Consider the following 72,089-nt stretch of genomic DNA (forward strand, 5'->3'; position numbering starts at 1 on the left):
GTGTAAGAAAGGTGTCTGAGCAAGCAGGAGCCAGCCTACATAGTGAATTGGAAGCCAGCCTGGGCTACATGGCCAGTCCTTGGCTTCAATATAAAAAGAACAGAGGTGCAGCTCAGTGGTAGAAAGTCCAAATGGCACATGGGAGTCCTCAGTTCCACCCTAACATCCCAAACCACATAACACTCGAAATAAGTGGATTTGAATCTACGTGGCATTTTGTAAATTTGGTCTTTAGTTTGGGCTAAAACTAACCCAAATAATCCCATGAATATTACCTTTTTTCTGAAATAAAAAGTATTGCTCATAGTAAGAGCACACATGCATAGTCCTATGCTGCTTTCAGGTTCCAACCTTTAAGCTACAAAGTAACTTAGCCTTGCAAAATAATTACAGTTGAATACATCTGTTATCTGCACTAGTCTGAGTTCCAATTAATTCTGGATACAGCCAACTGGCCTGGTTAAATGCTTCTGCAGCTCAACTGGAATCCTATTAGAGTGAATGGTCTAAAACTTTAAATAGGCACTTTATAAAGCAATGCAGAGTGGCAGCCTGCTGCCTGTATTTTTGTCTGTAGTTCTAGATAAACTAAATAAAAAATGCTTATTGAGAGAAAATGCCTTTGAGCACTGCTTCAACTAGAAAGTAAAAAAAAAGTTGAGTGTTTCTAGTGCTTAAAAATCTTGGTGATGCACAGACTATTTTATGGAGTTCACCTGCAGAGAGGCTATCTTTCTGGGCTCCTTGTCAGTGTTCCTGTTCACCGAGTGAATTGGCATACAACACAGTTGTTGGGAAAATCTGTTGTCTTCCTACTGATACTTATGAAGGTATATATGTTTTAAGATATTTGCCTTTGTAATATAGTGAAATAATAAAGGTAGGTCTAAGACTCAGATGACTGAAGGGAAAAAAAAAGGAAACAATTGTATAATCTGTTTCTAACAAAAGATGGGAAATACGCCACACAGTTTATATCCAATTTAGTGGGATTAATAAGAAAAGTTATTTTCTTCATCATTCCTTAATGTACAGAGCTGCTTAATTCATCCATAGCTTACACAGAAAATATCTGTTCAACTTATGAAGATAGACCAATGAGAATACCCAAAGATGCCCAGGCACTGCAGAATGCAGACGGCCATCAGAAAGAAGGCAGGCACACTACTCGCTGTCCAGAGGGTCAGCTGGGAGAGAGCTTGGTTTGATGCTTTAGCATCTTTACCTCATATCCCCTTTAAAGCATTGCTGAAGCTCAGACTTGTTCATCACAAGACAAATGTGATTAAGGGTGATGGGAGGGAGGTGAAATGCCTCCCAGATAAAAAGAATGTGGGCCACGTTATTTTTGTATACTAAATTGCTCCAACATCTTTTTTTTTTTTAAAGGTTTGGCTTTTTTTAAGACTAAAATTCTAGTAACATTAGAGTTTGAATAAGAAAAAATTAATGAATTGGGTAATATGTAACAGAACAGAGGCCCAATGACAAAAGGTCAGAATTATCTGGTAGGAAAATGAAAAATTCTTTAGAGCTGAGGATGTAGCTCAGTAGAACGCCTGTGCAGCATGCATGAACCCACAAGTTTAATTTTCAGCTATGTGAAAACAATCAACATGCCAAAAAATTTATCTAGTTGGAAAGTCCCCAGTTACATAACCATCCTAGTTGGCTACTTCTTATTGGCTGAGGTTTTTATATTTATCTAAACCAAGCCCTTTACAATCATGACCAGGGGAGATTTTGTTTATGTTTTCAATCTAAGATTGTTAATGTCTAATTGATAGCTCATTTATGTTTACTCTAAAGAGCAAAAAAAGAATTATAAGACAAAAGTTGATTTGTTTCATTGGGAGAAACATTCTTTTACATTTAGGGTCAGGATTCTTTTTGCACCTGATCTGTTCAGTGTGACTTTTTAAAAGTTCTATAAATAATGTGTCTCATTCCTGGTACCTGGGTTTATGAAATAATGATAAATTTGGCCACGGTTGGGATGGCTAAGTGCTTACAGCGGTGGATTCAGAAGGCAAATTTTGACATGATATCACCATAAAATATAATGCACTGCAAAAATTTCTGAAAAATTTCCCTTTCAAGAATGAACATTAGAGTAAAAGCAGAAAGCCGCTGGTCAGAAAGTAAAAATCACTTTTCACTGTCATTCTGAAAGCTGTTTGTGAAACATACATTTAAGCTTCCATGTGCTCTCTTATGGTACATCAAAATACCTTTTTTGATCATTAGAGCTGTCTGCAGATGCTTGCCTTTTGTTCCTCACAAATCAAGGCAGACATGACATCACATATTGGGGTCCTATGCAATATGCTGTCTTAAAAACTAAAATTTACATCTTAGAGGAAAATCTGAAAATTTTGATCAAGGGAATTGAAATTTGCCAGAATAAAAGCCTCATCAACTTGTTACTTCTTTCTCACTTTACAAACTGTCCAGGTTTTTTTAAAAAAAAAATCAGAGTCAAACAAACACCACTTCTTTCTTCATTTTCTCTACCAACATACTTTAGGGCACATCTAACTTCAGCTCATTCTATTTTTTTACAACATTTTAAAAACAGTGCTTAAAGTAAAGACCTGTTAGCCGGGCGGTGGTGGCGCACGCCTTTAATCCCAGCACTCAGGAGGCAGAGGCAGGCGTATCTCTGAGTTCGAGGCCAGCCTAGTCTACAGAGCAAGTTCCAGGATAGGCTCCAAAGCTACACAGAGAAACTCTGTCTCTAAAACAACAAGAACAACAAAAAGACCTTTTGAGAAAAGTGTTTGAATAAATGTTCTAAGCAAAAATTTAAACACTATTAAATTCAGTTTAGAAGAAAACATTTTAGGTTTAAATATAACTTTTCCTTTCACAATTAGGCAAATGATTAAAAAGCACAAAGCTGGAAAACTGTTACCAACTGTGAATCCACTTGAAAGAAAGGGAGCAAGGAGTGGGGTATGAGCTGAATATTAATGATAGGACGGAGGCGAGAATAAATGGATACAGAATTTTGTGTGAAGAAATGTATGGAATGAGCAAAGGGCTGACACAAGTTCCCAAGGAATAGCACAGCTCTCAATTTTGCTGGGAGGCTCATGGGTAGACATAGGGTGTAAAGTTAGGTTGTGATCAGATAATTAAGGGTTAACACCAGGGGAAGGAACTAGGCTTTTTTGTTTTGTTTTGTTTTGTTTTTGTTTTTGTTTTTTTCTGTAAAGAATAGGCAATAGAGATTCCACACACAAGATTCCAGAGAGATTGCATGGGTAGAAAGGGTGGAACTTGAGGACAAAATGGAAGCTAGAGTAGATGAAAGAAAGAGAAGTCAAAGATGAACTCACTCTCCAGACTCTCAGAGATGAGGGGACTAAAGTATCTATACCTTCAAGATTTCAAGAGCATAAGCCAAATAATTTGTTGATACAAATTTTATTTTTCATGCTAAAATGTTTTACAAATTTAATTTTGTCATACACAAGTATAAGAGTAACGGTTACAAGTGAATTTAAAAATAGCATGGGGGGGCATGTCTATTCTTTTGCTCCTATCATAACCATGTTTCCCTACATGAACAGTAATCTTAACTATAATTCAGAACTGTACAAACAGTAAATTTAATAGATATACCATGACGGATGTCACTAAAGAGCAAGTATACAGAACATATTTTACATTCTCTATTCCACAATTTAAATTGACTGTTAGAGTCTAGTAATACTGTCATTCACGCAAACAGTGGACATCCCAAATCCTTTCCCAAAACCTTCTCAGTTTAGTTCTAAAAGGAATGATAGGATAAAACATACAGACTGGCTGATGCTTTATGTCTGAAGCCAGCCTCTGTGCAATCAAATTCTGCATCTGGTATAGCCTGGCATTGTTCCTCCTCATCCTGGACAATTGCAAGATGAACAGCATGTACAACACTTAAGAATCACCCAATACAGCTGATGCAGCGTCCCCCAGACTTCTAGTTTCTAAAATTCTGGGTGAAGTGGGTCAATCTGAACTTCATCGTCTACATGGTAGTAATATAACTTTGGCCATTGGCACAATACTATTCTTTTGTGTTTTACAGCATACAAAATATCCTGAAAACATTTCTCTGAAACACATTTCAATCAATGTAATTAAACAGAAGGCAACAACTTCCTTCTAGAATAGTTAGACTCAACTATGGAAAGCTTCTCCTAATCTTGCTAAGTTACCTATGCCGTGCTTTGAGGGTCGAACAGCACCCACACTATGTTCTTCAACTTGGACTCCGTGTTAGGTGTGTAGAAAGAACTACAGAAGGAACTGTACTCACAGTTTAGAACGTGGGAACTCCATTTCCATTCCTACAGTAACCACATCACTGTTGGTTTTATCCAAATTAAAGACAAGTTCCAAACTCCTCTGTGAAACCATTTATCTAAGCAAGCTAAAGATACACAATGTTGGGCCGGGCGGTGGTGGCGCACGCCTTTAATCCCAGCACTCGGGAGGCAGAGGCAGGCGGATCTCTGTGAGTTCGAGGCCAGCCTGGGCTACCAAGTGAGCTCCAGGAAAGACACAAAGCTACGCAGAGAAACACTGTCTCGAAAAACCAAAAAAAAAAAAAAAAAAAAAAAGATACACAATGTAGTTCCAATTAGAAACTGTGAATGAATATTGTTATGCAAATAGATCTTGGATATAGAATTTAAAATTTTGATCCAAATATATCACAAAAACATCTGTTTTAATCAAAAAATAAAAATTGAATAATTATTATCCAATTATCTCAGATAAGTAATAATTTTTCTTTAAAAAGTTAAAAGCTAATTTCACAAAAAAAGTAAGAGGCATAAAGCTGACCCCTCTAAGTTGTACTCTGAGCCAAGCAACTGTTGCATTTTATGGATCTCAAAGTCTTACCTGAGGGCACCCGGTTTACCTTTTCATTACACATCAGCAGCTTTAAGTTTAGCTCACATTACTTGTCAAAGAAGACAGATAACGTATTTGAAAACCTAAAACTCATCATATTTTTAAAGTATATGAATGGAACGATCTTCTAAAACAAGAAGCATTGTGTAAAGACCTGTTGATTTAAGTACTTTAAAAAACAAACAGAATGCAAAGACTCAGCAACACACCTGGCCAACATAATACCCAACATTATATCACAGTAAGGCTAAAGGACTCATTAGGGCCAAGTCTCAAGTCTCCTGAGGTGTCACTTATACTGTGTTTTGATGTTACCTCCTACCCTTTTTATACTGCGCTGTCATTTCCTAAGTGCAAATTATAAGATCTGAAGTGAGTTATATTTTATTCTTTGTAACTATTTTTTTAGAGAAAATAACTACTTCATTAAGCCAAAGTAAACAGGAATCAAAAGAAACCTGAACACAAAAATAAAGTTATATTTTATTAAATGTCTCAAGCAAAATGGTCTTTCAAGCAATTTTAAGGAATTTATCTCTTGTCTAATATTTTCACACTGTATTTCAAATCTCAAATGTAATAGTCTTATTTATAAATAATTCACACTGGAAATGCCAGTTTTATTTTTATTGGAATTATTGAAAAAGTATTAAACATTAACACAAAAATTAAATTCCAGGTTTGGCTCTAAAGTATTCTACATTGTTTAGTTTACTTTTAGAAATATTTCAGATAGCAATTCAAAGTTACCAACATCTTAGCCCATCACTATTGACTTCAAGAATTTTTATTCTATTTTTCCACATGCATTTGTGCATGTGCGTGTGCATGTGTGCATATTCATGTGGAAAACAACTTGCAGAAGCCAGTTCTCTCCTGCTGTTGTGAGATGCAGAAACTGAGCTCAGATTGCTTGGTGGCAATCATCCTTATCCACTGAATCATTTTGCTGGCCACTTCTAATTTCTAATTGCATTAAACCAAGTTACCATGACTTTCTGATGGATATTTTAAATGATAGGGCACAAATATGAGACAGAGAACCTAGTTCTGGCTGCAGTGTAAGTATGTACTAGTATGTAATTTTAAAGCAAATCCTCTCAGTACCCTGCTGAGAAATCACATAAGAAAAGCAGACAGAGAAGCAGCAGCCAGTGTGTTGTACACATGATATTGTGAGGCCAGGGTAGTGTTTGATCAGGGTAGAACAGAATTTACTTCTGAAAACATGTACTGTCTTTATCATATGCCAGTCTAAGTTATGGAGGTACTCATAAAAATATGTTAGTACCCACCCTTTCTGCATGCCAGAAGCCAGACTCAACATTGACCTAAGAAAAGTTAAAACCTCATTGATTCTTTCAAATGTTTTTATGGCTACGGTTTGGCTTCTCTAAAAATGTTGTTGTTGTTGGTTTTAGTTTAGTTTTATTAACTTACAGCTTGTTACCACTCTGGCTTACCCAGGAGTTACTTGATTCTCCTTGAATAGTCACAAGGAATCTACATCTCTTTTCCTTTTATCTTTTACTTGAAGGGTTTAAATTCCAAGGGTTTTTTTTTTTTTTTTAATGACTCAAACATCACCAGAATTAGACATCAAACCTAGATGTCTAGATGTGATCGAATTTTCAATTTAAAGAGTTAAAGATTTTGAAACAGAGCCACTGGGCACAAAGCTGCTTCCACTTGCTGCACTGTCCTGCCTCTTCAGGCCTTACACATGTACTCTAGAAGAAGGTGAAAACAAACTTCCTCACTTACACAGTGCTATCCCAGACTTAAATACACACAGAAGGAACAGATTATTATATGAGGCATATGTAAAGATTGATTTTGAAGTAATGAATGAATGATGATTTTGCACACCATGTAATGAAGCATGAAGGATAGGAAAAAGCACAAGAGAAATCATAAAAAAGATTTCTTTACATTTTGCTTTTACACATAGAAAAATCATTAATTATGAAAGGTAACTGAGTGTACATGAAACTACATAGTTACTAGTCAAGAAGAAACACAAGACTTGGAGGTCTAACAAGTGATTTTGAAGTAATAGGATTAAACATTTCTAGAAAAAGGAAAAGCAGTTGACTCACAGACATTATGTCAAAATGAGAGAATACAGATAATGATGTGAGTTTAACTTGGAAAATGTAAGCACAACCAGTGTGCAGACTGAAGGAGAATGAATGGGGGGACTGAAGGAGAATGAATGAGGGGAGGTGACCAGCAAGCACAGCAAAAGAAAACTTCCAACCAAGATCGGTTTGACTAGAGACTGAATGATGCAAAGGATGATCTGGGTATGACAGGAAGGATGCTAACCTCATAACGCCTGAGGAATGCAAGATACAAAAAAAAATGGATGTTTGAAATGTTCACTCACATGGGGAATATGGTATGAAAGGTAAGGGAGATATGAGTGTACTTAGGGGACAAGATTAAGTCATTAGAATCTATATTTCATATTTGAGAACCACACTGACAAATAGGCTACACCCAACTAAGGTAGGCACTTGAGTATGGGAGAAGGAAAACCCAATTTCCGTCATGAGGAAACAAACAAACAAACAAACAAACAAAATCAACCTGTTATCATACTTAACTCTTAAGGTTAGTGTTATATATTTTAAAAGGGTCTTAGAATTTTCTGAGTGAATAAGGAAAAACACCTTATGGAATATGACACTGAAAATGTAAGCCACAAGGCAAACACATCCATCATACTTGAAAACAATGTTAGATAAAATTAAAGTAAAAAAGGAATACTTATGCAGCTGCTAGAAGTATCAAATCAGTATGATACACAAGCAAACTATAGGTTTTATTTTGATGTAGCCACCAGTGTTCAATGAAAGGATTTCTTGAATAATTTCTAGTAAAAAATAATTTCCTTCCATTTAGCATTCGTAAAATTGATGATATCTAATCATTGTGAAAATATCCATATAATTCTTAATATGAAAAGCAACATAAAAGTAAAGCATCAAAATGTTTTATTGAATATCTATTTTATGTCAGACCCAACAAGTAGCTGGAATCTACTGATATTTTATAGATTTCTGAATGTCATTCTCCTCCTTTATTCTTTATGAACAACTTGCTTTACTTCTTAATCAGTACCATTTCATTTGACCTTTATCAAAGCTGTATAAAAGCCATGCAGTTTAATTACAATATTGTACACAAAAAAGGAGCGTGTTTGAGGACCACACAGAAAGTTCACAAAGCTATATACATGAAGCACATACTGAGAGGCTCTTAAAAAGTGTAGATCAGAATTGTGCAGACTGTTATGGTTGGTAAATATTATACAACCATTAGCTAGAAATAAGACAAAACATGCAAATGAGTAGAATTTCAACAAATCAAAGGCTAAAAACATTTAGCTAGTAGCTAAGTTATCATAGTCAAAAGACTACCATCATATAAGAATGGGAATTTATAAAACAGGTTAGATTTTAAAAGTCTTCCATGAATAACAGACTTTCAGTAATTTCATATAAAAATCTTCAGAATTATTTTTCAAATTATGTTCATGACTGAACTATATTATCAATAGAGCTACAGATTAAGTCTATGACTTTTATGTAATTCTTTATTGTATTTAGAGGAAGTCTCCGTTTTTTCACCTTGGGAACAAAGATGAGAAGAAAGCCAATCAGTTAACTTACGATCAAGTAAAAGCTCTTGGTACGAGCAAATCCTCAACACAGAACCAGAGTCCAGTAACTGCTTAAGGAGCAGCTTCTGTAGGCTCAACCCTCAGTGTCCTAGTTTCAACTTTAGACATGTCCAATTCAAGATGTCCTTCTAGGCAGTGCCTCCTCACTGACAGTTCTGGAAACACCTCAGGGGTGTCCTCTGCTCTATCACATCTCCTTCAGAGTTCACTGTTGTGGCTGAAGTACATTGAGATACTCAGACTGGGCCAACTGGTAAGTGGTGTTCCTTCCGCAGTCGACATACTGGTACCTCTCCTGAGATATCTGCTCAGAGTGTCCAAAGTATGTCGTTGTTACAGTTACCCTAGAAATGAAATCAATGGAAAGAATATTCAAGGTATATTTAAAAATTTTACCAAGGGGATTTATGAGGTTAAAATCAGCCTAATATGAATTTATATCTCATAAATTAATGTCCTAAAATTACTTATTGAGAATTATAATGATCAATTATTGATTATTTGGATTTGGTATTAATGATAACAATATTATAGACATGGGACTTCTAGGGAATATTTCTTTATCAGATCCAAAAATGCTAACTGAGCAAACCCTATCCAATTATCTGCTTAAATAATACATATAAATAAACATATAAAATTCATATATATTTCTTTATAATTCTATAAAACATTTATAAAATATATAATTATAAAATATATCTTAAATATAATTAAAATAGTTATTTTGACTGAAAAATAGTTTATTACATGCTTAAAAAGAATCACATGGTTCCTTCATCACAGGACGGAAATGGAATATTAAATGTCAACCAATGGACAAAATATCAAATACAACCAATAATATTTTATGTACATAAATAACACACAATTTATAGACCCAAAGCATAATTTCTCCTTGCTGCTGAGTTTACTTATCAAGCAGAAAGGAACAGCTAGCTGTTGGCCCATCCTCTCAGTGCTAACCCTGCCATTTTCCTGAGCTCCCACAATGCCTGGAGGCTTTTAATTGTGTCTCTGGGCAACCATACTCTAGCTAGCGAAGCGAGAAAACCTTTCCATTTTACACAGCACTCTTGTAAGACTGAGGGCCCAACTGAGATGGCTTTCATGGGGATGCATAGCCTACAGGACTTGATAAACTCAAAGTCTTAGCAAGAGCTATTTTTGCAAACATAGCCATACTTACTGCATCATGAGTACTATGTTATGTACTTTGATGGAGATCAGTGTACAGAAATCGCTGTTAAAGAAATTAAAATAGGAAGAGCAATGTTACTATATTACTAACCAAAAATTCCATTAAACCTAACAGACACTGAATACTGATTTTTGTTTTGTTTTTCCCCTTTGAGATGGAGTATTCATATGCTGTGTAGGCTGACCTCAATAATCTTCCCCATCTCAGCCTTCTTAATGGCTGGGAATGTGGGCCCACGTAGCTGTGCCTGGGAAGACACTATTCAGAATCTATAAGAAGTGCTGGGAGATGGTCAGTGGGTAAAATGCTTGCTCTGTGAGCGTGAGGACCTGAGTCTGGATACTCAGCACTCAGGCTGAGAGCCAGGCATGGCAGGATGCACTTGGAAGCCCAGTCCTGCAGGCTGGGTACAGGATATTAGGGGCTTGCTGATCATCCAGCATCACGAAAGAAAACCTCTAGGTTTTCAGTCACAGAGCCCCGTCTTAGAGAAAATGGTAGAGACAGATAATGAAAAACACTCAACTTCAACCCTGACCTCCACAAATGCATGCATGAGTGTGTTTACCCTCACACATGCAACACACACACACACACACACACACACACACACACACACCCACACACACACAATTAAAAAGTCATCAGAACTACAAATCCATAAGAGTATTATTATGGATAAGAAATCTCAGTATGCCATTACTATACTGTAACTAAATGGCAACTAAAAGTAAGTGATATACATATACATATATAATAGATGTATATATATATATATATATATATATAGTATATATATATATACACATACACAATTCTGGAACTAAAGATGAATATTATGGATATACATATATACATGTTATTTATACTGTAGAGTGCAAAGAAGAAAACCATGTTTAGAGAACAGAGCAAACACTGAAAAATGTGGCCATTTTAACTGATGAGGTTATTAAGAAAACAAAAGGTAGAGTTACTAAAAATCAACACTTACTACATGTAACTCATTTCCTCAGCAATAACTGTGGGTACCGTATAATCAATCTGAAAGCAAACACAAGAAAACAGCAAGGAAAACATATCACTGGAGGATAGGATCCAAACACTAAAAATAATAAAAACTTTTCAAGAGTTAGACATCTTTTCTTTGATGAACTTGGTTTGAACTTCTACGGGACACATGTCCAAGTCTTTGAGGACACCCCCCACCTCGTTCCATTTTACAGCACACAGGGTGAAGAACCACTGAACTCTCTCAGAATGTCCCTGCCTGAGGCTTACCTGCTTCATATCAAGTGGGCCAATGTTAGTTATGTTGTTTAAGCGTGCCTTTCCAATAACCGTTTTTGAAAACTGAACTTGAGCAGTGATGTTTTCAACTTCAACAGAGTAATAGTTATTGTTTGTTATATTTAGTGTGTTCTGTAAAAAAAGGAGGCAGAAAATATACATTATCTTTAAATAGGCACACAAATGTCAACTCAAAACTATAAATCAAATAACTCCAGTTGTGACTACACCTCATTTAGTAGGAAAAGAAAAATATTAACAAAATGTCAGAGAACATTTACAGAGATCTACTATGTGTATAAGAAACACAAAATTCAAAATTTTAATAATCAGACCCAGAAAACATATTACATAAAAATATGGAAAAGTCAATGTTAGAACATGACAGGAGCCATAAGCCTAAGTGACCCTTGACACACATGCCACCATATTTGGGCTTCTCTCCTCTTTTTTTTGATCTAGGCCTTGCTTAAGTCTCCAAAGCACCAGAACCTCTTCTCATAAATACCAGAACCTCCTCTCAGAAATCAGGTGACCGCGCTGCAGTTAGGCAAGAATAGATAATCCCGAGAGCAACATCCCCTGCTGGCTGAACAACCCATGATTAAAGTCCCCTCCCTGCTTGCACTCCTCTTTGCCCCCGCCTATATATGCCTTAAGAGGAAAATAACATTTTGGAGCTTGACCAGACATCCTGTCTTGCTCTCATTTTTTGTGTCTCTTGTCCCTCTTATTTTCTGGCCCTCCCTTCAGGTCCCCGTTGAAGACCCCCGATGGCCAGGGCAAGAACATATATTTTAGAGTTTTAGCAAAAGTTGGACTAAACATAATTTTTAAGTTTCATTTAAATGTTTATATATATATATATATATATATATATATATATATATAGTGTGTGTGTGTGTGTGTGTGTGTGTGTGTGTGTGTGTGTAACGACTACATAGTCGGCTTAAAAACAAAACAAAAAACCAACCAAACAAAAAAAACCCACAGTTTTGAAAGGAAAAAAAACCTGTTTTTTAGATAGGACCTCATGCAGTCCTGCAGACTTTGAACTCACTTAATTTCTCCTATCTCCAGCTCTACAGTACTCCTACTACAGGCATTTACCAAGTCTGGTTTTGTGTGGCAAGAGGGACTAAATCAGATCTTTGTGCACAACAGGCAAGAACACTTCCAAATGAGTGGCATTATCAGCCTGTTTAAATCCAAATGGTATTTTAACTTACATGCTTGTAGATTTATACCGGATTAAAACGCAGAGAAAAAAGGCTAGATTCACGTTTGCAGCTCAAATACGCCTACCCTCCAGGGGTATACCACAACATGCATATGCTACCACGGCCAGTTTTAGTTTACATGTTTTAAATTCACAAATATTACATCAAATTACTAGGGAAAATAGTCAATGAAAAAGTCCTTCATGCAGGAAAATGTAGTGTGATCTCAGCTGAAATATTCATGAGCACATGTGGTGTGGACCGTATGGCAATCATTGCTGCTTGACAAAGTTCCAGCATTTCAACATTGCGGACCACACTTCTCCAGCACATTTTACTTTCATTTTTAATGATTCTCACTATTAATGCCTTTCCCTTTGGGAAATTTTGTGCGGGCTTTAGCCAAGGATAAAAATGTGTACAATAGCCTCTCTAAACAAAATAATTCTTTGGAAAAAATTCCTGCCACTGTGGACCCAGGAATTCCATTGTGCCTTCCTAATTACACCAAAAACAAGAAAGTTAGAGATTTACTAGATACACCTGATCCCAAAGATGAACAACCTACAATTCAGATCCAGAGCCTGAGGCCATCAATGGCAAGAGTTCAGTTAACAAATGTAGAAAAATCAGAATGGTACTGTGTAATGGGAAAAGAATAAGACATCAGGACCTTTCCTTTGGGGAGTGTGTGAGGGGAACAAGCCCATATAGTAAGACTAAGAAATTATAGTATAGTATCTCCTCCCCATAAGTTCTTTTTCCCAGGGTCAGGCACTTGGATAAAGGTCTGCATTCCCTCTGGGGCTTGAGGAATGTTCCTGCCCGCTAAAGCAGTCATTCTCCTTATCTCTGGCAAGAGAAATTTAAGGTCCTTGCATTAACATATGACTAGTGCCTATTGTCAAGGTCAAGGTTAGCTTCCTCGTGGATTTCAAGCATCATCCCAGTTTACATGCCCCTTTTCTCCCATTTAATCCTAAGTACAATAAAAGATGTAGTATTTTTTTCAATTAAACACTGCTAACAGTCATGATTCACCCACAGATAGTCTCCTTCTTCATTCCCCTCCCCCTAACCACATCCTCTTTGGGACCCGAACCTCCTGCCAAAGCAGGTCTGCAGCATACATGTCTATCTTGCATATATTAACATGTGAGACTGCTTGATTATGCATGTAAAGGTCTGTATGTAGGATGATGTATATACTTTGCTAGCAGTTGAATGTATAATTTGTTGAGAGTTAAGTCTTCACAGTAGAGTCAAAATCATTATGTACTACACGAGTTTTCAAGTCTAGTAATAAGCATTTAAGTGTTTCATTAGTGCAGTACCACTGACTGGTACATACTGCCTTTCAGCCACTGTTCCTGGCTGACAATTCCCAGTTCATTTACATTAGATTATGATTATTGTCCAACTGCAGTTGGCTATCCTTCAATCATGCTGATGTAGCTGAAAAAGCTGAAAAAGAGCACAGGCCATCTCTATACAAATAAAACATGTGCTGGGAGTATGGCACATCCCAATTCCGTGGTGACAGAAGCCACTGTCTCCGCCTTTACTCTGTCTTGTCATCTGTCTATTATAAGACAAATTGCTAAACAGTCTTAAAAATGAAATAACCGGAGCCAGGTATTGGGGTGAATGCTGAAAGATCAGAGAAACAGAACAAGTCACATCCAACTTCACCTTGCCAATTCCTTAGCTGATCTTGTTTCCTCAGACTGAAAGTCTCTGTGTCCTCATCCGAATAGATCTCAGCTGAACTGCTGCTAAAAGCCTAAAAACTTAAGCCAAAAGCTTCTAATTCCTGGTCCTCATGACTTATATATCTTTCTGCTTCCTGCCATAACTTCCTGGGACTAAAGGCATGTGTCTTTCCCAAGCAAGACATGAGATCTCAAGTGTTGGGATTAAAGGTGTGTGTAACCTTGCCTGGCTGTTTCCAGTGTAGCTTTGAATTCACAGAGATCCAGATAGATCTCTGCCTCCAGAATGCTAGGATTAAAGGCACGTGCTACTACTGCCTAAACTATGTTGAATATAGTGGCTGTTCTGTTCTATGACCCCCAGATAAGTTTATTGGGGTGCACAATATATCAACCACAGTCTATGGACCTGTAGCCCTTAAAATATCCTCTGTTAATGAACCAATAAATGCAAGTATATTGATCCCTTGAGTTCTAAGAGTTGTTTGTTCAGACAAATTAACCAAACCTAAAACACAGGTTATGAGACTCTCAACTGATAGTCTACCAGAAGTTTCAGGGTCTGAGCCTGAAACTGGCAACTGAAGTGGAGAGTAGGCTGCTGGGGCTGAATCTCTAACCCTGAGTTCTGAAAGCTACCTACAGTTGGCCAGTGTCAGAAGTGAATCAATTTAGAGGGCACTAAGCTAGTTTCTTCAGCAAAATTGCCTGCCTGATGCTGAAGAGAAATCCTGTAAGTTGGGATCAGAGATCATGGGAGAGCCCATAAAATGGGGTTGCCCACACTTAAGGAGGGTATTTCCACCTTAACCTAATATAGACGGTCCCTCTCAGCAATACCCAGAAGCTTGTCTACTATATGTTTCTAGATTCTGTCAAGTTGACAGTCAATACTAACACTCACAAGTACGAATGCACACCCCTCATTTGAAGGGGAAGGAATAATACAACTCTGATACCGTGAAAGGACCTTCAGCTTATGACCTATAACCTCATCAATCAGTCTTTTACTTCAATGTCCTCGAGTGAAGCCTAATGTTCAACTCAACAGAAATTCTATTTCTGACCTAAAGTTCAGTTTTCTTTAATTTGATTATGAGGAAACATCTACAACTGTGCTGTTCTTTGCATAATTATTTAAAATACAGTAAGACACTCTCATTTAAATATGCTGGTATTTAAAAGGAAATTACATACTCAAGAGAACTCTTTCAAACAGACCACAGCATAACTGGGCTTGAAGCCATAAATAACTGATGGCCCAGGTGATTATATCGTTCCCCTTTCCAATGCAGTGGTTAGCAAACCATGCTTTTCTTAACCAAATGCTACTGTGTAAATGTATAAATCAATATAAGACCTCCTGTGAAGTTTTTAAAGTCGCGTGGCTGTATAATGCTTTTTCAAAATTATATTTGTAGTAAACCAATAGGCCATTTTCACATGTTCTAACTTAAAGCAATCAGGTCATCATTTCAACTTCATTTTTAAACAGAATTAAATAAAGGTTTATTAAACATGGCAGAATTTTTATTTCATAAATGGTTAGAAAGCAAAGATATTATATTCATAACATCTACTGAATCGACTGTTAATACCTTGGTAAGAACTATCTGGAGTCAAATGTTGAAAAGTAAATTGACTATATTTTTTTTCTTTGTCAGAAATTGTTTATTTGATCTTCCTATAAAAGAGATTTTCAAATGTTAAATGATTCTCAATATGTTCAAATGCCATGGGATTATTACTTAAAATTATAGGCAGAACCAAAAATGGTAGTAGGATCAACAAAGCAAATTCACACCAACCAGAACGGGTGAGTGACCCATCTCACAGTGGACCTGAACCACCTTCCCTGCATTCTGTCAACCACAACCTTCCCGAGGCCAACACCATCCTAGTTCATCCCTGGCTCTTCAGAGGCTGGGCCCCCAACCCCAATCCCAGCTGGCTTCCACCACTGAGGCACAGAGGACACCAGCCAGAACAGGCCCAGGTCACACAAGCCAGAATGGAACTCCAGTAGACTCCATAGGTTCAGACTCAGTCCACACCAGGTAGAAGAACAGATGCCATAGGCCTACATACAGTCCACACCATCTGAAAGAACAGCCCCAGCAACTATACTGGAGGCCAGGCTGGTCTTAGGTACCCCAGAAGAAGACTCAGGCTTTACTGGAGGCCAGGTCAGATCTAGAGACCCAAGAAGACTATGATCAGGAGAGCCAAGACCCCCCAAAACTCCAGCAGAGACACCCTACTGGACCTGAAGACTCATCAATCACCAGAACCCTTGGCCACTTAGGTCAGAAGACCAGAAAGGAAACAGAAACCAAGGAACAAAACACCCATCCAACAAAGACAAACACAGGAACCAACACCTAGACCTATAATCACCCCAAATCTAGATGCCTAAATGCCAGTATAAGAACACAATAACAGAAAGGACAATATGTTTCCACCAGAACCCAGCTGTCCTAAGACAGCTAGACCTTAACATTCCAATACAGCTGAAACACAAGGAAACAACCTTAAAAATAACTTTATGAAGATGATAGAAGTCCTTAAAAAGAAAATGAAAAAAAAAAATCCTTTAAAGAAATGGAGGAAAAGATAAGCAAAAAATTGGAGGAAATAAATAAATATCTTATTAAAGAATGACAAGAAAGCCAAGAAAAAAAAAAAAAAACTGAGGGAATTCTGGAAATGGAAAATCTAGGTAATGGAACAGGAACTACAGAAACAAGCATCACCAACAGAATACAAGAGATGGAAGAATCTCAGGCACTGAAGATACAATAGAGGAAATAGATTCATCAATCAGAAAATGTAATACCTAATATATTCCTAACTCAAAACATCCAGGAAATCTGGGACACTAAAAAAGGACCAAAGAATAGTAGGAATAGAGGAAGGAGAAGGAGAATCCCTGCTCAAAGGACCAGAAAATATATTCAACAAAATCATAGAAGAAAACTTTTCCAAACTAAAGAACACACCTACAAAGGCACAAGAAGCTTACAGAACACCAAGTAGACTGGACCAGGAAAAACATACCCTCGATACATAATAATAAAAACACTAAACATAAAAAAAAATGAAAGAATATTAAAAGCTGAAAAGGAAAAAGGGCAAAATAACATATAAAGGCAGACCAATCAGAATTACACATCTCAGTGGAGACTCTAAAGGCCAGAAGAGCCTAGATAGACCTCTTGCAGACTCTAAGAGACCATGGATGCCAGCCTAGACTACTACCCAGCAAATCTTTCAATCACCATAGATGAAGAAAACAAGATATTTCATGACAAAGTCAAATTTAATCAATAGCTATCCATAAATCCAGCTCTACAGAAGGTACTAGAAGGAAAAATCCAACTCAAAGAAGTTAGCTATACCTACAAAAACACAGTCAACAGATAATCTCACACCAAAAGAAACACACACACACACACACACACACACACCACCACCACCACCACCACCACCACCACCACCAACAACAACAACAACAACAACACAGGAATTAACAGTCATTGGTCATTAATATCTCTTAGTATCAATTGGTTCAAATTGCCAATAAAAAGATACAGATTAACAGAATGGATATGAAAACAGGATCCATCTTTCTGCTGTATACAAGAAACACACCTCAACATCAAAGACAGACATTATCTCAGAGTAAAGGATTGGAAAAAGATTTTTTTCCAATCAAATGAACCAAAAAAGCAAGCTGGTATAGCAATCTTGATATCTAACAAAATAGACTTCAAACTAGAATTAAAAGAAACGAAGAAGGGCATTTCATATTCATCAAAAGAAAAATTCACCCATTGATTTCTCAATTCTGAACATCTATGCTCCAAATACAAGGGCACCCACATTTATAAAAGAAATATTACTAAAGCTAAAATCACATACTGAACCCCACACTTTAATTGTGGAAAACTTCATCACCCCACTCTCACCAAGAAACAGGTCATCTAGACAGGAACTAAGCAGAGAAATATCAGAACTAACAGATGTTATCATTCAAATGGACCTAACCTATCTACATAATGCTTCACCTAAACACCAAAGAATATACCTTCTTCTCAGCACCTCATGGAACCTTCTCCAAAGTTCGATCACATACTCAGTCACAAAACAAGTCTTAACAGATACACAAAGTTAGAATAATACCTTGTATCTTATCAGATCACCATGGATTAAAGTTGGAGTTCAACAAACTACAAAAAGCCTAAAAACTCATGGAAACTGAACAAATTTTAACTGAATTACCACTGCATCAAGGAAGAAATAAAGAAATTGAAGACTTTCTAGAATTTAATGAAAACAAATGTATAACATACCCAAACTTATGGGACATAATGAAAGCAGTGCTAAGAGAAAAGTTCATAGTACTAAGTGCCTTCATAAGGATTTTCTAGAAATTTCATATAGCAACTTAACAGAAAACCTCAAAGCTCTAGAACAAAAAGAAGCAAACACACCCAATAGTAGTAGACAGCAGGAAATAATCAAATTGAGGGCTGAAATCAATAAAATAGAAACAAAGAGAACAATACAAAGAAACAGTGAAACAAATAGTTGGTTCTTTGAGAAAATCAACAAGATAGACAAACCCTTATCCAAATTACCAAAAAAAAAAAAAAAAAAAAACCAAAAAACAAAAAAACAAAAAAAAGGGGGGGACAGACATAACAACAGACACTGAAGAAATCCAGACAATCATTATGTCATATTTCAAAAACCTGTACTCCACAAAACTGGAAACTCTAAAAGAAATGACAAATTTCTTGATAGATCCATATACCAAAATTAAATCAAAATCAGATAAACAATTTAAACAGACCTATAACCCCTAAGGAAATAGAAGCAGTCATTAAAAGTCTCCCAACCAAGAAAAGACCAGGGCCAGATGGTTTCAGTGCAGAATTCTACCAGAGTCTCAAAGAGCTAATAACAGTACTCCCCTCAAATTATTCCACACAATAGAAACAGAAAGAAAATAATCAAATTCTTTTTATGAGGCCACAGTTACTCTGATACCAAACCACACAAAGACCCAACAAGGAAAGAGAATTACAGACCAATTTCCCTCATGAACATTGATGCAAAAATAATCAATAAAATACTGGCAAACCAAATCCAAGAACTCAAAAATATTATCCACCATGCTCAAGTGGGCTTCATCCCAGAGATGCAGGAATGGTTCAACATACAAAGACCTGTCATTGTAATCCACCATATAAACAAACTGAAAGGAAAAACAAAACACATGATCATCTTTCATTAGATGCTGAAAAAGGCGTTGACAAAAATCCAACACCCCTTCATGATAGAAGTCTTTCAGGGATCAGGGATACAAGAAACATACCTAAATATAATAAAAGCAAGCTGACAGCCAACATAAAATTAAATGGAGAGAAACTCAAAGCAATTCCACTAAAATCCAGAACAAGACATAGCTGTCTACACTCTATCTACTCTCTCAATATACTCGAAGTTCTAGCTAGAACAATATACAACAAAAAAAGATCAAGGGGATAAAAATTTTAAAAGAAGATATTGCTATTTTTTGCAGATGACATGATAGTATACATAAATGACCCCAAAAATTCTACCAGGAAACTCCTACAGCTGATAAGCAACTTTAGTAATGTGGCTGGATACAAGATTAACTCCAAAAAATCAGTTGTTCTCTTATATACAAATGATAAAAAGGCTGAGAAAGAAATCAGGGAAACAATACCCTTTCACAATAGCTATAGGCAACATAAAATATCTTGGTATAACTCTAACCAAGCAAGTGACATATCTGTATGACAAGAACTTCAAGTCTTTGAAGAAAGAAATTAGAGAACATCAGAAGATGGAAAGATCTCCCATGCTCGTGGATCTGTAGGAGACAACTTCCTGAATAAAACAGCCGTAGCACAGATACTGAGATCGACAATTAATAAATGGGACCTCCTGAAACTGAGGAGCTTCTGTAAGGCAAAGGACACTGTCAATAGGATAAAATGGCAGCCTACAGAATGGGAAAAGATCTTCACCAATCCCATATCTGACAGAGGGATAATCTTCAAAATACATAAAGAACTCAAGAAACTAGACACCCAATTAAAAAATGGTGTATTGACCTAAACTGAGAATTCTCAACAAAGAAGTTCAAATGGCAGAGAAACACTTAAAGAAACATTCATCATCCTTAGGTACCAGGGAAATGCAAATCAAAACGACTCTGAGATCCCATCATATACCTGTCAGAACAACTAAAATAAAAACCACAAATGACACCTTATGCTGAAGAGAATATGGAGCAAGAGAAACACTCCTCCATTGCTGGTGAGAGTGCAAACTTGTATAGCCACTTCGGAAATCAATATAGTGATTTCTCAGAAAATTGGGAATCAATCTACCTCAAGACCCAATGATACAACTATTGTGCATAAACATAAAGGATACTCAATCATACCATAAATAAAGCCACTATTATTTGTAATAGCCAGAAACTGAAAACAACCTAGATGTTTATCATCTGAAGAAGGGTTAAAGAAAACGTGGTACATTTAAACAATGGAGTATTACTCAGTGGTTAAAACAATGACATCAGGAAATTTGAAGGTAAATAGATGGAAATAGAAAATAATCATCCTGAGTGAGGTTACCCAGACCCAGAAAGACAATCATGGTGTATACTCACTCACTCATAGATATTAACTGGAAGAGGGTGAGAGGCTGAGGTTGGGATATAAAATTAATTAATTTAAAGAAAACCCAAAGCTGCATGGAAAACACAGCAACAAGGGATCAGCAGCAAGCCTTCTCTGAGCAGAGTACATGGGTGGCTGTACAGCACCAACGATGGAGTCCAGGCCTGCAGCAAAAGTGGGTACTTACCGTGATATTTAAATATATGGTTCGCTTTTGAAAATCGTAACTGACATAGGCTGATTTTACACCAATATACTTCACGTCAATAGATCGCGGGAAAAGGAAAAACACAGCCAATCCAGACAGGAGCAGGCAGACAGACACAGATGCCATCACATACAGCTTTCTGGAAAAAAAAAAAGAGAGAGAGAGAGAGAGAGAGCTTACATATATGCTATCCAGAATTCAACAGAGCAACATGAAAGGAAGCTATTTTCATTTGAATTCTTTTGCCACATCTCATTGCAGCAAGAAGACATGTTTAATTTTGCAAAATTTTCACTCTAAAACTATTAGCTAATGTTGGTACTTCTAAGAGTTAAAATAATCTCCTTAGAAGATGAACTGTCATTTTTAGAAAAAGAGATTTCAGCCTTATAATGAATTATTTACTGAACTGATTTTCAATCCAGGGTTTATATGAGAACAAGTTTAGGGCCCTTCACAAATACAGAATCAGAATCCAGGCCTCCATCTGGATTCATGGAGGCAGGGTTCGAACAGGAGTCTTACTACCTGACATGAATAAACCTGCAAAGCTTGTTGCTTGATGTAAACACGTGGCTCCCTATCCTCACTGTCTCCAGTCCTTTCAGACTCCCTCCCAAAGTACTCATGTACTTAGTTCTAAAAGTACTGTTTACAATTTTACAATTGATCGACTGAGCAGTGAAGATGTTATCCTGTTTTGTTTACCTAAGTGGAAATACTAGGCATGTACAAGAGAAAAAAGATAAATAACTCACGTGTCTTTTCTATCCATTTAACTCCTCTGACACGTGTATTTTCTTTCAGGGTTACACTCAAAACTATAGGTTCAGCTTTCTTGGGCACTTCACTATATAGTGCTCTACTAGGAACCAATTTCATTCTGAGTCCTATATGGCCTTCACCTTCTTGTGACCCATCATCTTGTCCACTCTCTCCTCCCTCAAACTTCCTATGCCTCAATCAAGTTCACTGCATAACCTTATAACAGCTGTTAAAAACTTCCTAATGCATTTTCTAGATACTTTGGCTTCCTGAGAAACAGAAAAATGGCTTAATAAAAAGAAATAAAGCAAATGAACAAAATTTCACTAAAATGCTACCACTGAGTTCATGCTGCTATGTGGAGCAAACCAGTCAATTCCTACTCATTCGTTGTGGAATTTTCTTCAGTCTTAGTAATAATGATCCATAAATAACCAATAAACTCATATTTGTCATGCCTAATATATATATATCCATAGGCACAAAACATCATAGGCACAAAAGAAATTTAAAAATCATTGTGATTAAACATCTTAACTTGATTGGATTTCCTATACTTTATTAGATTTTATTTTCAATAACTTGGGTATACACACACATACACACACAAACACACACGCATGCACACACATTTATTTGCTTTGTGTTATTTGAGACAGGGTCTTACGTAGCTCAGAGAGACATATCCCAGAGAGACCTTGAACTTGGTAGATTGCTGAGGATAGCCTTGAACTTCTGATCTTCCTACTTATATTTCCTGGTACTGGACTACAGGTGTGTGTCATGATGCCTGGCTGCTCTTACTATATTTGACAAGTATCTTCAGTATAAATTTTTCAAAAGTGGAATTTCTGCACCAAACACTGAAAATCCTTATGCAGTTTTGCCAAAAAATACAAAATGCTTATTCAACTAGTAAGACATGAGAATGCTTGTTTTCACTCAGTGTTGACAACAAAGCATGTTGACAAAATTCTGGGCTTTTGCCAATCTGATAAAAATGGTATCTCTGTGTACTAAATTTGCATTTCTTTAAGGAACAAGATGGAATATATTTCCCTTCATTTAAAGGTCATTCATATTTCTTTTCTGTGAGGTACTTTCCACCGCTTCTATTTTTATCCCCCTTTGTGTAGCTGTCTTTTTTCTTTTCAAATTTTGATGTTCTGTACAGAAGGGGACCAGTCTTCTACATGATATGACTTGTAGACATTACTTCTTGGTTTATCATTTGTATTCTGATTTCTACTAAGGTTTTCTTTTCTTTTTTTAAATTTTTTTTATTTTTTGAGACAGGTTTTCTCTGTGTAGTTTTGGTGCCTGTCCTGGATCTTGCTCTGTACACCAGGCTGGCCTTGAACTCACAGAGATCCGCCTGCCTCTACCTCCTAAGTGCTGGGATTAAAGGCGTGCACCACCACTGCCTGGCAAGGTTTTCTTTTCAACCAGGGGAAGTTTATCTATATTAAGTCCAATGTGGTTTTTCATTACAAATGGATTGTAAATCATAGCTACTGAAAGGTTTCCCACTCTGTGATTATAAGTTTGGACCAACTCTTTTTATTCAACAGCTTATTTAAAGCATCATGGCCAAGTTGGCCAATCTGACCTTCTATCCTTTACTCATTAACTAAGCCTCTTGCCCGAATGGCCAAAGGGTTTTTCTTCTTTAATTCTCTAAAGTCCATGATTTTAAGTAGAATATTTCTCAGGTTGAGAGTGTCTCTTTCTGGTACATACAATGAGACCTTCTTTTATTCTAGCCATATGTCACTCAAGCAAACATTTAGTAATTAATCTCATACCTCTTATTTGCTTCTATGGGGTTGCATAGACATTATTTTCTCAAAGATTTTTATTATGTATGTGTGGTAGTTTGAATGTAATTGGCTCCCATAAGCTCATAGGGAGTGGCACTGTTATGACGTGTGGCTTTGTTAGAGTAGGTGTGGTCCTGTTGGAGGAAGTGTGTCACTGTGGAGGCGGGCTTTGAGGTCTCATATATGATTAAGCCATACCCACTGTCTCAGACTACTTCCTGATGCCTGCAGGTCAAGATGTATCTCAGCTCCTGCTCCAGCACCATGTCTACTTGCAGGCTATCATGTTGCACCATAATGATAATGGACTATACCTCTGAAAATGCAAGTCACCCCAATTAAATGTTTTTTTTTTTTATAAGAGTTGTCGTGGTCATGGTGTCTCTTCACAGCAATTGAAACCCTAAGACAGTATGTATGGTGGTTTGAATAAGAAGGCCCCCATATATGTATATATTTGAATGTTTAATTATCAGGGAGTGGCACTACGAAGAAAGATTAAGAGGTGTGGCCTTGGAGTAGCTGTGGCCTTGTTGAAGGAAGTGTATCTCTAGAGATGGGTTTTGAGGTTTCAAAAGCTTAAGCCAGGCCCATTATCTCTCTTCCTGCTGCCTATGGATCTGGATGTAGAACTCTCAGCTACTTCTCCAGCACCATGCCTGCCTGCTTGCTGCCATGCTCCCTGTTATGATGACAATGGACTAAACATCTGAAACTATAAACAAGCCTCAATTAAATGCTTTCTTTCATAAGAGTTACCATGGTCATGGTGCCTCTTCATAGCAACAGAACACTAAGACAGTCTGTATGTTTACATACGTCATGTTGATTTAATTTCTCTCACATTTTTCCAGGGTATCATATTTGCACTGTGTACTTCCAATTTTATAGAAAACGTATTTTTCTAGATATTTTAATGGATCTGTTGTTTCTCTTTTCACATCCTCCTATCAGTTATTTCTGAACTTTTCAATGTCTGACTTAAGCTATTGTTATACCTTCTATTGTTTAAATTTTACATATATTTAGAAGTTTCCATTTGCTTTTTTTGTGTTTCAATTTTCAGCATTTTGTTGAGTACATGTTCTTCATGTTCCATACTGAATAATGGGATGGGCCAAGGTTGGCTTGGCCCACATGAGTACTCAGTCCCTTCTGACCTTCTCAAGGCCACTGTGGGTTTTCTGCAATCTCTGTTCTTCTCACTGTAACAAGTTATTCTCAAAAATACTTGCCAGCATTGCTGAGTGTAGGCGTGTTCTTTAGGGGTGGAGCATTTGTTTTCTACATCAGGACTCTTAGGATCGTTGGAGACTCCCTTGGCTTCTCTTCAAATGCCCACGCGTCTGCTAAGCATGCTCAGGTCTCTGTGCTCATTATGCTTTGGGCAGTCATTATCACTCTGGAGTCAGTGAGAACACAGAACCTCCTATGCCCGATGAAAATGGCCTGCATACAGGTGCATGTTACTGCCACTATTTTAGAACTCTTAATAAACAGGTTTCTGAAGAAATAGGTGCCATGAAGCTTTCACATCCTTACCCTAGTCAGTAATTTTTTTGTTTAAAGACACAGGGCATATGATGGTATAACTTAACTACTAGATACATTTTTCTTCTCAAATGTCTTAACTAGAGTAATTACTTATACAAAGTTTGAAAGTAAAAATATACAAACAACCACAAAAGCAGAAATCCTATAATCACTTACGTTCTTCTTGGCCGTAACCGCTGATCACTATATGGGATCAATGCCACCAGTTGGTTTTCTTGCCCTAAAAGTGAAAGATGTACATTAAAAATTCATTAACAACAATAACTAAAAACACAGTGGTGTTCGAGCAAAATCTGCTTCAAAAGACCAGAAAACTTCTCTCTTTATTTCTTAGGAAGCTGTTGTTTACATCTTCTAAAATTATCCAAAAGTTGTGTTATAGAGAAGATACATTTTTTCATAATGTCTAATTAACCAAAAGTTAATTATGTCTAAAGTATATAAATAATGAGGGCTCTGCTATTCTTTGATCCACTGGTTAAAAAACAAAATTCAAAACAAAACTGGAAAGTCCTGGTTTTCAGGAGATCTGCACTGAGCCCAGCTTCCTTCAGCTCCCTTGTTTTCCATTCAGACCAACGGGACGGAGGGCAAAAGAAACACATTGCTGCTGCCCTCTTCCTGATCCTCAACCGTGCTATCGCTATTCTAAATCTCAAGCTTTCAGGAGCTCACTGTTGTCATTTGCAATCACTAATTTCAAGTGATCCCTGAAGAGACAATTACACCATATTTCCTTAGTTCCCACTCTCTAAAACCACAATTTCAAAACTCAACTCTCTGCAAATTCTCAGCATAGCCTCCTTTGTCCTCATTCTTGGTCCACAATGTGGTACAGGGAGCGAATGTACCTAACAATGTACTTTCAAAGACTTTTCAGTTGTCCTAAATTAAGTTACAGGACAGAAAACAGAAGGAATAAGAGATAAGTTCATTTAACTCATAGCATCAAACAAAGAAAAGGAACCAATGCTCCACACTCCTTTCCTGTATGTTGAGGAGGAAGCCATCAGACCACACTGCATTCTGCTTTTGGAACCAACCAACCAGACAGCAAAGTTTTCTCTTTCTTTACTCTCCTGCTTTCCACGGGCTTCTGTTATCCTGGCATCTTTCTAGACCCAAAATAGATTCATGTAAATAATTTATAGTTTTTCTCCCAGAATTTCATTATGGAATATTTTGGTCCCTTAGGTCCAGTGGACATTTTTTCAAGTGCTATTTGGCCATGCTGCTGGTGACTTAGAGAATTTGTCATAGGCCCAGCTCTTTTGCCTTTGGCTAATGTCTGTAAGAGCTAAATAATCCCTTCATTTCACAGACTCCTCTGCCTCAAGAGATTGATTTAACAATATCTACTCACCTACCTGCTTTTATGTTCCTTCTTGAGAAGTTCCCAGTACCCTCTACAGGGTCATCTTTCTGCACTAGGTATCATCTCTCAAGGACATTATTCCACTAGCTATCCCATCTCCTGTGTTACCTGTATGTCCTCTATGAACCACTTTTATCAGCATGCACACATCTGGCATTCACTCCACCTTAAAAGAGATCACTCTCCTGACCTTACAACCTCCCAGCTACCACCTCTCTTCCCTCCTATTCTACAGCAAAACTCACAAAGCCTATTTCTTTATGTAAGATGTCACCCTACTGCCCCCACTTTAGGGTGTATCAATTCAAGGAAAAATTGGTTTTGCTTTGACATTATCTACACATGATGTTGCAACTACTCTGTTAAAAATCCCCAGTGGCCTCCACATCCCCAAACCAAAGGGAAGCCCTCAGTCCCCACACAATTTCATCTGTCATGAGCATTAACAGTGGCTCTCTCTTTCTTCTCAGTACATTTTCTCTACTTTCTTCTAGGACACCAAAGACAGAGATCTCCTCCCCCTCCCTCTTTCTCTTGCTGTCTTAAAATGTTGCATTGTCCCAGAGCTCATGCCAAAGTCTCTTCCTTTTTCTTCATCCAAATTGCTAAGCAAAGTTTTCCTATCAAGTTCCATTTGAAGTTTCATCATGTATCAATGACACCAGCTAAGATATGCTCTTCAGTTTCACTAACTGCCTATTAAAAACTCACTTTGATGTCAAACCCACCTCCCCCAAAATATCTGAAACTGAGCTCCTTGTCTCACTTCTGACATGCACACTCAAATTACTTTTATGCCTATTTTAATAAACAGTTACTTCCTTCTTTAAATTGTTGAGTAGAAAAAAAAAAAACTTTGAGATGATCCTTTATTATCTACTTTCCTTAATCCACACCCAAACTACCAAAACGCCTACTGGCTGTACCTCAAAAGCATGGCTAGATAGACAGAAATAGTATTCCTACCCTATCATACTGGTGTATTAATTTCTTCAGCCACAATACTTCTTTCATTCTTAAGCAGCTACTGTGTCCAGAAAGATAAAACCACCATTCAGTAGCCTATGCAATAAACCCCACTTAATGCAAGGCACTTTTCAGAGACTCTGGAATTTTTTATGCTGTCACTCTGTCCTTCCTTAGGGTCTCTCCAGGGTCACCTACTGACTTTTAACACGTAAAGAACATCACAATACACTCTATTATTTTTCTTTTCTACCAGTGCAACTCAAGTACCCTACAAATAAGAGGGAGAGGACTATTTCCTTCTGTCTTCCCCATGACAAATCATAAGCTCATTTTTCCCTTACTTGGCTCTTCTTCATACAGCATGGATTTCCTTTTAAAATATCTAATTGGGACATAAACAACTTACTGTTTGGATAAGGAGTTACTGAATCATGTAACTACTAACATCCAAGATGGCAAAATGGCTGTGATATGGCTTCTAATGATGTCAAAAAGGATGAAAATCCTCAGTGCATGTTGGCTACTATAGCAGACAAGCATGAAAAATACCAGAGGTGGGTGCTCAAGTCATGTCTCTCCCTGCTTCAGGAACATTACTAATCGCTTGCTTTTGTGTCTTTTGTTGTTGGTGTTTTTCGAGACAGGGTTTCTCTGTGTAATTAGTTCTGGTGCCTGTCCTGAATCTCACTCTGTAGACCAGGCTGGCCTTGAACTCACAGAGATGTTCCTGGCTTTGCCTCCCAGAGCTGGGATTAAAGGCGTGTGCCACCACCGCCCAGCACTTTTGTGTCTTTTTGACTAAACAAAATTGGTAAGTTTTAACTCTCAATCATTGAAAATAGGATTGCTTAAGACTCTAGGTTTTACATTACTTGAGCAAATGTCTGGAACCCTTTTTTAAAAGGATTATCCATGCAGTAACACATACCCCTAGGAATTCTTCCTGTTCCTTGGCAAGTGGGACAAGTGACGCTGTCTCTTCCAGTAAATTCCACATACGGAAACTGAGAGACATCTCCATTTCTTCCATCTTCATTCTGGACTTCGCTGCTAACCAACCCGTTCCTCATGTTGTCTGTCGAGGTGACCCCATCATAACCATCTTCTTTATTTGAATGCAAAGGTAAATGAGAAAGAGACTTTCCCATGTCTAATGAAAAACAAAAATATGACCATAAATTCCAGGGGCAAAGTAATCTCATGGGATATTTACAGGGCTAGGTAAGTGCAAATTACTTGTAAGATTAAAATTATATTCAATCAAAATAATGTCTGACACGAGGGAGCCATTTGCTAGGACCCAGAAGTACTTTTTAACAAAGCACTATGAAATTAAAGCCTGGTGATGAGAATAGGGTTCAAAATGGTGAGTAACGTTTGGCAAAAGATTACAGTGTAGACAGACTTTAGACCTCCTTAGTGTTCTCAGAGGAGATATGTGCTCTTAGGTTTTGTAGGAAAAACAAACATGTTTTAACGAGAAACCAGTTAGCACTAAAGGTGGAACTGACTGTTGGCTTATCACAACAGGTATGTATATCACCAGCTAATTTCAAAGTGTCATTTCTCTCATTTTAAAATACTTCTTTGAGTTCTAAACTTAGAATTCTTGCTTCAAACAACTGTAACAAATATTTACAACAAGAAGAAAACCTCTCAACCAGATGATTTTTTAAGCCATGAATAGTTTTCTGTAAGTCTGGTAGTTAAAAATTAGGAAGCAAATATTCAGAAATATTAAACATCAGTTACTATACAATGTAGGACAATTGAGTATATTATCGTCAAATTTTTAGGGTAATAGTTTAAATAACAGATGTTAAAATCCAGGTAAGAATAATTAGTGCTAGCAGTCATACAGGAATAAGCCCTCCAGATAGGTCATGCAATACAATAAAGCCCTACAATTTCATGACGGAAAGGAACATGAAAAGTCACATAACACAACATGCTGGTATTCTGAGACAAAATTAATAAAAACAGGAAACAAATTTTTTAAATGGTGCAATTCCTTTTCTTCCTATGGTTAATCATATATCATTTATCAGTTTCTAAATAACATTAGGCAATCATTAGATACTACATTAAATTATTTTATTTAATAAATAAAACTAACACTAAATAAGTCAAGTCACCCCACAGAAGGAAATTTTGCTTCTCAAAACTCTGTTCGTTGAATTCACTCACAGTATAGACAGCAATATTAAATTAAAAAAAACCTTGAGTAGTATACAAGAGTGAAAGGGTGAAAGTATGAATAAAAATACTTTCAAAAGTTCTATGTGCTCATTGTCTGGCCAAGCTCAAATATATTAATGACTGTGACTTACAAACAAGCAGTATCTTAACTTGGCTCAACGCCTGCAAATGAGAGCCAAAGCAACGCTTGCCAGCCACAGGTGCACAGGGATGAATTTTAATCATCAATGTTCCCACACACTGTGACCTTGGAAGCTATGCAGAACACTGGGAACTTTGGGGATGAGCTGGCCTCAGCGGTAGGCATGGGGTCTACCCTTTTAGCTCTCTTAGACAACAGGGGTCGAAACTGTGGCCCACGGAAGGGAGCCCTAAAGTCAAAAGGCTGATGACTGAGCTAAATGGCTCTGGCCTTAGCCGGCTGTTGTATCCAGATCCACAACAATCTTGACACATTCTGAAGGCAGGTTCTGGCACGCACCAGATTTAAGCAGTTTCTTGAATGCCAGGCTTCGTGTCTGGCCTCTCTTGAGTAGGTACTGACAAGTGTAACCAGTGTTATTTTGGAGACTTACTTGAGGTTTTGAAAAGGAGTGCAAGATCCCCTTCGCCTCCTCCCTGGCCTCAATGTTTACGTCGCGGTCTTGTGAACTCAACACGGTTCTCAGATGGTCTGGAAACAGGGGGAGAAAGAAATACAGCAACCGCATCCAACTAAGATGTGTCACCAGGCGCGGGGTCAGTTCGGAAGGGCTGGAGAGGGAAAGGAACTAGCGCCTTTTAAAGGGCGACACAGGCAAAACCCCTGGAAGATGATCAACCTCCGAGGCACCTTGCAGCCAGAGCGGGACAACCCCAGAGCCCCTGGGCCGCCCCGATCGAGGGCCCCTGGGCCGCCCCAGCCGAGCCCGGCGGGAGGCCAGGGCCCGCGGTGACAGCCCCGCACCCGGCGCGCCGCGGCCTCCCTCACCCCAGGGCCAGCGTCGCTCACCCGCACGCGGAGCGCAGCGCGGTCTCGGGATGCTCCGGCGCGGGCGGGCGGGCGGGCCGCAGGACGGGGTCACGGAGTCCCCGGTCCCGGTGCGGGGCGGAGCGCCGGCCTGAGAGCGGCCGAGCGGGCGGGGGAGGGGCCGGGCCACAACCGCAGCAGCCGAGCCGGGCGCCCGGACGCCTGCGCGTGCGCCTGCGCAGTTCGCCCCCCTGGAAGGCAGGGTTGGGCCCCTGGAACGGGCGTGACGCATGCGCCCTTTCGTCGGGCCCCCGAAGGGAAGCGGTCGCGGGTGTGCGTGTGGGTGCCCCTGGTTTTGTCACCTGCCGGTTCTCCGAACTGCAAAGTTTAGAAACAGTGCTGATTGCGCATGGCTGACTAATAATCGGTTTTCTTTTCTCCTCCATCGGGCTGATTCCTTTTGTGAAGGGGAAAACGTGCACTGTCCCAGTTTGCAGCGGCCTCGTCGCCAGTGCTAGAGTGGCAGCCTCCAGACGTCCTCCCTGGGGTTAGGAGGAGCTGCTTGGAGCACATCTCTGGCAGAGAGTTGCACGCTTTGTATTATTGCATTTTCATTTAGAAATTGCCGCCAATGGGAGAACATATCTGTTTAACCTGGTTTTGATTTTGTACTTAAATTCATATTATTATTCTGTGCATGCAATAGGTGGTCTCTCCCAATGCCCACGACCAGGTGAGTAGTTAAAGGAGTGTCCCGAGGACCCTACGTCCCTACTCACCTACCCACTGCCCAGCCTTAATTCCCAGTGAGTTGAGGCTACCTTGGATATGTACCATTTTAGTGGCTCTCAAAAGTTATCGTCGCCGGGCGGTGGTGGCGCCGGCCTTTAATCCCAGCACTCGGGAGGCAGAGCCAGGCGGATCTCTGTGAGTTCAAGGCCAGCCTGGACTACAGAGTGAGTGAACAGGCACAAAGCTACACAGAGAAACCCTGTCTTCAAAAACAAACAAAGTTGTTGTTAAATTTTTCTTTTTGATAATCGAGATATACAAAGTGGCTTAAAAGGTGTCCGGATGGAATTATAATCTGATAAATTGAAACCAAGAGCAGCCAGCTGGGTTGCTCAAGGGGCTTAGCAATTTTCCTAAGTGGGGTTTCTGGTGAGATTCCTTTAAAAAAAATTAACAGATTTATGGCTAGAAAGGGGTAGGGCCTTAAGCATGCACTAACTGTGCTAAAAGTCTTGCTTCTCCGCTGGAAAAAGACAGCAACCCAGCTGGGTGAGGAGCCCCCAAATGTGCCCGTCTTTCTAAACTGCTTTACTTGGATTTAGAAAATAGCCTGATGTATGACCATCTTCTCCTTTGACTGGGACATGGTTTGCGGGATAGCCTGAGTCTTTGTTTTCAGGCCATAGTCATTCATAATTGGGTCCAGAATAAACTCTTAGTCTTTCTGAGGTGAGAACTGTGTTTTTTCCATCCACACAAGGAGCACGTTTCAAGATTATTTAAAATGTTTACCTCGTTAGGTCTAGACATTCCATTCTGGGGAATGCATCCTACAATTCAGTGAGAATTCTAAAATAAACTTGTGTTCAGTGTGTGACCAGTCACATAAACTAAATTCCCTACAATGGGAACAGTGATTAAATCACACCAGCGGTGCACGTGGTAAACACTGATTGCTTTTGAGACAGGGTTCTTTGTGTTGCACTGGCTACCCTGAAACTTGCTTTATACCCAGGCTGGCCTCGAACTTGAAGATCAATCTTCTTCACTACAGATGCTTCCAGAGTGCTAAGGTTAAGGTATGCACCACCACACCTGCCCAGTGTAATAGATAATATATGGCAGCATTCAGTTGGTTAGTTAGATCTTAGCAGGCTTGATGGTCACTGAGAACAAACTCTCCTCTTACAGTTCATAGCATGTAAAGCCAAAACTGAAACTAAAAGACTTTCATTGTTAATCAAAGATTGTTTTTTAGACCCAGAGAGGAGAGATACCACAGGCACCGGATTCCCAGAAGCCTGCCCATGCACCAGGGACAGATCCCCATCCCCCTGCCTGGGTGCCCCCCCCCAACAGTTTGAGCCAAACAACCGTCTTGCGTGTCCAGAGGGGCTAGTCCAGTCCCATGGGGGCTCCACAGCCACCAGTCCACAGTTCATGGGTTTCCACTAGTATGGCCAGTCATTTCTGCATGTCCTCCCATCATGATCTCGACGTCCCTCACCTGCGGTATCTCTCCTCTCTCTCATCAATTGGATTACCGAAACTCAGCCTGGTGCCTGTCCATGGATCTCTGCATCTGCCTCCATCAGTCACTGGACAAAGGCTCTATGATGACAGCTAGGTTATTTGCTAGGCTGGTCACCAGAGTAGACCGGTCCAGGCACCCTCCACACCACCGCCAGCAGACCAAGGTGGGGTCAACCTTGTGAATTCCTGAGAGTCTCTCCTGGGGAGTTCTTCACAGAAACCTCTACTCAGGTATAGCTTTGCTGTAGGGGAGAGTTTCAATAAGATCCGATATGAAACCCTCTTGAAGTGTATCAAAAGGCTTTTAAAACACGTATTTTAAGCACAGAGATTAATAAAAATGAAGGGACTCGGGGAAAGGGTAAATCTTGGGAAAACATGGGTGTGCACTTCTCAGGAGAGAGTCACACTTCATTGTCTTTACAGTGGCCCCACGGACATTTTGGGCTGGGTTTTCAATGATCTTTAAAGGCTCACTAAGGAATTTAAATGAGACCACAGGGTAGCTAGCTCCTGGGGAGTCTTGGGTGGGACTGCAACTGATCATATAGAACAGCGTGCAGGGTGCAGCAAGTTAGGACATCTCTACCTCAAACAAAAGTCTTGTTTGTGAGAAGACCTCCATAAAATATCAAGGAGTGAGGACATACATGAGGCCTTATGCGTTCAGTCTAGTGGATTGTTGTTAGTATTCTTGTTCTTATGTTTTACAGTTTTAAAAAGAATAATTTTTTTTTCTGTGTCTGCAGCCTTCACAGTGAATGTTAATTGTGCTGGAATCCTTCACTGTCAGCTGGTGAGAGGCTTCAACCAGACTCCAGAGTAGGGGTTGTTTTATTTTTTTTCCCATGTCCCCATAATTTCCTCTGCCTTTGTATATTATTCCTATATACTACCTCAATAACATTGCCACCACCACCCTTAAGAGTTAACCAAATGAGCCTGTCACTCAGTAGACATGGAAATACCCGTCCAGAAGGTGTTCCAGAACGTTTAAGCACAGGAAGCCTTCCTGAACATGTAGGTCAGCACAGTGGTCTCTGGCTGTTGTCACCCTAAGCCTGATAGACCTTGCCTTTACAGTGGCCTTTTGGCCTTTGGCCATGCTCACTGTGTGGAGTGCCTCACACTCTTCAGTAATAAATTTCGTCTGTCTTCTACAGTATGCTCTGTGGGGGACATCTGAATTCCTTTCATGGAGACCCAGAGCTAAGAGGAAGCTGTAATGAGGCCATGGTAACAATTTCCCATTCTTTATTTAGTCTGTATTTTTACTAAAGAGGGGCAGAAATACCTACCACTTTCCTTTCTAAAAGCTTCCAAATAAATACTATTATATACAATGTTGAATTAGCACCTGTTTCTCTAATGTGACCTGTATTATTTTCCAGTGTAAATAAGTCTCTACTTAAAAGAATTTCTGAGGGTATATTTACAGAGCATTTTCTTTGTTAATATTATCATTTTGGCACAGTCTTTACCCACATTATTAGAATTCAAGTATCAGTGAACCTCTAGGAGACAGTTCCTGTGGATTCAGTGGTACTGCCTTGGGAAGTAGCTTGCCTGAGCATGAACGAAGCTATAAAGTAAGTACATATCTTAGAAAATATTGGATAAATACCATTCTTTATGCATGTGCTTATTATTGTTGGAATGTAGAAAGCAATGATACTTGTTATACCTATAGCAGCTCAATATAGATATTGTGACAAAATTTTTGTCCATAGACAATGAGGTATTTTAAAGATGAATGCTAGGCACATTTTCTCCAATTCTTTTATTTCAATCATTAAAACACTTTTTTCTTTATTAGAAATTTATTATTCATTTGACATACCAACCACAGATCCCCTTCTTTCCCCTCCTCCTGATCCCCTACAGCTTTTCCCCCAATCCACCTCCCTTTCTCCTCCTCCAAAAAAGTAAGGCCTCCCATGGGGAGTCAGCAAAGCCTGGTACATTCAATTGAGGCAGGTTCAAGTCCCTCCCCCTGCATCAAGGCTGTGCAAGATGTCCCACCTTAGGCAATGGGCCCCAAAAAGCCATCTCATGCACCAGGGATAGATCCTGATCCTACTGGGGGGGGGGCGCCTTAAGCAGACCAAACTACACAACTGTCTCAATTATGCAGAGGGCCTAGTCCAGTTCCACAGAGGCTCCACAGTTGGTCTAAAGTTCATGAGTTCCTACTAGCTTAGTTCGGTTGTCTCTGTAAGTTTCTCCATCATGATCTTGGGAAATTCCCACGAATCCCTAAGGACGACCCAGCTTAGACTACTAGCAGTAGTGGAAAGGGTATCTGAGCTGGCTTACCCCAGTAATCACATCGGTGAATACCTTAACTGTCATCAGAGAGCCTTCATCTGGTAACTGATGGAAGCAGATGCAGAGATCCACAGTCAAGCACCAAGCCAAACTTCAGGAGTCCAGTTGAAGAGAGGGAAGAGGGATTATATTAAAACACATTTTTAAGGAAACATTTTTGAAAAGTTTCCGTTCAATTGCCAGAGTTTTCTTGAATTCTGAGGTCTGTGTCAATCTATGTGGTATTAGTTGTCAGAGGTGATGTTGATTTTAATAGTGTGAGATAACTGGACAGAAGTTGCAATCTGGTTAGATTCCTCACAGATGTTGAAATTAAGCTATTTCTCTGTAAGTTAAATCTCAAAACAGGCCTGTTCCTTTTGTGGCTCTCATAATTTTCCTTGAATGGGAATCACCCACATATTAAGAGCTGGCAGCCAAACTGCAAATGTCACTTTCTTAGAAATTAGTTGCTAAAACTTTGAAAAATACAAATAATTCATAAATATTTTTGCTCTCTTATTTGTTCTGAAGTATATGGTTTATTGTTAATAGGCAAGTTAGTTATAACCTATACTTTTAAGTTTCAAACTGGTTGGGTAACAGTAAAATAAGTTTACTTGTCATTATGTGTGCACACATATATCATTTTAAACCTATACCCTGTGTATAAATATCATGTATTTTTTGTCTTCTGAGCCAGGCTTATTTTACTTAGCCATCTCTAATAGAAAACTGGGACTTAAAAGAGTAGAGTGTTTCTGGCTTGATTTCTGGGAGAGTTTCCCAGATACATAATAAAAATTTTATTCCCTGTGGCCATTTGCCCTACATTCACTCATAGCAAGTTCTTTGTTCTGCGGCTATAACTTGGTTGTTCCTTTTTCTCAAACCAATATCCTGTGTTCAATTCTGCAAACAATTCATCTCTTCAAACCTTTGGTGCATATCTCTGAACAATCTTTTTTTGCATTAGGACCTTCTTTTTAGCCCCAGTTACATTCATATAACCTCAAACCTACATAGTCTAATTTCTCTCTTTGTGTTTAAATTTTAAAACTAATGACTAGCTTTAAATTGATTTCCAACTTTAACCGTCTTTGTCATAATAAGCTAATGAGAAAATGTTATGAATTTGTTAATGTTTAAGGAATGAAATGAATTTGTTGTATCCTGCAGTGTATGAAATATTTTAATTCATCTCTTAATTTCTATGGAAAGTCTTTGGATTATGTCCTGTCTCACCTTTATTTTAAGCAGGAAATACAGACTGCAGAGATCACTCAGTCTGTAAAGTGTTTGTCCCACAAATATGAAGAATCTAGTTCCATTCTCCCAGAATACACATAAAAAAGTTGAGCATGGAGATTTGCATCTGTAATCTCAGCTCTGAGAAAGCAGAGACTGGCCTTGACAAGTCAATGAGGTCCAGACTGAGTGAGAGACCCTGTGTCAAAAACTAAGATAGATAATGTTTGAAGAAGAAACCCTATATGGACCTCTGACCTCTACATGTGCAAATGTGCATACATGCACACATGCATGCACACAGCAACTGAAGGAAAATATGAAGCTGGAGACTCCAGGTTGTGTCATTTGTGATGAGCACACAGCTAGCAAATTGGAGTGCTAGAGGTCAGAGAAGCACAAGTTGTTCACCACTGTGACATGAATATCTTTTAAAAAAGACTGGAAGTAGTGGATTTTGTCCAAATGATTAACATACATCAACACTGGAAGATGTATAATAAGATAAATTTTCTGTTATACTCTATGGAGGGGTCAAAATTTGCTGTGGACTTTTATAGACGAGCAGCAGGAATAATTTTTTAATCATTCCTCTTCTTCAAAAGCTGGATCTTAGGCAAACTTGTTTGTGATTACTTTTATTTCTTACTCATATTCTTTCTCAAACCAAGGATCTCGCCTGTCTTATTTTCAAATCTGAGCCCAGTCTCTTACAGACACCTCAACCATGGGTTCTTCTTCTTCTTCTTCTTTTTTTTTTTTTTTTGTTGTTGTTGTTGTTGTTTGTTTTTTGAGACAGGGTTTCTCTGTGTAGCTTTGCGCCTTTCCTGGAGCTCACTTGGTAGCCCAGGCTGGCCTCGAACTCACAGAGATCCGCCTGCCTCTGCCTCCCGAGTGCTGGGATTAAAGGCGTGTGCCACCAACGCCCAGCAACAATGGGTTCTTCTTTAGGACAGGGTAGCATCTTTCAAAGAAAAGTTTATTCAAAATATATCCCAGGGTAATGTTGCTAATCTTTAAAATATAAAGTTCCAAACCATCTGAGTTATGTCTCAATGAAATAAATGGAAATTAATTAATTTGAATTAACATTTAAAACATTAAATAATTCAAGGGAACTCTGTTGAGTGTTCTTGATCAATTTCCCATGTTATAGCACCAAAGTTGAAAGTAGTTTTTTTAAGTACCCATGTATAGCCTGTATTTTAAATTTTCACTTCTCATAAAATATCAAATCTGAAACTGCAATTAGAAGGTGAGAAATGTGAACTGTCTGATGTTTCCTGTGTAGACATAATTGCTTACTATGTGTGAGTCTGTGTAACAGATTGTTAGCAAAAGTTCTAAGTAATATAAACTAGTTTAAGCACACAAAAAAGAAAGAACTTGAATCTTAGTTGCTCTCTCTGTTAAAGTTAAATGTAATTTCTGCTCAGAGTCATATAGCAGTAGTCACCTTCTTCTTGGATGCATTCTCCTGTTCACTTACCAGAAGACCATTCAGACTGGAGCGCTCCTCTCCACTGCTGTTTCCTGAGTCCCTGATGTCCACTCTCCCCTTTCCTCAAGCAGTCACTGGTGAAAAACTAAAAGTTCTTTCAATGCATAACTGTGTGGCTCTAACCCTGTTTCCACTTCTCTCTTCTAGGTGCAGCCCAGAAACGTCTTTTGATAACCAGAACTTCCCTTCATGTTCATTTCAAAACATAGCATTTTCCTTTTAACACTTTAGAATCCCATTATGAAATATTGTGACTTATTCTTTCCTTCTATTCAAAACAGAATAACCAGAATATTAAAAGTTAACCTACAAGTAAAGAAAATCATCCTTGGAAATGCCAAATGGTAGATGAGCAGACAAAAATAGCATCCTCTCTACCAGTACTGCCCAACCAAAATATAACTTACCAATAGATATAAGCCACTTGGGTCATTGTTCTATTGCTGTGAAAAGACACCATGACCATGGCAACTCTTATAAAGGAAAGCATTTAATTGGGGCTGGTTTACAGTTTCAGAGGTTCAGTCCATTGTCATCATGGCATATGGTAGTATTGTGTTCCCCAAAATATTGTGCACCCTAATAAACTTATCTGGGGTCAGAGAACAGAACAGCCGCTAGATACAGAGGCCAGAAAATGGTGGCACACATGCCTTTAATCCTATTACTTGGGAGGCAGAGGTCCATCCAGATCTCTGTGAGTTTAAAGCCACATTGGGATGGTCTGTATGTCAAATTACTCTGATTGTTCAATAAATAAAACACTGATTGGCCAGTGGATAGGCAGGAAGTATAGGCGGGACTAATAGGAGAAAAGAAAGAACAGGAAGGCAGAAGGAGACACTGCCAGCTGCTGCCATGACAAGCATCATGTGAAGATGCCGGTAAGCCACGAGCCATGTGGCAAGGTATAAATTTATAAAAATGGATTAATTTAAGATATAAGAACAGTTAGCAAGAAGCCTGCCACGGCCATACAGTTTGTAAGCAATATAAGTCTCTGTGTTTACTTGGTTGGGTCTGAGCGGCTGTGGGACTGGCGGGTGACAGAGATTTGTCCTGACTGTGGGCCAGGCAGGAAAACTCTAGCTACACATGCCTTTAATCCTGGGAAGTGATGGCAGAAAGCAGAAAGGTATTTAAGGCTTGAGGACAAGGAACTAGGTCGGTTAGGCTTTGAGGCTTTTGAGCAGCACAGTTCAGCTGAGAGGCATCCAGTCTGAGGAAATAGGATCAGCTGAGGAATTGGCAAGGTGGCTGTGGCTTGTTCTGCTTCTCTGATCTTCCAACATTCACCCCAATACCTGGCTTCAGGTTTGTTTTTATTAATAAGACCTTTAAGATTCATGCTACAACGGCAGGTAGCATGACTGCATGCAGACAGTCATGGAGCTGGAGAAGGAGCTGAGAGGTCTACAACCAGATCATCAGGCAGCAGGAAAAGACACACACTGGGCCTGGCTTGGGCTTGTAAAACCTCAACAACCCATCCCCAGTGATTCACTTCTTCTAGCTAGGCCACACTTCCCAATCCCTCCCAAGTAATGCCACTCCCTAATGACCAAGCATTCAAATATATGAGCTTATGGGGGCTGTTCTCACTCAAACCACCATAGGTAACTAAGTTTTCCTTACTAGCTGTGTTAGGAAAGTGGAGAGAAGTGGATGAAATAAAGTATAGTAACCTAGCATGTCCCTGATATTACAAATCCATTATGTAGTCAATATAAAACTGATTGTTTAGGCTAGGGAGATTGTTCAGTTGGTAAAGTGCTTGCCTTACAAGCATGAGGATTTTATTGGGTTCCCAGCACTGACACTGAATAAACAAGAGACTGTTATAGCAATGTTTTTCTGTAAGTGTGCAATTCCACTTCTTGGGAGAAAGAGACAGAAGATCCCGGGGGCTAACTGGCCACCCAGGCTAGCTGAACCAGCAAGCTCCGGGTTTAGTACAAGAACCCTTCTCAAACAGTAAAGATGGAAAGTTATGAGGACGCCCAGCATAAATGTCTAGCCTCTATACCCATACACATACGTGCTATACACACATATCTATGCATCACATGAAAACATAACACAGAAAAATGGTTTTCATTGTTATAAGATGCGTGAATAGTAGATACATGATGCACAGACGAGTCCTAATCAGGACTAAAAGTCTGATGAAGATCCCTTGAAAAGGTGAAGAGTGGGTAGAAGATGTTTTATTATCTCTTGCAGTTTATTGAGTTAAAATTGACATACCTGAAGCTATGTCAGGATACAACACCTACAGTCCGCCAAGCATGGGGCTATACTATTCTTGTGAAACCTTAGTCATAAAATGAGTATACTGACACAAACAGAATTTTCTTTGTGACCTTTTGCAGTCCTGCTCTTTGTTGTTCTTCTACTTACTAGTATCTTCTGGAAATTTGCACTGAATTTACTCTTCTCTGGCTTCTCCTGTTCAGTCTAATTACTTTGAGGAAATAACTAGATGAAGAAACAACAGTATGTGATAGTCAATATTTCCTAGAAAGGATTGGCGGACATCAAAGTATAAAAAATTAGAAGCTTTTTTTTTTCAGGCTACAAAATGAGTGTGAGGTCAGTTAGGACAACAGAGTCATACATACATGTTTACATGAATACTACAAATACACACAGACATACATACGATGAAGAAATAGGCAAAACTTTGAGAATTTTTGCTACAGATTAGGACAAAATGCTTTCATATCACATGCTGATATTGTTTCCACCCAGAATAAAGTATTCTCAAACTTCAATAAAGGAAACAAAATTTTAAAAAAGAGAAAAATTTTGAATAGCTATTTCACCAGAGATGCCTTGCACATAGCAAACAATCACTTGAGAGAATGTTCAACATTATTAGAGAAATGCATACTAAAGCCGTAAGAATACACAGCCCACCTACTGAATTAAATAGATCTTCTCATGTGCCAGTAAAAGTTATAGCCACTTTGGAAAATATGTTGATGGTTTCCTAAAACTTCTTCCTGAAAAACCAAAACCAAACAAAACCAAGAAACAAAACAAAAATAAAAACAAAAACAAATGAGAAATGGGGTGAGGTTATAAATCCTCAAAGTGTGGCCCCAGACATACTTCCTCCCGAAAGACTGCACCTCCTAAAGGCTCTATAGCCCTTTTCAAAACAAAACAAAACAAATAACAACAAACAGTGCCATTAGCTGGGAACCAACTATTTAAATGCATGAGTCAATTCGAGACATTTCTCATTCAAAACGCTACATTCATTCTCTTATAGGAGCATGGCCGTATTGTAATGAAAAATACATCTAATACAACTTTAAAACTGCACAGAGTTTGTTACAGTATCAATACCATTCAAAATACTAAAATCTCTTAGCTGTGACTTCTTGTAGTTTTTTTTTCTATAATTGCATAGCCCCAATATGTAAGGGTACAGAATATATATTGCTGTTCTAAAATGTGGGAGAGATTGGATCAAAGCAGGACAAAAATCCAACAGAACAAACACCAAGTCCTGTAACTCCATGTCCCGTATAAAGCATTTTAGTTTCAAAGGACTTGCCTCTCCAGCTTTGCCAGTTGCAACAAAATCTCTTTCTCTTGGGCTGGTTCCACTCTCTATATAAAGCTCTTCTTGACTGATGTCCCATGGCTTTGTCAACTCCAACATCTTAGGGTCTCTTCTGCAATCCATGCTTCACACAATGGCCTCCTAGGGCGTCTTTGCAGGAACTCCAAGCCTACCATACTGTGTCTGGTCTTAACGTCTCCCTAAAGTCACTGAGGAAGAATCCAGAACACCATTAATCTTGCATGTTTCATGTCCCTAACACCAGCACCATGTGGGCGACACTTCCAGGTTCTGTTGCCCACTTGAGAGAGCCTTACTTTGACCACATTAGTGGCAGCTCATGCATGCATTTGCTTTCTGTAAACAAAAAACCCCTTAGCTTCTTTCCTTTCAAGATTCGGAGAATAGTTAGACTAGGTCTTTCTCTCAGTTTACCTTCTCTGTTTTCCTAATGCAGAGTTGGAGCTTTTTATTTAATGGCACTAATCTCCTTAACAATTACAATCTTTCTGCTCCTTCCCTCTCCAAACTGCATGCTTTATAATTCTTTTGGCCCCACTCACTGCTGTTCCATGTGGTAAATCTGCATAAGAAGAATCAGTAATAACCATGTCCCAGCCTCAACATTGAGTTACCTTGAGATGTCCTCTGATCATTGAAATTAGCACATTGTCTTTCAATTTAACCTTGGGAAAAAATTTTAAGACCTGAGCAGAAAACAGCCAATTTTATTGCCAAAAGGTCACATGAATGGCTGCTTGCGCAGTTGCTTCTGAAAGAGTCTTTGTTCTCCTTTGTTCTCCTACATTACTCCCAGCATTACCAACTTCCAGGTTCCTACTAGAATGGTCCATTATTTTCTGCTTTCAGTATCCAACTGCTTTTCTAGTCAAGTTCCAAAGCATCCCACATTCCTCATTTTTTAAAGAAAAAAACAACAACAACAAAACCTGGTCAGATTTTTCATAGTAATAACACCACTGTTATTACCAACAGTGTACTATCTGTATTCGTTACTTTTCTGTTGTGATAAAATACCACCACGGAAAACCTCTTGTAGAAGAAAGACTTTCCGTTAGCTTCCAGTTTCAGAGGGAGAGTCCACAATGCGGATGAGGGGAAAGGCATAGAAGAAAGGCAACTGGAGCAGGAAGCGCACCATCCATTCTTATCCACAAATAAGAAGCAGAGGAAGCAAGTAGGAGACAGGGTGAGATTTTAAGTCCTCAGATCCTCCCTTTCCAGCAAGGTTCCACCTCTTCAAGATTCCATAAACACTCAAAACAGTGCTACCTGCTGGGAGCCAAGTATTGGAATACATGAGCACATGCCCAGAGTTTCTCATTCAAACTACCACAACCATCTTGGAATATTGAAGATTATTTAAAATTTAAATCTTTCTTGAAGAGTTCTCCTTAGGGCAATAATTGCCTCCCAGGGTTAGCATCTTGATAATTGTGTTATAGCATCTCCATTACTCTCTAAGTCTCTTGTTACTGTAGCCAAATACCTGAAGAACATAGAACCAGAAAGATTTGTTGATGCTCACGATGTTTCAGTCATGGTAGTATGATCACTGTGCCAGGGGAGACTAAACTAAACATTAATGGTGAGAAGGATGTGGTGGAGCAATTATGGGTGCATTTTGGTATCTAGGAAGCAGAGGGTACAAATGAAAAAGGAAAGAGATGGGAACATGGGAATCTTCAAGGTCACACCTTTAGTAACCTACTTCCTCCATCTAGGGTCCATTACCTAAAGTTTCTACTATCTCCCAGAACAATGCCATCAGCTGATAACTACATCGGCAGCACATGAGTTTGTGAGGAACACTTTATATTCAAACCATAGCTAGATCAGATAATCAGAACAATCTCAGAGGAGAGAGACAACTTAGTAAGTAATAATGATTTGCTTAATGATGGGGGTGCAGTTGAACAAGTGTCATTAGCAGCTTTGATTTTGTGTGAACATAATATGCACTTAGAAAATTCTTCAAGACAGACTGCTACACATCTATGATGCATGCTCTTCCCTGCTGCGCCTAGGCCATAAACCTGTAGAATATGTTACTGCACTAAATCCTGTAGGCAGCTGCCAAACCATGATAAGGAGTATTTGTGTGTAGATAAACATAGAAAAGACACAGTAAAAATAACAAGCAATTAGAATCTTTTCGCTCTATTATAATAGGGGATAGCTCATATATGTGATTTGTTGTCGACTAAAATGTGAGCTTGATTGCATTCAAATTGAAATTCTTTTTTTGTTTTGATTTTTTGAGACAGGGTTTCTCTGTGTAGCTTTGCAGTCTTTCCTGGAACTCACTCTGTAGCCCAGGCTGGCCTCCAACTCACAGAGATCTGGCTGCTTTGCCTCCCAAGTGCTGGGATTAAAGGCTTGTGCCACTACCTCCTGGGCTTCAAATTGAAATTCTTATAGTTGAGGGAATGTGTACAGGGAAAAACAGGACAAAGGTTCATCTGTCTTGTAGTCTTGCTGAGGCCATTTCAGGTTTAACTAGAATTTGAACTCCTTGTTCAAATCCCATGGAAAATTACTCAACTCTTCTCTAAGAACCTAAGGTCAAGACATGCTAGTTAACTTATCTTAGTCTGTTTGTCCAGACTCCCCTATTGCTTACCACTTAGCTTCTGTTCAGACTCTTTGCTTCTGTGAAGTCCTGCACCAAAAAACCCTATTCTGGATACTCAGAGCTATACCTAGGTCTCCAAAGACCTGGGTGTGGTCCCAGCAGCTGGAATAAAAACTACCAATTAACTATAAACTGTGTCTGATTGGTCATCTCTGATGGGCTACCTGTAACAAATGGGAACTGACAAGGTTTGTTCTTTCAAAATATAACAATCTGGAAAGCACTAAGTGAGCCATCTGAGAAGGTAAAGAATGATGACAACTTTTATGTGTTCTTCTGGATAATTCAGCAAATTCAGAAGTTCAGCAAAAGTACTTTCAGTTTTCAGAATTAAGCATGATTGTTACTACTAGAAAGAGAAGATGTTAGGAAGAGACAAGCTGCAAAACAGAGTGAGAAACCCTGGACAAAGACCCAAGTGAGAAAGAGGTAAGGTTCAAGGCAACATGTCTGAGCAATGTTATGAAGTAAGAACCAGCCCAAGAGCCTATAATTCTGACATACTTCCCACTGAAGACCGGAGTCATTGCTTGAGTACAGCATACATGAAACAAGAAATGATGGGAATGAAACATTTGTGGGAGAAGATGCATCACCGCATGTGACACCCACAGGAGGTCAGGTCGTTTTGTACAGCAAGAGCTCAACACCTGATGACCGAGTGAGTGTAGGTGGGGAAGAAAAAAGCATTTCCATACTTTATCTGTGATGATCAGCCCTGTAGATTAAGAGAAACATTAGGCACAAATCCTGAAGAACGTGTTTTGAAATTATTATAAAGTTAGAAAAACACAAAGTCCAAGTTCTTAAGTTACAAGACATTGCTGCTTTAGTCGCAGTCATCAAAAATCACACATTTTCAAACACAAAAATCTGATCCGAAAGATGAGGACACAGAAAAATAGGCTCAAATCCAGAAAGCGCTGAGAACTCCCGGGAGCTGAGAGGTTCATAGCTGCTTTAATCTTCAGAGCAGTGGGAGGAGTAGGGACGCCCCATAAACAAGGGGCAGGGAGATGAGTGGAGTGTTGACTGGCTCTGTGTGGGCTGGAATGAGGGCTTGCAAGTCCCCAGAGTGCCAGTCATAGGCAGCCACCTCCCAAACCCTCCCCGGAGGCTTTCAGAGAGGAAGTGATCAGCTGAGTCCTGCCAAAGGCAGAGCCAAGGCAGGATGATGGAATGCAATTCTTGCAGGGTCCCAGCTCTTCACTGGTGCTACCTGTCTAAAAGCTCGGGGCAGGGTGGCAAGGCTCAGAAACACAGGCAGGCGAGGATGTACGGTGGGCGTGTTGGAACCTGAGGCTTGAGGTAAGAATGTGTCAGCAGGAGAACATAAGGTACAAAGAGCTCTCCGGAGCTCTGGCACTGCTGAGAACGCAATCATATTTTAAAATACACTGTGAACCGAATCAACGGAAAACATCAACAAATCTAAGACTCAGCAAATCTAAAGATTTGATTGGCTCAACATACCAAACAAGAAGCCTGATACAAAAAACAAAAAATGGGAAGGATATTTGTGAAGACACATCACTTACTGTGCTTTTTAAAATAGAATGTCTAGCATTCAATAAAAGGTCTGAGGCTTGCGGAGGCGTAAGGATATGTGGGAGATAGTCAAGAGAGAAAAGATGAAACAATCACAGAATTGACTCACACTTCAAATAGCTACTGCACCTTAAATTCATTTGGATAAATATCTTTTTTTTTTTTTTTTTTTTTTTTTTTTTTTTTTTTTGGTTTTTCGAGACAGGGTTTCTCTGTGTAGCTTTGCGCCTCTCCTGGAACTCACTTGGTAGCCCAGGCTGGCCTCGAACTCACAAAGATCCGCCTGCCTCTGCCTCCCGAGTGCTGGGATTAAAGGCGTGCGCCACCACCGCCCGGCTCATTTGGATAAATATCTTACAGGATGTATAGAAAAAGTGGAAACTATGCATGAACACAGATGGGGTTCTGCCAAGTGAAAAGAAACAGGGTTGAAAAAGTTAAGGGTTGGAGAGATGGCTCTGTGACTAGGAAGAGCACCTGCTGTACAAACGTCAGAAACTGGCTTTGCACCACATGAACTCCAGCACTGTGGAAGGGGAGACAAAAGGACCCCTGCGGCTTGATGGCTGGCAGCTTAGCTCTAGATTCAGTGAGAGATTGTGTCTCAAAGGCAGGAAGTGTCAGGGCAGGACACCGGCTTCCTCTGGCCTCCACATTCATTAATACAGGCATGGACACTACTCATGTGTACATATACACACGTAACACACACGCACACAAATGCACATTCACATAATTTTTCTTTAAAAGAAAATGAAGGCATTCAAAGCAGTGCTCCACCCTAAGCATTGGGCTCCTCTCTTAGCATCTTTCTAGGCCATCTGACATCCACTTTGTGCCTCCCCTACACACTCAGTAAACTCACAGTCACTAGAATGAAATGAAAAGTGCACTCCATCTCCACTCAGAATCTCAGGCTGCATACTCAAGAAACTCAAAGCAGCTCTCTGGCTTCCACTTCCAGGCTTCAGAATCCCTTCTTGCCTCTCCATTTGTCCTTTGCATGTTGTAGTATACGCTTAAAGGTGCTTTTGTTTTCTCTGCCCACAGAGCATGTGAGAGAGAATGAGAACACTTGCTACCCAGTCATTCTTTTACACAACGTGCTCTTTTCTGATTGCCCACCACCAGAGCATTCTCCTCCTTTCTTCCCTCTGATGTTCTCCAAAAGAACAGCATCTGATACATTGTAGGTATTTCATAAATGTATATTTTGATGTATAGCATTCCTTAAATGTTAGGTGAATTATGAATGGTACAGAGATTTAGACAGAATTAGAATTAAATTTTTTAATTGGATTTATTTATTTATTTTGCATGTCCTGACATGTGTGTGTTTATGTGCTCAAGCACTCTTAACCTAGAGAGAGAACATGTGGAGTTCAGATGATGACTCACAGGAGTCAATTCTCCTCTTCCACTAAGTGGATCCTGTGCATTGAACTCAGGTCATCAGGATCAGTAACAAGGGCTAGCACATTTCACAAGCTGAGAAACCTCACAAGGCCCAAGACCCAGAATTGAGTATTACCAAAGGTTATTGACATTTCACATGATGTTTTCATTTTGGGTTTCTCTCCTTGAAAGGCAGGAAAGGAGTGAATAACAAACACTTCTTTGTTGTACGTCAATAAACCTGTCTTCATGATTAACGTTACGACATGTTATCTCTTTACACAAGAATGGTCAACTGAAAACATTGCCAACACATTCTAGGAGTAAACTAGTCAAGGAGGAGTAAAATAGCACTTCAGGTGGAACAGTCTTGGAGAGATGAGCCAGGGAAACTGGTCCTGCTTCTGAGAGCAGAATTAGAAGAAGCATGGGAGCTGAAGATGCTTGGTTGCATTTGGTAACTCTGATGGGCTAAATTTGGTTCAGATGATATCTTGACACCCACCTAGTTCCTTCTGGCATTTTAAGACAAGTGCACTCCTATTCTAAAATATATTATATACCACTTAAGTAGGAAATGGTTGGAACATGAGAATGGCCTGCCTTAAAATAAAGGCTGAACAACTTAAATTGGACACATAAAGTCAGAGTATATGTATATGAAGCAAAGGTGGACATTTTGTATTTTTAATCTTATTGTTAATTGTCTGATTTTGTCCATTTATTTTGGGGTGTTGCATTGACAACATATTGTTTCATACAATTTTATGATAATTCCAGGATTTTTGTTTCAGTGTAGGACGACATGGTAGTGAGTAAGGACAGTCATTTTTATCTTTGCATACTATGATTCCATTCTCTAGAAGATGCACCAGCACATGGTGGAGGCTCAACCAGTGTTTTTGCATTGAGTGAAATGTGTCTTTTAAAGAGTTTGTCCTGTAAATATTAACTGAAAAATAAGAGCTCATCTACAGAGCACTTGTTTAGAATGGTCTATGTCCTGGGCTTGATTACCTAGAACTACACAGACAAAAAGGAAATATTAATAAATTTACAAATAAAGACATAAATTATTAAACACATAGTATAACTTTAAAGAAGAAAACCTTGAAAAGATATTGGCCACAACTGTGGCTCAATCTGTAGATGGGAGATGTCAATAAACGCTGTGCAAACTGAGTATCAAGAACAGAAACAGGAGCAAGTGAAAATCTAGTCAACTGTTACACCGTGGATGAACCTGAAGTGCATTAACATAGTCATGGACAGAGAGACAAGCACTGTGTGACACCTCTCACAGGAAAAGCCTGAAAGTTGACCTCACAGCAGTGAAGAGCAGAGTGGTTAGCAAAGGCTCCCAAGCAGGGGTGAGGCGGAAGGAGGATGGAAGAAGCCTGCTAATGGGCACAATGTTGCAGTTAGGTTGGGAGAAGAGCTTCTGTTGTCCATCACACAGTAGAGCACTGTAGATTTCTACGTAACTCGATAAGAAGAGTTCAGATGTTCTTATGAGGTAATGATAACTATTTAAGATGTCATATTTAGGAATTACTATGATTCAATCAACATAAAATATATTTGATTTGAAACATGCTACCATACCCTATAGACAGGCATAATCATTATGATTCAAAACTAAAGCCACATGAGAGAGAGAAAAATACAACTACCAAAAAAGTGTACACGCAGCTTTATACTTAGTAGAGCATACCTTGAAGTGAAAAAAAAAAACCATAAAGCCCAATAGAAGAAATAAAGAAATAAAGAGTAGTTTTATATTCACATAAAAAATACCAGTTAGTAGTAAGAGTGTGCTAATACAAGTAATTTTGTTGTGTAAAAGAAGCTAAAAATTGAAAGGATGCATAGACTTCTATTCCATTTACATGTATTTAGTATTCTTTTTAAAGTCAAAACAAATACACAGTTACACAATCAGAAAGCGAGCACCTCAGTCAGAAGTAGAAATTGACATTCGGAGGAATTCTTGTGCACTGTGCACATGTTCCTCATTTTGTTTTGGGAAAGAGTTATGGGGTTGAACATAACTGCCGAAACTGATTGGACCGATTGCTTAATATCTGGAATTTATTTTTATATACATTGTTTATAAAGTATTACAATCTCCACTTCTCCGCTTTTCTTTTTCTGAGCTTTTTATTTTTTTTCATTTCTGAGTCTCAGTTCTTCAGACACCATTTCCTCAGACAGACAGTGAGAATCCATTTTCATTTTTTCAGGGACCTGTCTGATGTTGATAGCCTATAAACTCTTGTTAGTGTTCAGTCAGCCTCTTGGTTTCAATGGTACACAAAGATTATCTTTGTCTGACTGATGTCCATTCCTTTTGCCTTGGTGTTTGATATCTGCTGTTCCTCTCACTTTCCTGTATTGTGACTCTCTTGTTTCTCCTGATCTGCGATATCTGTGTATTGTATGAACATTGAACTGCATGAACATTAAATTCTTTCCTAGTGTGTATATATCTTTATCAAAAACACACAACCTCCACAGCTCTGCTCCATGAAATTGCAGACTGATATATATATATATATATATACAGGTTTTTCGAGACAGAGTTTCTCTGTGTAGCTTTGTGTCTTTCCTGGAACTAGCTTTGTAGACCAGGCTGGCCTAGAACTCACAGAGATCTGCCTGGCTCTGCCTCCAGAATGCTGGGATTAAAGGTGTGTGACTCCACCATCTGGCTCCAGACTGATATTTTATTCTGTTGTTTGAAGCAGGATCTAACATGTAGTCTAGGTTGACATGGAACTTACTACGTAACTCAGGCTGGCTTAGACTCTCTGTGTAACACGGGCTGGTCTTTACTTTAGTATCCTGCTAACTCAGCCTCCGGAGTGCTAATATTACAGGCATGTGAAATCATACTTAATATACAGTGTTTGAAGTAAATATTAACATTGTATGCTATAAACCTCAAAGAAATTACCTTTTGAAAAGTAAAGTGAAGAGATGAGTAATGAGCAGGATTTGACTCACATTATATTTAAATAGATGCATTTTTCCTGTACACCTGGCCTGATCTAATGAGAATTATGAGAAATTGTATAATCCAATATATGGAGTTAATGAAGATTAGTGTGTAAATCCTCTTTTATTAATAACTCTTTTTCTGAACTGCATTTTAGATCTGGAGGGACAAAGACACTGAGAAAAAACATTGATCTTGATAACATAGAATTTAGACACAGAAAATAAATACACACTGACTCCAAAGAACCAACAGAGTTTTCAGTAGTTTTAAATCTGATATCAAATGATAAATCTCCATGCTGTGTAAACCTTAATCTGAAAAAGGACTTGGAAGATGCTGTGAAATACAGGGATAAAGGAATGAAAGTCTTGTTCTGAAGACTTGCTGGCCTGATTCCACCGAAGTGTCTCTTTCTGTTCAGCTGATCACACCTGTTGCGGGTTTCACCCTCAGGATCTTACCCTGGGTTATAGGCCAGAGTGCTCACTAGGATAGGCCTTTATCAGGGTCCTGATGCTGACGCTAGAAAATCATACTGCAGGCAGAGTCAGCAATGTGCCTTGTACTAGTCCTCTGCCCTTCCTGCTCTGTGCTCTGGGCATTACAGTTCATTTCTTCATTTCAGTTCTGTTTTCTGCTTGGAATATGCTCATCATCTTCTGACTGTGCTTCCCCCCACTTCTTTTACTGATTAATCATCTCTCCTCCTTAATGTCATGGACACAACAAACCATCAGTTCCTTATTTTATTATTTTAAGAATTAATTGTCCACATGGAAGTACATTTTTCTACATTTACATGGATTTTCTTGAACTTTTTGATGGATATCATTATTCCTATTATTTCAACTAGCCTATTTCCAATGACTTTTTTTTTTATAACTCATGCACTACTTGGCAGAATTACTTTGAGTCACAAATATAAAAGTAAACAATGCATAAAGAACACTTAACAGACTTTGGCACCAGTCAAGCAAGCCAATCAGAAGGAGTAATCTTCTGTTTGAATGTAACTACAGTGACTAATGGAAAATTACAGAGATCATGCCTAACTTTGACATTCCGACAAGGTGAGAGTTTCACAAGAGATCGGGCACAAGTACATAATAACTAGAGCACCCAGGCAGAAAACAAGCCTTGGAAAACAATCTGTGTCAGGAGGTTCTACCTCTTTCATCATTTCTATTCCTGTCGCTAGAATTTGTCTGAAATAACTACTCACAGTATGTTTTTTGTAAACATGCCCGGGAGGGTTTTCTCTTCTTTCTTTCTTTTTTTTGGCCAGGAATCTATGAGAACTTTATTTTTGGAGCAACTGTTGAATAAGAACGATGTAAATTTTTCCTGTGTAAATTTTTTCTGGCCACACAATTATGTGTAGCAATGCGTTTCCAGTTTCCATTCTATTAGCAAGCTTCTTCTTGAAGTAGACAATGAACACAGAGTCCCACAACTGGACAATGTGAGGTGAGGGACTTTGCTCAGCCCTAAATGGATGTCTTATCATCCCCCTCAAGGCTCAGGGGTCCATGTGGAAGAGGAGGCAGAAAGAGGAGTCACAGGTGGTGGGTGACCCCATGGAAATGACATTATTCAGGTACAACATGGCTGATGCACATGTGAACTCACAGAGATTATGACATGGCGTGCACAAGTTCAAACCAGACGAAATCCCACAGAGAAGTAGGCACAAATCCCACTGCTTACTGGGAAGCTATTTGCAATTGATACCTGCTGGGAAGGGGAAAAAAGTTTTCTTCAATGGAATTTGAGTGGGCCAATCAACCACACTCCAGGTCAGGCCCTTTGCCCAGGCGTAGTTGATCAACACAAAACGGACTGTGTAATACATTTTTGTGAAGATACTTAATTCAAGTCATCACTCATTTAAATCAGGAATTAACATTGAGTTTCTATTTAATATTTTATGGTATAGCATATGTGCCATTTAACTCCTTCTGCTCAAGATTCTGCAATCTTCCAAATAGGTTTTGTTCACGCACAAATATTTTTCATTTTGATATTTTTCATTACAAAACAAGTCAAATATAGATAACACCAAGAAACATACACAATAGAAGACATTTCTAGCAAAAATGACATACCAAGTTTTCATAGAATAATATGCGATTCTCATTTTAATAGCCTGGTCCTTTGTTTAGAGGAGAGAGCAGAATAGGAGGCAGGGAGTTCAGTTTTGTCCAATGTGTAATTGTAATTTAAAGAAATACTTTGGTGTACTAGTTAACGCATAACTTGAAATGAAATTGGCTATTATGAGCATTTAGCTTATAGTCTCACATGCTAATCACTGGGCGAGGCGCAATCCAAGATGTTTCCATCCATTCACTAATGGTGTCCTCTATGTGATAAACATTTCTCTATCCTCTAGGGAAACAAGCATAAGCAGGAGTCGGCCTTGTCTCCACCGAGCTCACATATGTGAGAATGAGAGCAAACTGGTAAAAACAGAACAAAACAGAGCAATGCCCTAAAAATGCCCAACACTAGTAAGCTCACCAGAACAATGGAAGTCAGGGCAAGATGTAAGACTGATGAATAGATTACCATTTTATGTAAACCTTTGTGAGAGACACTGGTACTTCAGTAGAGATCTGTTTAAAGGGAAGAGCCTGACACACGCTTTTCTGGAAAAGAACATCAAACAGAGGAGTAGGGATGCCTTAGAAGGGGAGAATCAATGCATTCTCCAGCCTGGGACTTAGAAAGAATCCAGTGTACTTGATAAGTGAGTGATGGGAAGAGCAATGAGCTCTGAGGTCAAGGAGGAGCCTTATTACTACTTATTACAAGATGACCAGGCCTTATTACTACTGGTGCAGTGCAGTGGGAGGTCATGGCAAGATTTAGTCTGTGGAATATTATGATCTGGTTTACACTTAAAATAATAGAATTGTTCTTATGTTACAGCTGTCATGTTCAGTATTAAAAGACCATTTGAGCAACGTGGCTATGGATGCACAGGGGCTGCATACTAGGTAATTGTTGGTAGCTACTTTGTCCTCAGAGGAGCCTCCTCCAGTCAGCACGCATAGGAGCTGCTCTATTCTCAGAGTAGCCTCCAGTCAGCACACAGGAGGAGCTGAGTTCTCAGTCACTGAGATGAAAGAAAATGAACTCTGCTAACAATCTATGAAGTTTTCAGAGGCACTTTCCCATCTCAAGAACACAGTAAGAATGGAACAACCTTGCTGATATGTCCATCAAAACATCATAAAACCCTAAGCAAAGAGCCAGGTAAGCTGTGCTTGAATTCTTGACACAGGAATAGCTTAGCTGCTAAGCTGTGGTAATACTTTTATGTTGCAGATGACAGATGATACAGTTTTCATCAAAACTATAAGTAGTTTCAGTGCACAGAACTAGATAAGAAATCATTTAGAGTATAATGTCCAAGGACTGTCAATAAAACTCTGAATATAGATTCCTTCTTATTTTCACTTTTTTAGAAAAGGTCTTAACTGCTGTCTCTAAAGCCTAAATCCAACTTCTTAGAAAAGAAAATCTTATTTGCCAAGTGTAGATAAAATGTCTACTTATGAACAAAGTAAGTGTATTGCAAAGAATTTGCGGTACCTGAAGTAAGCATTTTGAAAAGGCTAGGAAAAGAGAGAGAGAGAGAGAGAGAGAGAGAGAGAGAGAGAGAGAGAGAGAGGGAGGGAGGGAGGGAGGGAGGGAGGGAGGGAGGGAGGGAGGGAGGAAGGGGGGAGGGAGGGAGGGAGGGAGGGAGGGAGGGAGGGAGGGAGGGAGGGAGGGAGGGAGGGAGGGAGGGAAGGAATGTACAGCAATCAGGGAACAACCAGGGATTGTTCTCAGTTTGTCCCAATCATATTGATCGTAATACTAGACTGATGGAAAAATGACATGGTTTCTTTACTCTTGACCTGTGAAGAGCACAGTCTAGCTTCATTAATAGAATATGTGTGATCCCACAAAATGATAAATGTTAATACACACAGTAACACTCTGAAGCCCCAAAGAAGTGAAAGGAGGGTATTTCATTTAGCAGGCGAGCTAACAGACCTCACAGCCCCATCTCTGTGAGGAGTGGGGCACTCTATGTAACCTTGAAATAGAACATTGCTGTCTTTCAGCCAAATTTCCTCCTGTGAAACTCTTGCTTTATTCACAGTCCAGGAAGGGGTAGGTAATAGTCTACCCCAGTCCAGGGAATGCCATGTACTGTATGTTCTGAAGCCACAGTAGCTATATGTACAGTTTGTTTGTGAATATAGTTAAGTCATTTCAGCTTTATCACGTGCTAGCCAGTGTCTGAAAGTTTGGACTAAGCAGCAGCAACTGACCCTCTCAGTTCACACCTCTGTTAGCTGCAGGTGTAAGTGGGACGCTGGGGAGCTGGGGTGGGGCTATTCTTTCTGGATGCTCTATAGAGATGCTCCAGGAAAAGAAAGGGCTCTTAACCGAGTAGGAGTATGGTAAAAATATACAGATAGGGAAACACGGTTTTTGTTTCTATGGAATAAATTTGCTTCACCAATCAAGAAAATGCTTGGTTGCCCTGTACTAAATATACTATGTAATGGATTATGAAGATTTATATAAACTAAAGTTATTCAAAGTAGAGTAATATATTCATTCTCATGAATAGTTATTTTAATGAAATTGTAATCAATTCATTTAAAATTCATTTTTATGAGATTCTCTAATAGAAACAGGACACAAAAGCACATTTTTCCAGAAAGCAGGTAGTTAGTGCAGGCACAGACTGAGCAAGTTACTATCCAGAGGAGGAGTCGTGTGCATAGTAAGTCTGTCTTTATACCAGTTAGAAACTTTGTCTCCTGTACTTGATAAAATTTTGATTGGGTGTTCTAAAACTACAGGATTGTGATATAAAAAAACAATGGCTGGAATGTGAAGGAAGGGGGTTAACTGAGGACCTTGGCAAGATAGCACATGGACACAGACAATATCACCTAGCTACAGTTTCCTCTCCCTGGCCCTGGAACCTTTTACAATAAAGTATTATTTGTTAATTAACTATAAAGATAAATATTTTCCATTTTGGGTGGGATACAATGGTGTGTGCCTATAATTGCAGCAAGTCCCACAGTGGATGTAGGAGGATCTCCAGGCTATCCTGACCCTGTCTCAAAAGTCAAGGACTGGAGATCTGTTTCAGTGGTAATCATTTTTTTTTTTTTTTTAGCATATTCAAGGTTTGGTGTCCAATCTTAGAGAGGATAGTTTCAATTTAGTTTTTAGGTGATGAGTTAATATGTGCCTTTAAAATTTTGTTTCTTTTTGGCTTATGTTATGAAACATTTGAAATGAAAATATCTTATAATCAGTAATATGGGATAGTCTTTATTTTAAACTACTTCAAAAAGTACTCTTCTCATTGTTTTTAAATATAAAGTACTACAAAACTTAAATTTCAAGAAAAATGATGCTTTATATAATTTAATATTACCAACAAACCCACTTATTGAAACCATACTTAAAAGGACCCTACGGCAATGTGGGGAACAATTACACAAAAATAGAAAATCTCAAATGCAGAATTGCAAGCATGTCACATAGCTCAAGACTGCTAGGATATTTTCCAAAATATGAGGTGCCATGCTGACTGTTTCCTCTACTTTCAAACCTTTAAAGCAAATTCTAACATATCTTTAAAACAAATTCAATATGACAATTAAAGTAAAAGTAAAAAATTTAAAGCTACAGTAATATAATAACACTGGGAGCGTAACTTCACAATTACAGCACTTAGAGATTTTCTTAAGTACAGGCTTTATGATTATAGAAAGGGAATTGTACCGTAGGCTATAACTTTAGGTACATTAACTTTGAAATCTTACTTCCTTATCTCCTTCCCTTCTTTCACTTCTTTTTTTGTTTTTTTTCTTTGATTATTTCTTTCTAATATTTTCTTTCTTTCTTTCTCTTTTTGTGTATAAGATGAGTACTTGTTAGTAAGGGTGTGCAAAGTTGTGTGTGTGTGTGTGTGTGTGTGTGTGCATGCACACGTGTTTCCATGAGGTTATGTTCATATGAAGGGCAAAGGTAGACCTCAGGTGTCTTCCTTGATCACTTTACACCTTTATTTATGGAGCCAGAGTCTCTCATTGACCCAAAGCTCAATTGAATTGGCAATGCTGGTTGAGCTATGAGCATTAGGGATCCGCTTGTCTCTGATCACTTCAGCACCTGAGTTTCAGGGGTGCTGCCATGCCTGACATTTACACAGGTTTTGGAGATCCAAACTCAGTTCCTCATGCGTGTGCAGCCATCACTTCACTGACTTTACCCTAGTCCCAACTTCCTTATCATCTAGTCGAGCCTAGTTGAAATGCCACATTCAATGTTCCAAGCACTGTGAGGGAATATCCATGCATAAGAATCATTGACCACTTTTGTGTTTCTAGTCAGTGGAAAAAATTCAAGATGGAGTTTAGTGAAGTATTTATCCATATTTTGCTTCAAATAATCATAAGGAGTCAACAGTAGTTACTAACATGTGATAGCACAAGACAAAGCAGGACGCAATGCTTCATTTTCTTTACTGTAATTCCTAGGCAGTTCTGAGGCTTAGTGTACCAGAATCCAGTTTTCAAATAGATAAAGTATGGTCAATAGTTTTGGTAATAACTGTGTAACATACTCTATATCAAGGACAAGACTTTCACTATACCAGTATTCTATTTAGTGGAAATTTTTTCCTATGAAATATTCTCCAAATTGCCTGATTACATTTCATTTGGTTTGGTATTGTACTAATTGCATAAAATATCAACCTGAGATAAGTGACAATAGGAAATTATCCTTTATAGCTTATCAAGTGTGTCAATTATATAGTTATCTCACAACTTAGGATGCATTACATTTGCTCAACTTCTAAATACCCTCTACGTTTTAGATAAAGTAGTCTTAAGTGAAAGGTATCACAAGCCATTCATTAGTTTCTACAGTACAATTTTTAAATATAAATTATGAAAGAGTGAGAAAACCTGGCTTTTGTTATGTTAAGTATTAAATAATGGTAAAGGATCCCTAGGAAATGCATTGTGAAGTTATACAAATTTAGTAAAAATTATATGTGTCTGTGTGTGTGTATACTCCACTGCTCATATTTCATTTTTAATTTCTCATTTATTACATTACTGATTATAACATCAGATTAGATGTGTTGCATTTACATGTCACACATGCATTGTTTGTTTAGTATCATGATTCTTTATGCAAGCTCCTCAAAGTGAAATAGCCATAGAGATCACTAGATTTTTGGCAGGGAGAGGGGTCCTAAATTGCTTAAAAATATTTTGAATGTAGTAAGATCACAGAGGCTGATCCAGTTTTGCTAAGTCAGCATTCTCCTGTACCTTTTCTCTCTTTTTCAGCTCAGTTTTCTTGACTATACAATTGTGTTTTCTTTCTTTCTTTCTTTCTTTCTTTCTTTCTTTCTTTCTTTCTTTCTTTCTTTCTTTCTTTCTTTCTTTCTTTCTTTCTTTTTTTTGGAGACAGGGTTTCTATGTGCCGTTTTGCACTTTTCCTGGAACTCCCTCTGTAGTCCAGGCTGGCCAATTTTCTATGATTTCTTTCACTCAGTGCAAATTAATATAAGAGAAATTACAATGGGAATGGGTAAATGTTTATGATGCTGAGAATATATGTCTTATAGATCCAGTGGATAGTAGTACATTCCATGTTTTTCCTGTTGGGTAGAAAGATAAATTGGAATTTCCAGACAGACCTTTGATTTAGCTCCATCAATATAAACATTATGCTTAGCTTTATCAAGATTCCAAGGGCAATTCATCTAAGGTTAATTGTGTTATTGACATTATTATTTTCTCTGAAGTAACATTTATCTTACAAAGAAGATGTTGCATTTCTGCCTGAAAGTGCATAGGATACACTCCTTTTTTATTATCCCTTTTGTCTTTAAATCTTGATGAATGACCCATCACTCAAACTTCTGATTTATGGTCCTGATGCAAATTCACAGTCACATGTGAGTAACTTATCTTGATCAGATGGTCTTGAAATGTCTTCATTCCGGTTTATAGACTGTCTTAAAATGTACAGCTTTTAAATAAACATTAACATATAAATAAATATGTAATAAAACTATTTGTGTTCTATGTTAGTATAAAAGATTATTAACTTAATACCCACCTATTCATTCTTGCTTATGCTTGGTCTTTAACCAAAAGGCTTGTTTTACAATGATGGCCCGTGCTGGTTTGAAATAAAATGACCCCCAAAAGGAGTGGCACTGATGGAAGTTGTGGCCTTGTAGAAATAGCTATGTTCTTGGAGGAAGTGTGTCACTGTGGAGGTAGGCTTTGAGGTCTCATATATGCTCAAGCCACACCCAGTGAGACAGCCTACTTCCTGTTGCTTGCAAGATGTAGAATTCTCAGCTCCTTCTCCAGCACCATGTCTGCTTGCATGTTGCAATGTCCCACCATGATGATAATGGACTAAACCTCTGAAACTGTAATCAAGCCACCCCAATTAAATGTTTTCCCTTATAAGAGTTGCCGTGGTTGTGGTGTCTCTTCATAGCACTAGAAACCCTAAGAAATGGGCAAAATAAATGGAAGCCAGTAGTAAAATTGTACTGAATATCCTATCTCATAGTCAGATTAGAATTGAGAGAAATTTTCCAGGTTTTATTATTGTGTGTGAATTGTACAAAATAATGAGATTCGTTATGACATCATCATGTATGTATACAACATATTTTATCATACTGTACCACCCAATACCCCCTCTTATCCCCCTCTTGAATTGCTTCCTTTTCCAAATAGCCTGACTTCTACTTGCAAGTGTTTTATTCCTGGACTCTGCATTTGCTAGAAAATGTGAAATAATTTGCCTGAATCCTTATTTCCCTTACAAAATGATTCATCTTCAGTGAATATATTTTACTGAAAATAACATGATTTTACTCTTCATTAGAGATGAATTATACTATACTGTATATTTATATTGTCTTTTGTTTATTCAGCCATTGCTGGACTTGCAGGCTGATATCAAGTTGGTTAGTATGGATACTGTCAAAGTAAACATGGGTGTGCAGGTAAATTTATTACATGTTGACTTTGATTCTTTCAGATAGACATACATTGAGCAATGATGTAGTTGGGTTATGTAAACATTCTCTTTTTAACTTTTTTGAGGAACCTTCATACAGATTTCTATAGTGGCTGTATTAGTTTATATTTCCACCAGTAGTATGCATACAAGGTTCCTTTCTTTCCATAGCTTCACTAACATTTGTTGTTTTCTTGCTGATAGCCATTCTAACTGGGGTGAGACGGAAGCTCAATATAGTTTTCTAACATTTCTCTGATGGCTAAGAATGTTGATTCTCATGTATTTATCGGTCATTTGCACTCCTTTTGAGAACTGTGCGTTTGGTTCCTTTCTCTGTTAATTGATTTTATTACTTGCTATTCCTTTTAATAATATAATGAGACAAAACAAAAACTAACACCTTGGAGCTTGACAGGGCACATCGAGAGAAGGAAAAGAGCCCAAGAGAAGGAAGCAGAATCAGAGACCCTCACATTCACACACGCAAGAATCCCATAAAAACACTAAACTGGAAGCCATAATATATACGCATAGGACATTGTGCAGACCTGTGTAGGCCCTGTGTGTTGCCCCAGTCTCTGTGAGTTCATATGAGCTTTGATTGTGTTGACTTATAGGGCTTTGTTTTCTTGGTGTCCTCCTTCCCCTCTGACTGTTACACTCTCTCTGCCTCCACTTCCATAGGTTCCCTGAGCCCTGAGAGGTGGGATTTGATAGGGACATCCCATTTAGGGCTAAGTGTTCTAAGGCTCTCATTCCCTGAATAATGTCTCACTGGGAGGAGGGGTGGTCTTTCTATTTTTTCCCATCTGCTGCATGAGGAACCTTCTCTGATGATGGTTGAGCAAGGCACTGATGTAGCAGAATATCATTAGGAATCATTTACTTGCCATTTTTTTAGAAGACCAATATTGTTTGGTTTTACTCTAGGTCCCTGGGTTATCTAGTCTCTGGTTCTTGGTCACCAAAGCAGTATCAAGTACAGGTTTCATATTGTGAAGTGAGTCTTTAGTCAAATCAACTATTGATTGGTTACTTCCACAAGCTTTATGCCACCAATACACTAGCGTATCTTGCAGGCAGGACATCTTTGTAGAAGAAAGGTTTATGGCTTGGTTGTGTCTATGTTTCTCTTTTGGTAATATGTAGAGTACCTTCCTAAGATGTTAGACCATAGGGGTGGAGGCCTGATGGGCGTAAGCTTGACTTCTCCATGTTCAATGAGCTGTGTAGGTGTTGTCTTCAGCTGTTGCCATCTTTTTAAATACTTAGTTTTTTTTTTTTAATTTCTTTACAACTGTTTTTACATTCATTACGTTTTGGAAAAAAAAGCTGACAATGATTTTCGTCTACCCTGTAGGCTCTCCTTCCTCTGGGGACATTGTTTCCTTTGCTGAACAGCTGCTTTTGATTCAATGTAATCTCATTCGTCAGTTCTTATTGTCCTTTTCTGAGGTATTGGAATCTTATTTGGAATGTCAGTTGTTATTCTTTTTTTTTTTTTTTTTTTTTTTTTTTTTTTTTTTTTTTTGGTTTTTCGAGACAGGGTTTCTCTGTGTAGCTTTGCACCTTTTCCTGGAACTCACTTGGTAGCCCAGGCTGGCCTCGAACTCACAGAGATCCGCCTGGCTCTGCCTCCCGAGTGCTGGGATTAAAGGCGTGCGCCACCACCGCCTGGCCCAGTTGTTATTCTTAATAAAATATTTTTCTTCTTTTTTTTTTGTAGTAGATTCAAAGTTTTTAGTCATTTTGAAGCCTTTGACCCATTTTGATTTAAGTTTTTTGATAGGGTGACAGATGGGTGTAGTGGGTTGCTAGCTGTTCCAACTTTAACCTGGAAGTACTACCCCCAGTGAAGCGAGGCTTCCTGTAACTGTCACACCTACCTATGACCTGATCCTGAGGTGGGGCCTAGATGGGAGCCCTTAAGACCTGAGATCTGGATGTGCCAGCTCTCTTGGTTCCTAGTGATTCTGGATGCTGAATGGTAGACCGAGCAGAGTTCTCCACAGAACACCACTGGACTGCACTTCTCCTCTCCCGGATCCTGTTACCAATTCCTTTACTTGCTGTAAGTTACCCCAAAATAAACCTCCCTTTTGACTATGTGGAGTTGCCTTAATGAATACCCCAATAAATGGGGATCATGTTTTCTAAATTATTTAGCCTTCTAATTTTAGATCTACTAACTTAAAAAATATGAAGGACCAACTCAGAAAACTCCGTGTCTAATGAATACTTCCAGCAAAATAGCAGAATGCAAAATACTCATAGAAACATCAGTAGTTTTTCTATATAGCAATAACAAACATCCTGAGAAAGAAATCAGGAAAAATATTTTTCACAATAACCTTAAATAAAATAAAACATATACTATAATGTATACTATAAAATACTTAAGAAATTAAAGACTAGAAAATGGAATGATTTCCTATGTCTATGGATTTGCTTCATTAATATTTCAAAGAAAGCCAGATTACCAAGAATAGATCTTACAGATTCAGTGTCACACAATACCCATACAGCAAAACAATTCTGATTGGGAGAAGTCAATGCTAGAGGAATCACAATTGGTAGTTTCAAAATATATGACAAATCTATAATAACAAAAACAGCATGGTACTGCTCCTGTACAAACACATATACTGAAGGAATAGAAGAAACAGAAATGCAGGTACAGTCATATGATTTTTGACTAAGGGGTTGTGATGGTTATTCTAGGTTGTCAACTTTAGTATATCTGGGATGAACTACAATCCAGAAACAAAAGGCACACCTGTGAGAGATATTCTGTTTGGTTTCAAGTGGGTGAATCCATTTCTAGTCAGGACCTTTGTGGAAGGAAGACACATCTCTGATCAGGATCTTGAGGCAGGAAGACAGACTTTTGATCAGGATCTTGAGGCAAGAAGACACACTGTTAATATGGGTCACAGATTCTGCTGGAAGTCTCTATAAAGATATGGAGAAGGAAGGTTTTGATTTTTGCTTGTCTGCCCTTGCCTTGCTAGCATTTCCATTCGTTCACTGGCATTACAACCTACTTCTTTGGGATTCCAGCATATACCGAAGACCAGTTGAGACATCAAACCTTCGTGGTACTGAGTAACTACTAGGTTCTTGGGCTTTCCATTCATAGCTAGCCATTGCTGGATTAGTTGTACTGTAGCCTGAAAGTCATTCTAATAAATTCCGCATGTGCGCACACATACACGTGTGTGTGTGTGTGTGTGTGTGTGTGTGTGTGTGTGTGTTTACGTGTGTTTATAGAGAGAATCATTTCATAAGTTCTGTGATTCTAGGGAATCCTGATTAATACAGAGGCTAAAAGCATTTGTTGGAAAACAAGATAACTTTAACAATGGTGCTTGGTAACCTAGATTTGTAGTCTTTGATACTACTGTGAATACTATTGTTTTCTTCAAATTTCTAGAGAAACTGTCAAAAATTCGAAATATTTTTAGCTATATATTTTTTTAATTCTAGAACTACTGGCAAACATAAGATCATTTGCTATTCTATGACAGATTTCTGGATATCAAGACAGACATAAGCAAACAATGCCAAGTATTTCAAAGTCCAAAGAAACAAGAATTTCTAAAACAATATTTTTTTTTTGAGTCAGGCTGAAGAACATGAGAAAAACTCTCTATAATGTTCTTTATAACATATATTGAAATTACAAAAATCAAGATGGAATTAACACTGTCATTTTACTAATTAAATTTCCTTTTTCAAAGTGATACAGTATAGTTGCTTACTAAGTCATATTTTGGTGCGGTTTGAAACTAAAAAGCAATGAAAAGGGAAACCAATCCATCACTTTCTCTTATAGGACAGAGAGTTTTATCACAGAAAATTTTTTCCCACTCTTCCTTTTATTTTGCCCTTCTTTCTATGTTTCTCTAATTCTCTATTCTTCATTTCCTTTCTCAATAACTATAATTAACACAACAGAGAAATTGGCCATGCAAGAGAGATGAGGGATGCTTCTAGTATTGCAGTTTCAATGACCAAGACAACAACCTCAAGATGAGACCAGTCTGTTCATTCTTTTGCAGTGTACCATGGACATCTCCCTCCTCAGTAATTCTGTTTTTGAGATGATGAAGATCTATCTTGGCTATCCTTCGCATGACTCTTGTCTGTTTCTCTCATTGTAAGACTCTTTATCCAATTTCACAGATGATAACTTCTGGTTTGTAAACCATTGGTTATCAATTAAAACAAATCATCTAGAACTAACTCTTGGACAATTGTGATTAATCTTGATGTAGCCTCATCCCCATTTGATGAACTGATCTGCATCAAAGGATAGAGTAAAGACTTCAGATCTCATCCTTGGTGTTCTGACAATCAATTACAGTCATGTAAGAAAAGAGGAAAAGGAAATGATATATCTTACATATTGACAATCACTCATCACCTTGCAAATCAAGCAGCTTTACTAAACTCATTTTTACCTTCCCATATAAACAAGGTCAACTCTCAGTGCAAAATAACAGGAACTACTCAGAGCAATAAAAAATATTAACAGAATTAGTAAATACTATTTTTTAAGTTTGCAACATAAGTATTCATTACAATTATATTCATTTTTACTAATACTAGATAGCAATTTATTGTAGTATATAAAGTGAATATTAATTACATATAAGATCATATGTTTAAATTATGTAGCTGCTCCTTAACAATGGGTATGTGATTACTTTTTTTAGAAAATATAAGTTTTTATTTCTATACAAAGAGTAGAAGAACCAATGATACCTTTAGTAAGATCTACATAGGGCCAATACAAGCATAATTTTTATTGCTATTTTTACTTATGCCTTGTTTTTTGTTTGTTTTCTTTTCTTTTGAAACAGGGTCTCTCTATGAAGTCCTAGCTGTCCTGGAACCGGGAATTTGCTATATAGACCAGGCTGGCTTTGAATTCAGAGATTCTCCTGCCTCTGCCCCCAAGTGCTGGCATTAAAGGCATATGTTGCCATGCCTGGCAACACCTTGTTTTTAAAGGAAAGCAATAGTTAAGTGGAATTTTAAAGTGTAATGACAGCTCAGAGGGTAATCACACATCCCTATAATTCCAGTGCGTGGAACACAAAAACAGGAGGAGCACTGTGAGTTCAAGGCCATCTTGTGCTACATAGTGAGTTTGAAACCAATCTAGGCTGCATAGTAAATCCCTGTTTAAAACAAACAAACAACCAAAACATAGTGATAGGTAAGTGGAAAAGTAAAAATACTGTTTTCCAAAGTGTTGTGTACAGAAATCACAATGGGCTGGGTCAGACATGGAAGGACTGGGAAGTGGGTGTGATTGGGGTGCATGATGTGAAATTCCCAGAGACTCAATAAAAATGTTATGTTGGAAAATGCTAAAGTTTACATTGAAGTACAAAAGACCCCAATTTGCCAAGCAATCATAACTAAAAATAGCATCGATTTCAAATTATGCTACAGAGCCATAGTAATAAAAAAAACAGTGTGGTACTGGTATAAAAAGTTTCTTCATCAGGACTGTCTAATCTTTTTTTCCATTTCCTAACTGTATAGCTGCAGAGGGAAAGGAAACATAAAACAAGTCTGCACTGGTTTTGTTTTAGCTTTGCTAAAAAGATTTCCTAATGATTGTTTTCATTTCTGTATACATCATTTTGAAAAACAATATTTTTACTTCTCCATATGATTACTTTTAACTGATGATTTGCAACTTGGAGCAGTACCTCCCGCCTAGGGAACATTTGACAATATATACACGCATACATACATACATGCACATATATGTATATACACATATATTCTCATGACTTTAGCATGCGCTGCTGGTATCTTGTGAGAAAAGTTTAGGAGTGCTGATGAGAAAAGCCATGCATGAGAAAGGACAGCCACCTATAACAAAATATTTGAGCCAAAAGGTTAGTAGTGTTTTGCATGAGAACTTCTGATGTAAAACAAAAAATGCTTACTGGCACTTCCTATGCTTAATATTAGGCTTATGAATATTTATGGAACCATATAAGCCATGCGTACATTTATCTACCTATGCATCTGCACAGTCAATCTGTTGTCTATTATCTGTCTGTTTGCTTCTCTATCTACCTAGCTACCTATGTATCTATCTGTTGTGATTGAGCCCAGGATCTTATACAAAGAAGACATGAATTCTATCACAAAACTACATCCCTAACCTCATGAGCCATTTTCAAAAGGAATTATTCAGCAATAATGAAGCCTTCATATGCTGTATCTGTAGTTAGTATCCTTGGCTCCTAATAAGCACCATGGGTTCAGAGCTACCACACCTGAGCTGCTCCCAATTTTCTAAAGCAAGTGGTGAACAATACTTGTGTTGGAAACTTTGATATTCAGTGGAGAATTTTTATATGTAGTAGATTATAAATAATATATGCTTCCTGGATGGATCCCAATTCATACTTCCAGCAAAAGTATGTATGAGAGCCTTCATATTCTTCACATGCTTGTGATGATGAAACTATTTTTGAAACATGGTATTCCTGTGAAGCCCAGGTTGACCTCAAACTCAAGATCTTTCTGTCTTAGCCTCCTGAATACTGAAATTGAAGGACTCTTTCAACATTCTCGGCTTCGGGATGGAATTTTGTCAACTTGAATACATTGATACACACCCAAGAAGTAGGAAATCATAAACTAGGGTGTCTGTGACAGTACTCCCATGCACGTGGGACAGCATTTGAGAGTGAAGAACACCTAGGATGGCCTGGGACCCTGCGGGGAATAAAGGTGACAAGTAGAGGAAGTAATCAGCACATAGAAGCTCTATTCTTGCTCAACAGATGTGGTGTTGTACTGTGATCTGTGGACATCAGACTCCAGTGTCTTCAGTCTCTCATTGCAGATCCAAACTGGTGACACTCCAGAGCCGATGTCCTTCAAGCTCAGTCTGGGGCTATAATGTTGGATCCTCTTGTATTTAGGTTTACAGTTTCTTAGACAGAGCAAACACTAGTTTATCTGATTCCACTGTGTGTAGAGAGCAATGATTGAACTACCTTTTTCCAACTGTGTGAGAAAAATGTAATAAATATTTGAAAGTTATATGTATATATATGTACATTATATATGTATATTGCACACTTGCTACTAAAACGAGTGAATAGTATTTTGTTACAGTAAAATCATTTCTCCTGTTATAAGTACAGTTGAGCATATTTCTATATATTGAAAATTATTTAATTCAGCATAATGTAACTCTTGACATATTTTGCTAATTTACTTACTTATAGAGTTGCTAGTTGTTTTGTTAGTTTGAACTTTAGTTCATCTATATTGAGTATGATAGCTGATATGTATGTCCTTGAGCTTCTGCTTTGTTAAATTGTATTTGTCTTTCCTGATCTCCCATTCTTCCCTTTGGATTGACAGTTCTGATCATTCAGTTTGTATTCTACTGCTTTAGTATATTCTTTTATGGACGATTCCATATTCTATATGAAATACGTTGCAGCTAGGTTGTTCTGGGACTGAATCCCCTTTCTTTTCACTGCTTCTATTTCTTTGAAATTATCTCTTTGTGCTTCATGCTTCCCTCCGCCCAGCTTTCCTTCCCCGGTTTTAGACTTTCTGCCAAACAAGGTATGAGAATGTGGTTACCAGAGTACTCACTCACCTTGTCTTTCTTTTTATGTTTTTAAATTTGTGCTTCAGATCTAGATGCTTGGAGAACTAATATTCTATCAGTAATGTCTTGGCTGTACAGCTGGGGGCATCCTTTCTCCAGTTTCCTGATGCTCTGGCTTGCACTATTTTTGGCAGCCCTTCATTTGCTGTACCATTCTGTCATCTATGGGATTCGGGCCTCTCTTCTAGCATTGTTTTAAGGGTGGTGGTGGTGGTATCGTTTATCACAGAATGGACAAGCACTGTATTTATTCAAACCTTTAAGAACTTGAATTCTTTGCCATAGTATGCAACCTTAGGGATAACAGGATAATGTAAGAGCAGGCAGGAAAATCATAGCAACAAATATATTTAACAACCTATTTCTAAGCATTAAAACTGAGTGATGTATTACAAGAGACACCTGGTATACCACGAACCTGTGCTTGTGTCTGTTCTGGAGGCAGTCACAGAAAGGACAGAGCAGCAGTCAGGAGAGTTGGAAGCTGAATGACCCTAGAGGTCTAGTTAAGATGCAGCCGAGGGATTCTGGATGAACTTCAAAGTTATTCTTCAATAAACATGATTTTAAAAACAGAGTACACATGTTGGGGAGAGGGCATTCAGGCAATCATTGTGGATTCTTGAGTAAGGACTTTGGCATAAACTTCTGACAGAGACAGTTTTTCTTGTTAAACAGCAATCACCTTGTCTATTAAAAACTGTAAATGCATGATTCACCCTTAATGATCTGTCCAGAGGATAAGGCATCCTCAGTCCCATCATAATTCCCACACAGTGTGCAGCGACACTGAATGGAGTACAGAAAGCTACGGCCACTTTGTTTTCTGGAAGACAGAACTGAAAGGGGAAAGGACACCCGTGCAGCTGTTAGTGGATTGTGTTTTACGAATAGATGCAGTTGTGGTGAAATAGAAACGCATACTTAAGGTCATATTTTTTTAAACTCCATAGGATTATTAGCTTCAGGTCACATAATCTTCTTGCTAGGAATTATTATTGCACAAAAATATGTTTTGGTGTACTAGTTCATTCATACATTGTCATTTATTTATATAATATATATTTTAAAAGAAAAATTAGATAAAGTGGAAGGAAGTTGAATTTTTCACCGGTTCACCTTTTCTGCAGTGTAAGATCCAGTTTAGCACTGTTACTGCTGTTATTTTTTACTCAGTGCTCATAACAGAGGAATGAAGGCAGTTCCCAGAGGTGGGCAGACAGGGGAATTGGAGAGACGTTGGTTAAAGAGCATGAACTTTCAGTTGTAAGAAGAGAGTGCTCTGAAGATCAAATGAACAGCACAATGACTACTCTCTTATCTTTCTCTATTTTAAACACTCTCAACAAAATAAGTGGCTGGCTAGTGAGGTGGGAGGTGTAGTAAATAAATTACAGTAATTATTTGCTATGTATACATAACAAATCAAAGCATTTCATATTTTATGCAACTATACTCTATAAAATCATAAAATTAAAAATGCTTACAATTTGTTATATTTGATGTTTAACATCCTTAGTTATCAGGAAAACACAAATTAAAAATTCTTTGAGATTATCAGATCCCAGTCAGAATAACTAAGCTAATTTCTGTATTGAGGGCAAAGGGAACATTCATTTACTGTTGATGGGAAAACAAATTCAGAGAGCCACTGTAGAAATCAAGGTAAGGGATCTTCAAAAAGATAGAAATAGATGAAACCCATGATCAAGCTATATATACCCAAAGTATTCAACATTCTACTACAGAGATACCTGCTCATTCATGTTCATTGTGCTCTATTCACAATATCCAGAAAATAGAAGCAGTCTGGATGTCCATCAATTGATGAGTGGATAATGAACACTTGGTATATTTAAGCAATGGAATATTATTCATCTACTAAGAAAAATGAAGTGATGAAATTTATAGGTAAATGTATGGAGATGGAAAAAATTATTCTGAGTGAGGTAATTTAGAGCCAGAAAGACAAATGTGTCATGTTTTCTCTCATTTGTGGATGGTAGCTTTGAATCTTCAGATACGTATGTTCTGTTTAGAATAACCATGGAGGTCAGAGAATTACTAATGGTCCATGGGGAGGGAATTTCAAAGGAGGGAAGATAGAATGCAGTGATATAAAGCCTTTGAGGGAAATAACAGGACAGGAAGGGTTGAACTGTCGTGAGAGAAGGGTAGAGGGAATAGAGGGAGGGATAAATAACACTAAAGACATTTTTAAAAAGTTATATGGAAACCTACCTATTTCTGGAGAAACTTATACCACACACACATACACAAACACACACACACAAATATAAAAAGTGAAGAGAACATTAAGTGGTTTTCCAGTACTAAATGATCAGCCCTAAAAATATACGTACAAGTAACATTAGATGGATTGAATGGGTTATATTTGGAATAAATTAATAAAATAACATTAATTAATTAATGAAATAAAATTAATGAAAATGGAGACCATGAATTTGAAGGAGAGAAGAGAGAGATATGTGAGAAGATTTGGTGGGAGGAAATAGAAGTGGGAAATGTAATTATAATTAAAAAGTCATTTTAAAAAGAATTAAATAGACTTACTGTATAATGAGGTCACACTGCTGCTACTAGACATTACAGACTAGCAAACAAAAAACCTAGTTCCGGGAATGGGTTAACTTTTTGGAGTTGTTGGCCAGTGTGTGTGTAGGTATCTGCAAATGCCAGGGCCAGCAGAGTAGTGATTGGTATGAGGCAAAAAGGAAATCAAGTTCAACACAACTCAGTAGCCAGTGTTGGTTTGAACTTCTAGTGTCTGACACTGGGCAGTGTATTTTAGGCATATTTAAATACAGTACAATTTGGAGAAAGGTTTTCTGATGTAACACAGTACTGTGTATACAATGAGGCATAATTACATTGAAACTCTTCTCAAAGTACAAGTCATTTCTTCCAAGAAGATGGGCTCTAGAGATAGGCTACATAGGTTATCTTAAGGGCCTAGAAGGAGGATCTGGTGTTGTCTTAGTCCTACAGATAGCACAAAGGTGATCTCCACTATAAGATATCCCTGGTCCTGCTTGTGGGAGCTTAGTATGGCCTGGCCCTACAGAGAGCTCAAGGATTGCCTAGTGTATTAGACACCTCATTCCCAGCCTTCAGGAGCTGGTTATACATCTTTTCCTTTGAAAAGACAACACTGTGTGTTTAACATTCTTGGTTTCTCTAGTGATATCTGTGAGTGCAAGGACCTTTGTGATCACAAGTGTGGTCCCATAGATTCTCAAATATTACCAGCTACTGCCAAAAATATTGGTTATCCTCCAGAACCTGATAGTAAGACCTCACTGATAAAGACTCCTTATATTTGATTGGTATAACATGGACATATCATACTGATACTGACCTACTGGTTAGTTTTCATAGTGCTAGAAGTTGTTATGCATGATACAGAAGATAAGTAATCAAATTTACCCAGCTGTGAAGACTGTGGAAGACTGTGAGCTACAATAATAAATGGCTGGCTCAGCAAGACATATCTGCTGGGTGTAATAGTGTCATGAACATCATGGGAATAACTGACCATTCTGTGATTGGATTTAAGGCTCTCTACATAATAAGAAACCCATAATTAGCACAATTTTTAGGGCAAAGAACCTGTAGTTAAACATGTGATAGACTGTAGGGGAGAAACTATTGTAATTATTCTGTTAGAGGGAAATAGTATTCAACCAACCACTAATGACTCATTGTCACATCTATAGATTAAATCATTTCTGAACCCTCTATAGAGAAGTCTGTGTTTGCAGTAGATGTTAATTAACACAGAGATCCATACCTGGTTAAGGTACAGAAACTATATGACTATATATGCTATATACAGACTATAAATGCTCTGTCCCAAATGGGATATTGTGTAATAAATACCTCCTCTGTAGATGTAATTCTGAACAGTTTTATTAAATAAGGAACACAGAGCCAAATGCAGAGTTAAAAGCCCAAGAGGTCAAAGCAGCAGCCAATAGCTAAGACCAAGACCGCCTTTTTACCACATGCTGTCGCTGTAGTCCTTCCCCTCAGAAAGAGACCTACTTCCTGTGTGTCTGTCATTTTATTGACTTTCTGTTCTGCCTTCTCATTGGTTGTAAACCCAACCACATGACCTCCTCATTACTGCCTGTCTATACAGACCTCCTAGTCTCTATGGTTGGTATGGAGATTAAAGGCATGTGTCTCCATGCTAGCTGTATTCTTGAACACACAGAGATCTGCCTGTCATAGGATCAGGATTAAGGGCATGTGCTACCACTGCCAGACTTCTGCTAAATGGCTTATTATTAGCTCTGACCTCCAGGCAACTTTATTTATTAACATACAAATAAAATCACATTTCAGCACAAATAAAGTATCACCATACTCGTCTTCTTAAGTTTCAGAAATCACTGTAGAGGAAGGGGCAGAAAGTTTGTAAAAGTCAGAGACAAAGAATAGCTATATGAAAACACTATCTTCTGGACACAATGGGAAGCCACATATATGAGGTCACAACAGACCAACAGTACAATTGAGAAATGGGCTTTAGAACTAAACAGAGAATTCTCAACAGAGGAAACTCAAATGGCTGAAAGACATTTAAGGAATTGCTCAACATCCCTAATCATCAGGGAAATGCAAATCAAAACAACTCTGAGATACCACCTTACGCCTGTCAGAATGGCTAAGATCAAAAACACTGAAGACACTTTATGCTGGAGAGGATGTGGAGCTAGGGGAACTCTCCTCCATTGCTGGTGGGAATGCAAGCTTGTACAACCACTTTGGAAATCAATATGGCACTTTCTTAGAAAATTGGGAATCAATCTCCCCCAAGATCCAGCTGTACCACTCTTGGGCATATACCCAAGAAATGCTCAATCATACCACAAGAGCACTTGCTCAGCTATGTTCATATCAGCATTGTTTGTAATAGCCAAAACCTGAAAACAACCTATATGCCCTTCAACTGAAGAATGGATAAATAAATTGTGGCACATATACACAATGGAATACTACTCAGCAGAGAAAAACAATGACATCATGAGGTTTGCAGGCAAATGGATGGATCTAGAAAAAATCATCCCAAGTGAGGTAACCCAGACTCAGAAAGACAAATATGGTATGTACTCACTCATAGGAGGATGCGAGATATGGAACAAGGATGACTGGACTGCTACTCACATCACCAGTGAGGCTACCTGAAAAATGAGACCCCAAGAAAGACACAGAGAAATGGATGAGATCTACATGAACAG

General features: G+C 38.4%; 1 protein-coding gene across 2 annotated transcripts; it reads right to left on the minus strand.

Moving 5' to 3' along the window:
* Positions 1 to 5,523: 5,523 nt before the first annotated feature.
* On the minus strand, positions 5,524 to 30,807 carry Tmem106b (transmembrane protein 106B). 2 transcript variants are annotated; one of them, XM_076566196.1, is made up of 9 exons: positions 30,620 to 30,807; positions 30,204 to 30,301; positions 28,358 to 28,579; positions 25,242 to 25,305; positions 20,926 to 21,085; positions 11,079 to 11,219; positions 10,792 to 10,841; positions 9,789 to 9,842; positions 5,524 to 8,943 (listed from the first exon to the last, which is right to left on the minus strand). In XM_076566196.1, the coding sequence occupies exons 3-9, from the start codon at positions 28,575 to 28,577 to the stop codon at positions 8,805 to 8,807; spliced, it is 828 nt and encodes a 275-aa protein (XP_076422311.1). In that variant the 5' UTR covers positions 28,578 to 28,579; positions 30,204 to 30,301; positions 30,620 to 30,807; the 3' UTR covers positions 5,524 to 8,804. The 2 variants fall into 2 exon arrangements, with proteins under 2 accessions (XP_076422311.1, XP_076422312.1); XM_076566197.1 differs by having other exon boundaries at positions 30,204 to 30,381; positions 30,620 to 30,702.
* Between the last annotated feature and the right edge of the window lie 41,282 nt (positions 30,808 to 72,089).

Source organism: Peromyscus maniculatus, chromosome 3, assembly GCF_049852395.1.
Source record: "Peromyscus maniculatus bairdii isolate BWxNUB_F1_BW_parent chromosome 3, HU_Pman_BW_mat_3.1, whole genome shotgun sequence".
Taxonomy (NCBI): Eukaryota; Metazoa; Chordata; class Mammalia; order Rodentia; family Cricetidae; genus Peromyscus; species Peromyscus maniculatus.

Excerpts from the sequence above, each read along its gene's own strand:
- Tmem106b (XM_076566196.1), bottom strand. The coding sequence starts at position 28,577 with ATGGGAAAGTCTCTTTCTCATTTACCTTTGCATTCAAATAAAGAAGAT. Across the intron at positions 25,306-28,357 it reads AACAGGAAGAATTCCTAGGG|GGCAAGAAAACCAACTGGTG; the intron begins GTATGTGTTACT and ends TTTCACTTTTAG. Across the intron at positions 21,086-25,241 it reads CGGTTACGGCCAAGAAGAAC|AAAGCTGTATGTGATGGCAT; the intron begins GTAAGTGATTAT and ends TTTTTTTTCCAG.